This window comes from Denticeps clupeoides, unplaced genomic scaffold (assembly GCF_900700375.1).
Source record: "Denticeps clupeoides unplaced genomic scaffold, fDenClu1.1, whole genome shotgun sequence".
NCBI lineage: Eukaryota > Metazoa > Chordata > Actinopteri > Clupeiformes > Denticipitidae > Denticeps > Denticeps clupeoides.
In genome coordinates, this window is record NW_021629806.1 from 25,014 (window position 1) to 90,863 (window position 65,850).

The 65,850-nt window shown below is 42.4% G+C and overlaps 5 protein-coding genes across 8 annotated transcripts; 4 read left to right on the forward strand and 1 right to left on the reverse strand.

Moving 5' to 3' along the window:
* Nucleotides 1-12,193: 12,193 nt before the first annotated feature.
* On the forward strand, nucleotides 12,194-24,838 carry LOC114774552 (adhesion G-protein coupled receptor G2-like). Its single transcript, XM_028966336.1, has 21 exons — nucleotides 12,194-12,218; nucleotides 12,422-12,491; nucleotides 12,580-12,698; nucleotides 13,211-13,234; nucleotides 13,951-13,983; nucleotides 14,423-14,467; nucleotides 14,957-15,067; nucleotides 15,310-15,363; nucleotides 16,457-16,573; nucleotides 16,697-16,759; nucleotides 16,876-17,026; nucleotides 17,112-17,265; nucleotides 18,696-18,827; nucleotides 21,166-21,267; nucleotides 21,330-21,372; nucleotides 21,461-21,561; nucleotides 21,645-21,769; nucleotides 22,484-22,746; nucleotides 23,361-23,451; nucleotides 23,639-23,916; nucleotides 24,004-24,838. Exons 3-21 carry the CDS (start codon nucleotides 12,623-12,625, stop codon nucleotides 24,120-24,122), a joined length of 2,082 nt encoding a protein of 693 aa, XP_028822169.1. The 5' UTR covers nucleotides 12,194-12,218; nucleotides 12,422-12,491; nucleotides 12,580-12,622; the 3' UTR covers nucleotides 24,123-24,838.
* Nucleotides 24,839-27,814: 2,976 nt separating this feature from the next.
* Nucleotides 27,815-31,159, forward strand: LOC114774553 (kinetochore scaffold 1-like). The gene is made up of 11 exons (XM_028966337.1): nucleotides 27,815-27,878; nucleotides 28,108-28,180; nucleotides 28,469-28,508; nucleotides 28,597-28,656; nucleotides 28,760-28,845; nucleotides 28,923-28,978; nucleotides 29,172-29,193; nucleotides 29,284-29,324; nucleotides 29,437-29,489; nucleotides 29,626-30,873; nucleotides 31,091-31,159. Exons 2-11 carry the CDS (start codon nucleotides 28,152-28,154, stop codon nucleotides 31,157-31,159), a joined length of 1,704 nt encoding a protein of 567 aa, XP_028822170.1. The 5' UTR covers nucleotides 27,815-27,878; nucleotides 28,108-28,151.
* Nucleotides 31,160-31,770: 611 nt separating this feature from the next.
* On the forward strand, nucleotides 31,771-38,408 carry LOC114774557 (kinetochore scaffold 1-like). The gene is made up of 17 exons (XM_028966343.1): nucleotides 31,771-33,399; nucleotides 33,499-33,622; nucleotides 33,704-33,780; nucleotides 34,329-34,427; nucleotides 34,721-34,836; nucleotides 34,905-34,995; nucleotides 35,081-35,197; nucleotides 35,294-35,381; nucleotides 35,607-35,678; nucleotides 35,769-35,808; nucleotides 35,951-36,055; nucleotides 36,183-36,283; nucleotides 36,376-36,444; nucleotides 36,532-36,641; nucleotides 37,734-37,855; nucleotides 37,929-38,054; nucleotides 38,172-38,408. The coding sequence occupies exons 1-17, from the start codon at nucleotides 31,828-31,830 to the stop codon at nucleotides 38,266-38,268; spliced, it is 3,126 nt and encodes a 1,041-aa protein (XP_028822176.1). The 5' UTR covers nucleotides 31,771-31,827; the 3' UTR covers nucleotides 38,269-38,408.
* A 931-nt stretch (nucleotides 38,409-39,339) lies between these two features.
* Nucleotides 39,340-43,127, forward strand: LOC114774555 (DNA repair protein RAD51 homolog A). Of its 3 annotated transcripts, none has more exons than XM_028966340.1 (10): nucleotides 39,340-39,358; nucleotides 40,268-40,372; nucleotides 40,461-40,598; nucleotides 40,689-40,806; nucleotides 41,580-41,671; nucleotides 41,921-42,015; nucleotides 42,206-42,319; nucleotides 42,444-42,573; nucleotides 42,671-42,792; nucleotides 42,917-43,127. In XM_028966340.1, exons 2-10 carry the CDS (start codon nucleotides 40,289-40,291, stop codon nucleotides 43,038-43,040), a joined length of 1,017 nt encoding a protein of 338 aa, XP_028822173.1. In that variant the 5' UTR covers nucleotides 39,340-39,358; nucleotides 40,268-40,288; the 3' UTR covers nucleotides 43,041-43,127. The 3 variants fall into 3 exon arrangements, with proteins under 3 accessions (XP_028822173.1, XP_028822171.1, XP_028822172.1); XM_028966338.1 differs by lacking the exon at nucleotides 39,340-39,358 and adding an exon at nucleotides 39,366-39,489; XM_028966339.1 differs by lacking the exon at nucleotides 39,340-39,358 and adding an exon at nucleotides 39,525-39,551.
* Nucleotides 43,128-44,997: 1,870 nt separating this feature from the next.
* LOC114774556 (regulator of microtubule dynamics protein 3-like) lies at nucleotides 44,998-50,199 on the reverse strand. Of its 2 annotated transcripts, none has more exons than XM_028966342.1 (13): nucleotides 50,083-50,199; nucleotides 49,361-49,577; nucleotides 49,114-49,273; nucleotides 48,901-49,041; nucleotides 48,307-48,604; nucleotides 48,117-48,219; nucleotides 47,966-48,026; nucleotides 47,806-47,881; nucleotides 47,030-47,107; nucleotides 46,785-46,883; nucleotides 46,093-46,146; nucleotides 45,931-46,011; nucleotides 44,998-45,844 (listed from the first exon to the last, which is right to left on the reverse strand). In XM_028966342.1, the coding sequence occupies exons 2-13, from the start codon at nucleotides 49,563-49,565 to the stop codon at nucleotides 45,779-45,781; spliced, it is 1,422 nt and encodes a 473-aa protein (XP_028822175.1). In that variant the 5' UTR covers nucleotides 49,566-49,577; nucleotides 50,083-50,199; the 3' UTR covers nucleotides 44,998-45,778. The 2 variants fall into 2 exon arrangements, 1 of the variants encoding a protein (XP_028822175.1); XR_003744826.1 differs by having other exon boundaries at nucleotides 45,784-45,844; nucleotides 46,093-46,165.
* Between the last annotated feature and the right edge of the window lie 15,651 nt (nucleotides 50,200-65,850).

A 65,850-nucleotide genomic window follows, 5' to 3' on the forward strand; every position in this document is an offset into this window, starting at 1 on the left:
CGCGGAAAACGTTACAGGAGCCGCGCCGTGTGGCGTGTTTACGTTTCTTTTTCTTCCCGCGCTGTCCACGCTCCGTGGGCGCCTGTCTCTTTAAGACCCGCCTTGTAGGGCAACTGGTGAGAGAGCGGCAGCCAATGGGAGCGTTTGTTTTGATCCCGCCTTCCGTTTCGTGTATTTTGACACGTGGAGGCAAGAAAGAAAAAGGAAGGAAGGAAAAGAAAAAAAAAAAAGAACAGAGTTCGGAAATTAACACGTGACCCGCTCCTTTTCCGCGCGTGGAAAAAAACACGCCGTTCACGCTGCCATTATTCACCAGGGAGGCTGTTAGCGGCGGTGAATATTTGATAGGTTAGCACTCGCTACAGGGTATTTACATTCAGTTTGTCTGAATTGTGGGTTTTTCAAATTAATAATTAGACTGCATTTTCCGTGTTTGCATTTAATTAATGCATCTTGCAGATGGATGGTACGGTGATCGAAGACGAAGCAGAACAGAGCCCCTTGCACATTAATTAATATCCGATAGAATATGCTGTTTACATGCTCGGTGTAAACAGTAGGACTGGTATATTGGTAAAATGTAAGATATTATAAGATTGCATGTGGTTCTTTTAAATGCTGCATTAGCAGAGGTCGAATGTAATGGATATCTGACAAAAAGCAGCCTTGTGGTTTGGTGTGATGTGAGTAAAGTTGGATGATCCAGCGTTAACCTCATCATCCTTTTATTGTCTTACTATAACTGAAAGACAGTCATTTCCATAAGTGAAACGAAGCAGTCAGATTTACTTCACGTGTACAGAAAAAGCCATAAAACAGTAGCCCGGGTCCTTCATGCAAAATCGTGATTGGGCAAATGCAGTGGGAAAAAATATCCTCGGTAAACCCATAGTCCTTATGCTCTTTCTAGATTGGCTGCAGGTTTGGCCCATGTGACCATGGGTAATCTCTCTTTCACTAAACAGATGCACTAGCTTACTAATGCTGGGAATTGGACAACTGTAACATACCGAGCACACTTTTTCCACACACACACACACACAAAACAGCCGTTAAAAATACCGCACAAAATTATTTTCCATCTGACCGAGTACAGTATGAGTAACTGAGGCAGATTGAAACTGAAACATAAAAAAAAGCAGACGCATCCTGCATGCAGCACCTGACCAAGTCCAGCATGGCTAATCATATGAATCTATTTCTGCTGACAAATAACGTCTAGCTGGTCATCTTCTTGGTACACGTTTGAAGATGTTTACTTTATTGATCCAATAAAGTATCTGAGAAAAAAAAATGGCAAGATTGAAAAATGCTCCCTTCTGTTAGAGGTGGCGCTAACAGCAATTAAGCCTGAGGTTATTCGAGCATTATGCATATTCATCTATTGAGAGCTGTAAGCATCTTTTCATAAAATTAAGGCTTAGCCGCACCAATTTTGTTTTTTGACAATATTCGAAGGCTTGAAAACTGTTTTATTTAACTGAAGAAGATCAGACTCCACTCCACAAGTGATTGGAGGAGAAGGCTGCAGTTGAAGGTTGTGCACTGTGTGTTCTGCGAGAAATGGCAACTTCTTCACTCAAGGAAGGTCCTGGTGCAATGAGGACCATGAGGACCACCTTCATCGCCTTTACAACCGCCAGCAGGTGTCCAAGCATGAGGCAACACGACATCACGCTACACCTTCCGACGCAGGGCCGAGCTGGGGTGCAGGTGCTGCTGCCGCGGCCGGCATTCACCCCTGACCTTAATCCTGCAGCACAATTCCTGGATTCGCCGGATCGAGTTGTTTGGAGACGTGACCCCGTTGCCACCGATTTGACTCTCCATCCTGCTGGAGCGGGTGCCACGCGGCATCTAATGGTACAATAGTGGTGCAACAAAGCAGGTGCCGCTGAGTGGTCTGCAGCTAGCCGGAAATTGTATTCATTTACCGAATCCCAGCAGACGTACTCGATGTCACGCCTGTGCGCGCTCACACTTGTCACGCGTGACAGCGTTGAAATACAGACCTAGAGTTCAAGTGCGATTTGTAAAATGTGCCATTTTCCTAAAGACATTAATAATGGCGGCTCCGGGTGTGGATGATGTTGCACATTTCTGGGTCATTAGCGGAGAAAGAACCGTAAGAGGATTTGTGAGATGGCTGCTTTCGGGCGTGGACATAAATGAAGACAGATACATCTTAATCAGGGGCCGAGGAAAAGCCTTTCTGCTTCCATGCGCCCCGTGAGCCTTAACATCTTCATGCATCTTTGGCTTGTCACTGCGAACGTAGTCTTAGTGAGCGCAGCGGCGCAAGCGGAGAAGAAGAAGAAGAAAAAAAAAAAACAACTCTACGATAAATGACTGAAGGAAGAGGAATGGATGGAAATAGAGTACCAGTTGCACTGTTTCTACGGTAACTGTGGATGGGGAGGTACCTGGGATGGAGAGGAGAGGCAAAACAAACCTCCCTCCTCCGATGGCAACAGCGCTGCAATTGGCTCCCGTCTCCAGCAATGGTGGGGGGGGTGGGAGGGTGCAAATATCAAAACAAGGTCCCTCAGAAGCTCTGGAGACACCTCCCCTCACGTCTAGATGTTGCATCAGAAAGAGCGTAACGCTCACACACACACACACACACACACACACACACATAATCACATGCTCCACTTTACCCTGCAGCAGCCGCCCCTCCTCTGCCACGCTCTCCCGCCAAAACATCCCCTGCACGTGAATCCTGCCTAGAAACCTAGGGGGGCGCTTCCGCTCCGCCGCGATTGGTCGCCCTCCATAGCAACGGTGTACACCCCGCCAGCCAATCAGCCGCGCCGTGCGTGGCACACTGAACCAATGCCACAGGCTGTCGTCACGCCGAGGCAGGCACAGTGACCTAGTAACAGTCCGCGGCCGGAGCCAGGGGGGTGGCCAGCCGCGCTCCGATTGGGCCGCGACTCCTGCTCCGGCCTGATTGGCTGCGGCATTCCAAGCTCTTCGGTCATTCATGCTTTTCGCTGTTGCTGATTTTTATTTTTTATTTTTTCCCTCCCTCCTTTCTTCCCTCACCAGGAAAAGCGGCCGCCCCTCCCAGAAGGGACTCCGCCGGCCAAGGTCAAGGCCTTCCGACCGAGATTGGCAGCGGCAAAATGCGATCCTGGTAACAAGCCTCTGATTAAACTTGGAAAAGTTTTTTTTTTTTTTCCCCACCCACCCCCATCACTCATGGTGACCAATCAGAAGTGAAACGCTAATGGAGCTTAATGCCTGCAAAGCAGCGGGCAGAAGTGTTGCTTTGATACAGTGCAACTTTGAAAGCCCGGGAGCCTCGAGAGCATTTCGCACGTTGCGGTGAAGCGGCAGACACCACCAGCCATGAACGCCTTAAATACCAGCACATGTAGTGCAGACAGGCAGATGGGCCCGAGAGCATCGCGGCGGCCGCTCTTACGCAACCATCACATAGTCAATTTACTGCCGTCGACATAACTTCTGCACAGGCATGGTGCTCTTGTCTAGTGTGGCCAGATAAGAAAAAAAAGGTTTTGAAAAACGATTATAGAATAAAATAATCAAGAATTTGAAGCAGGGTCTTTTTCGAGGGTAAATGTAATGCATATTTTCTTAATTTTTTTTATCTGTTTCATCCGTAAGGCGGGGGAAAAAAAACGCCCGATCACATATTTTCCATGCATGGTGTATTTAAGATGCTCACAATACTCATGTGTCAATATTTTGCCAGCGAAGATTAACCCGGTGACCCACAGCCCAGGGTATTAGCCGATGTCACCCCACTGGAATGCAGTCACAAGTCGGGAAATCTGTGCTGCAAACGTCCCCTCCCTGGAGGCAGGTAGCATCGTCTTCAGGGGAAAGAAAACCGCTGCGCATCACTTTCTGGGTATTAGCCGCGCTGCCAAGCGGCCTGTGAAATGAAACGTCCTCGTACGCTAATCCCTCCCTCGCATTATGACTGGATTCATAACTACCGAGACCCGGAGCGCGGTGGGAATTGGAGTTCTTGTAACATTTTCTTGGACATTCACATCCGTGACAGTTTTCAGCTTCCTTTAATGCTTATTAATGCCATAAAACCATTGCCATAAATCGTGTATTACATCTAAAGAGCCATAGACAGATTAGACCAATTACCTTGCTCATAATTGACCCCCGACTCCCATTTAAGAGGGTGAAACAGAATCTGGCCCGTAGATGTGCTTCGGACCGTCACACTGGAAAATAAATGTTGTTTGCATTCACCAGACGTCTGTGGCTTGCGGCAAACGTGTGTTTCCCCGGAGGCCGTCTCATGTGGTCACCGACACCTGGACACTGTCGTGGACAAAAAAAACTAAAAAAGTAGGACCACCTACTTCACACAGACTCACACAGACTCTGTGCATTCCGTCGGCCAGACTACCGCGGGGCGAAGCGCCGTTCTGGGCCACAGAGAGCCGGGGTGGGCCTTTCCTCAACACTCCCATCACATCAAAGTCACGCAGCGGCCAGTCACATGAAAGCGAATGCCTCTCCGCCGATTTTATGGGAGACGGGTTAAAAAGAGAGCATGGAGTGGGGGAAAATCAGAAGATTAATGGATCATTGATCAAACGATTCGCGTTGAAAGCAGACAGCTGGAGCACAGTGTGCACCGCGGCGTGTGCCGACGGTTCAGAGCTTTAAATGAAATTAATGAGATATTCCAAATAGATCTCAGCGTATCTGATGAAGCTTTCAGTTATGATGACGTGAGCCACATTAAGATGGGAAATTAAGTTATTATTTTTTTGTGTTACAGCATTATTCGTATACTTCTATCAGCCATAACATTAGAACCATCATTTACATTTACATTTACAGCATTTATCAGACGCCCTTGTCCAGAGTGACTTACAATCAGTAGTTACAGGGACAGTCCCCCCCTGGAGACACTCAGGGTTAAGTGTCTTGATCAAGGACACAATGGTAGTAAGTGGGATTTGAACCTGGGTCTTCTGGTTCACAGGCGAGTGTGTTACCCACTAGGCTACTACCACCATCAGCCTAATGTTGCGTAGATCCCTACTGTGAAATCAAAAAGCTCTGACCTGAATAGACCTGAAATCCACCAGACCTTGGTCCTGAGGCGTCTGTTCCAGCAGAAGGCCTCGTAAGTCCTGAGCTTCCATGGATCGGCCTTGTTTTTCCAGAACTCAGGGCACCCGTGACCCCGTTGCCAGCACTTTCTCGAGCCATACTTGGAGATCATGACACTTTCTCTGCTTCCAACTCAATCCACTGACGGTTCACCTGTGGCCTAATCCCACTTCTTCAGAAAATCGGTGTTCTTCTCTGCACTTGTCTGATAAATGCTGTAAATGTAAATTTCCTGCGCTGTTGTATCAGTATTACTGAAATGTGCTTTCACTGAATGTCAGTGCTTGCTGGCGATTTTAATTTCAGTGAGGAGAATTGGTTGTGGTTTTGTCACAAATACTGAGCATGTGACTCAATGAATCTGAAGAATCTTAACTAAACAGCATGTTTCTCCATACCACAGCAGATGAATCAGGAAAATGGCGTTTGTTGGACTTGTGAATTTGATATGGCATCGCCTTTGGGCAACCTCTAATAGCCGCTGCATGACACTAGGAAACGAACAGTGGTGGGGGCAGTGGTGGCCTAGCGGTTAAGGAAGCGGCCCCATAATCAGAAGGTGGCCGGTTCGATTTCTGAGCCGCCAAGGTGCCACTGAGCAAAGCACCATCCCCACACACTGCTCCCCGGGCGCCTGCTGCCCACTGCTCACTCAGGGGTGATGGTTAAAAGCAGAGGACACATTTCGTTGTGTCACCGTGTGCTGTGCTGCAGTGCTTCACAATGACAATCACTTCACTTACACATAAAGCATAAAATGGGATTAAGATGGAAATGGTCATTTCCCGATATGGACCCGGAGTGGTCAGATGAATGTAAACGCTGCTGACGTGGGTCACTACAGCAGCTGCCAGCGCTGTGAAAATGCCGTACGGTTTTACAGTTTGCCATTTCCATGACGTTCGATTTCCACGACTCTGACATTGCACCAAATTCTTCAGCTTTCACATGCAAGGCGTTGCCACTTTATCTATGGCAATTTTTTTTTTATGGTTGTTTTTGTTATCAATGCCACTCTGTGAACAAATGGCCACTTTCCCATTCATTTCTTGTGAAGTGGTCAGTGCCTAGAAGATGAGGAGTGGGACGTATGGTAAAGCTGTTCTTTTGCACTGTACAATGGTGCTACTGGTTTTGGTTTTTTTTTGCAACCAAACTTAATCGTGGTCCAAAATAGCATGAAAAGTAACACTTCAAACTTCATTCATTTTCGATGCTACTCTTTTGTGCCAACAATAAATGAGACAATTGGTTATTATTTTGTGCTCATTGTGACGCTGTGTGTAGAATGCTTTGAAAAAACGTGAAGCAAAACACTTTTGATGCATGATACGGTTTAACAGCAGGAGGAACAGGCCGCAAAAAGACGATTTTACCCAAGGTCCCTGTCACATTTACTGTATTCTGAGTACTGTTACTCCGTGCAGTATCCAAGGTGACAGATTTATCCCGTTTTGTTACATGATATATTTTCCACCGCCTCCCCATGAGCCGTTAGATCCGTAAAAAAAAAAGATAATTTCCCACAGACTAAACTGCGTGTTCACACGGTGCACCACTCCAACCCGTCAGATCAATTCTTCTACAAAGGAGAGCTATTGTGAAATGGTCGAAAATAATAACTGAATGTTGAATTTTTTGGTCATTAAGAGTGAAAGTGAAGTGATTGTCATTGTGAAACACTGCAGCACAGCACACGGTGACACAGCGAAATGTGCCCTCTGTATTTAACCATCACCCTGGGTGAGCAGTAGGCAGCCATGAATTCGAACCGGAAACCTTCTGATTATGGGGGCACTTCATTAACCGCTAGGCCACCACTTCCAGAGCACAAATGCAGCACAAGTGACCAATTCAGCGCCACTTGGTTATTGAAGTTAAAGTGTTTTATTAAAGTGAAGTGATTGTCATATGTGATACACAGCAGCACAGCACACGGTGCACACAGTGAAATTTGCCCTCTGCATTTAACCATCACCCTGAGTGAGCAGTGGGCAGCCATGACAGGCGCCCGGTGAGCAGTGTGTGGGGACGGTGCTTTGCTCAGTGGCACCTTGGCAGATCGGGATTCGAACCGGCAACCTTCTGAACCCTCAGGGCCGCTTCCTTAACTGCTAGGCCACCACTGCCCCTATGTATGTATGTATTCAGTATGTATATTGGCATTTTGTAAGTTTTGCTACATAAATAATATTAAAATGCAATTGTAAAGCAAATGAAGATGCACACTTCTAGTCTGTAGGGGGAAAACATTCAAAAAGGGGCAGTGGGGGCCTAGCGGTTAAGGGAGCGGCCCCGTAATCAGAAGGTTGCGTGTTCGAATCCCGATCCACTGAGGTGCCAGTGAGCAAAGCACCGTCCCCACACACTGTGTGTCACCGTGTGCTGTGCTGCAGTGTATCACAATGACAATCACTTCAAAAAAAATGTTATGTTGTGCTACCTTAAAGTACAGACCATGCAGGACATGTAAACCCGAGAGGATCAAAGCGCCTCCACGAAGAAAAACAAAAAGAGAGAGAGAAAAAAAAAAAAAAGCCACAATGAGCTCATGTGTTTTTGCGGCCGCTGAATCAGGTGAAGATGACGGTGAGCACATTTCCTGCGCTGCGGGTTTCTGGGGACTTTCATTTCGCTTTCACGGCGTGCGTGTGGCACGCAGACGTTCACCAAACAGGTTCCACCAGCGCTGTTGATCAGACCCTGCGCCACCATCCTTCGCATCACGGCACATTTACCTCGAATGTGTGTGTACACTTTTTTTTTTCAAGGAAAACAGAATAAATCAGAATTGCTCTGTTCGCCCTCGCCGTCTCATGGTACAGCTCATCCGCGAGAATTATTTTTAATCGTTCGTGCGTGTTGTCGTAAAAAAAAAAAAAAAAAACACAGCTAGGAATAGAAATTCCCGATGGCGGGAATGCAGGGTGTCCCACCTACACCCGCAGACTCCATTTTTACATGGAAAGGGCCCTTTGAAAGGTCCCGGAGACGTAGGCCTTTTCAGGAATTGCATGTTTATCCAGCGTGCGGGCGGGGGTCAGCACGTCGGCTCCAGAAATAGACGCCCTTAAGGGTTCGGGCGGGAAAGTGGATCAGCCCTCGGACCCTCCGGAGGCCTGAGACAGCAGGGCATCCCCCCTCCCGGACAGGGGGGGACAGGGTGATGTCATCTGTGAGGCATTAGAGCCCAACCCCCCCCCCCCGGGACCCATCCTGAGCCGCTGTGTCCGGCCACCTGGAGCTCAAAAACAGCGGCGGGGTCAGGAGAACGGGGCGGAGCGGACGCGTCCGACTTATCCTTCTGAACAGATTCCTAGGGATTACAAGGGAGCGGCAGTGCAAAGGTGTGGGGCCTCGCCTGGCCAGCACGTTGCATCTGAACATTGTCTGTCCTCCACAGAGCCAGTGCGAGTGGACCCTCGGTGAATTATTCATCGTCGCCGCTGCTCCCGGGTTGAAAACTGCGGCTTTTTTCCCTTTTTTTTGTATTGATGCTGCTGCTGATCAGGTGCTGATCGCGCACGTGCCTTCGGAACAAACCTGTTTTGCCCAGATACAGGCTCGGCGGCCTTAAAGGCCGACGTGACGGCATGCGGCGTAAAAAAAAAAAAAAGTTCAATCGCTTCTAAAAATATCCCACGTCAGCAGCCGCCAAAGTGGAAGCCACTCGGCGCTTTGTTCCCGGCGCTCTCGTGAAGAAGGGTGTGTGTGTGTGTGTGTGTGGGGGGGGGGGGTGTTGTGTAACCATCACTTGCTGAGCGGCTCTCCTCGGTTGGGCCTTTTTTTCCCAGTCGCTCCAGTAGACGCACACGCCGCCGTCTTCTCACTTCGTCCGCGCGGAGTGGAGGGCCTCAGACGCCCGTGCTGCCACCTGCCCTCGTGACAGACGAAGGGAGGGCTGCATGACATCACCCTCTCCGAAAATGCCACCATTATCTCAGGCCCGCTTGCGCGCCTCGGCCGCAGAGGTGACATCACCCCTCTTCCTCCGCCCCGCCCCCTTTCATGCGAGCCCGGTCATGTGATTCGGTGTTTGTGTGTGTGTGTGTGTGTGTGTGTGTGTGAGTGGGTGGTTCTTTTGTATCGGAGAGTTGGAAGCATGAAGCACTTTCTCTTTGTGCAGAGTAATTTCACAGACGGCTTGATGATTTAACAGAAAACAGATCGTTCACTGCATCACCCGTGCAAATCACTCAGATATAATAAAGATTCTCTATGGTTTCACTGACATTCCAGACTCTGGTCTCTGGAAATTTCTTCTGCGTAAATGTATCAGCAAAAATTAGTCTTGAGTTTTTTTCTGCAAATGATCTCAAAACAGGACTTTCCGATTTGTCAGCGTGTAAAAAAAAAAAAAAAACACTCTTTATTCTTAGTCCTTCGTACTGCAGTGGAAAGTGCAGGATAAGCACACACACAGACGTGCCTCCTGTTATAATCTCTTTAATCATCACTCGTACAAGCTGCTGAAGTGAGTGAATGAAGAACGAGCTGCTGGGCGGGTGGGGTGCCAGTGGGCTGGAGTTGATGTCACCACCATAGACAAAGATGACCTCAGAGGGAAGGCCAGTGTGTAAAAGGGTCCTTCAGAATTAGATCACACATGAACGACCACGGATTCCTGAAACGTCGTGTCCTTGGAGGACATTTCAGCAGGTCAACATTCCCCAAGCCCTCAGCCGCTGAAGGATCCAACTCATTGATCGTCATTTCATTAAAAATGTCCTTCATTGGTTTCTAAAATCTTGTTTTTTTTTGGACACACTGGCATCATGCACTTAACACCTCGGGGGCTACCTCGGTTCAGCCCAGTTCAATCAAGAACCGCGAATGAACAAGGTGCAGCGGCGCCCCCGGCTGGTCACAGAGGAACACTACAGAGAACCTACCGGCATCTTCAAAGGATGGACAGATGTGAGGAGCAAAATAAAGGTGAATAGAGAAAGTGAAACCTGGCTTGAGGATCTTCAATCTGTTGGTTTCACACCTAACGGATCTGAACATTACTCCAAAGGGCAGTAATTTGAAATGGTGGTGGTTACTACTGTGTCCCTAAGCAAGACACTTAACACTGAGTGTCTCTAGGGGGGACTGTCTCTGTCACTACTGATTGTAAGTTGCTCTGGATAAGGGCATCTGGTAAATACTGTAAATGTAAAGGTGCTTCAGCCATCAGACAAGACAAGCTTTGTAAGAGGAGCAGTAAGCACCTTTTTCACCTCGTAAATACTGATTAATTGTAGTTTGGTAAAAATGTTTTAGTATGCAGGGGAAAAAATCATGTCTGACTGGTGCCTCTGTGCATATATGCTGTCATTGTGAAAAACCTGACCTTTTCACAAATCTCCCTTCAGATCATATTCAAAGTTTTTCCTCTTGCACTGCAGCAGCACCTAAAATATCTCCCAAGGCTGTCAGATGGTAGATCAGTCGCACTTCAGCACCCTACATGTTCAAACAGCAGCTTAAGACCTTTGTCTTTAGACAATACTTACACTAAACTTTCTTATCGTCTGACTTATGCAAGAAAAACTACAATAGAGTGAATAAAATTACTGTACTCATGGTTTGTAACTTAATTTTTGATTACTTCATTGATGGTAACATGAAAGCACGTTGTAAGTCACTCTGGATAAGGGCGTCTGCCAAATGCCACAAATGTAAATGTTGCACAATGTATTTTAAATGACCACAGTGGGTGCGTAAATCAAATTAATGATAAAGGCATCTGGTGTATTCATTCCCGCTTCTCAGGTGGTAGCGTCCCCCGATCCTGGACCGCTGGAGTTGAGCTGTTGTGCCTTCAGCGTCCATCGATCTTTTCGTGTGGATCCATTCCTAAGTCATTTTTATGTTTAAAAAAAAAAACACTCTTCACCCCATTAAAAGGCTTAACTCAGAATAAGTCTATTGTAACAAAATAATGCACAATCAATACAGATAAGCTTTTCACATCTTAAGGATGACTGGCGATATATATGGTGATATATATGCTCTTTTTCACTCCCTATAAGTGCCTGTTTATGATGTCCCTTATGTAGACTTCCCCTGTGTGCATATGAAGCAAGCTATACGTTTTTTCCTCCAGAAGCAATGATCTAAACACGAACCCTACATGGTTGTTCTGTTCCTCACTCATTACATGAGGTGTGTCTATCACCCCAATACAATTGCCCCCCATCCAAAAAATGTGTTAAGTGAGTAGTGTATATGATGTAATATCTCATTAATAATAACGAGACTAAATAAAAACTAGACTAAAAGGACTATTCATTTCTCTTGAAGAGATGGGACACAAGCACATCTCCACTGGCTCCTAGACAACAGCCATTCAGAAAACAGCAGTACTGTGTCTGGGTAAAATGCAACACAACCACCATCCTGGAATCCTTCATGCTTCATGTTATTCTGCTACTTGTAACGAAATCTTCTGAAAACTTTGTTGACCCCATCCAGGTAGTCAAACAGCTACACAGCGCCGGAGCCCCGGGGGTGGATGAGATCTCATGGCTATGGATGTTGTAGGGATTTCATGGTTGACACGTCTCTGCAACATTGCGTGGACATCAGGGGCAGTTCCAGTGGAGTGGCAGACTGGGGTGGTGGTCCCCGTTTTTTAAGAAGGGGGACCAGAGGGTTCCAACTATAGGGGGATCACACGCCTCATCCTCGCAGGAAAGGTCTACTCCAAGGTACTCCAAGAGAGGAGGGTTCGGTCGATAGTTGAGTCTCGGAATGACCGCTAGGCCACCTCTGCCTCTGCCACCACAGACTGTTAAAACAGTCCGTGTAGAACAATGATTGCGGTGCTGCACAGTCGTCTACAAAGCGGGAGCGATACGATAATAGATGGACTCTGGTGACAAATTAAACAAAGCCTTGAGGCAAAGAATTTTCCTTGAAAATTTTTTTGTAATCGAATCCTTCGAGTTACTCGAATAATAGTTTTAGCCCTAAAAATGTGTTTATATGTTATGCACAAGGCGTACAAAAATCGAATACAATGATATTCTGTTGTTTTGTCATTTTTCTATGAATGTATGTATTTGTAATGAATATAGGGGGTGAAGAAGATTTACATGAAGCGGTGACGCCGGCAGGTAAAGACGAGAACGTTGTGTCTCTAGAACAACAGTCCTGAAAGGGAGTCATTCATGTCCTCGCAAACACATCCTGCTTTAATATGCATCCTGCTGCTTTTCCTGATTGCATGGTATCTACACCCCACGGCAGAACAAAGTGTCCCCAGTGCTCATTCAAAGGCTGGACACACGACTTTGCATATTTCCACAGATTCTCCCAGGTCACTATCTATGTAAAGAGCTCAGACACCAGCCTGGACCCAAAGTGCCTCGAGGAATCACACAAGAGCTGTAATTTTTTGGGATTTAGTTTTATGCCGTATTACCAGTGCCTTTTGCGTAATAATATTGTAAATGACTGAATATGTTTGAAACGCAGGCCGCAGCTCATACAACTCTAAGGACAACGTGTTTTTACACACATGGACAACAAGCGGCGGGTGGGTTTGCTGATCCTAACCTTCTTCTACCTGTGTTCTCCAACTGTAGGTAAAAATGGTGAGTCCAACCTTGTTTACTTTGTCACCAAATAAGAATAAAATGGAGCATGTTCTGTAATAAACATCATATCCACGCAACAATTTTCATTGGTGTGTATTTATTCCCACAACCCAAAAGTTAAACTTTACTGGTCCTGTAAAAAGCAGTCATATTGACTCCACTTCATATTTCTGGATGATTTAATCCCATTCCTGTTCCATCCCATATGTCCGCTGTTTCCCTCCATTCCTAGTAACACTTGCCAATCTGAAGCGTGGATCTACAGCCATGCATCAAGACAAACTTGCAGATTATGCACGCTTATCTAACATCTTACCTGCCATAAATGTACCGACTGAGGTGTTAAAACCTCTGGATGTCAGTATTTCAGAAAATGATCCATACCAATGTGTCTCGTGGCTGTTCAGATGATGAGCAATTTACGGAAGCATTACTGGCTGAGCTGGCTGCTGAACACACTTCTGAATACACGTATACACTACTTAATGTGCTGACTCTTTGTTTTACAGATAAAGAAAATGGCAAATTCGCTGGTAAGACAAAAATACTCTTTTCTACTGCATAATACAAAGATTACATTTTTCTGTTGTTATTCATTCATATATGAGTTTGGTGTCATTGGGGCTGCCAGAATTAAAGGAATATTCATTTAACATGCTCATTTTGATTATTTTCAATTGGGAACACACGGCTAGTGAGGTGCTCAAAGACAGGAGCAATGCATTACCACATGAAAATATCAAAATGCACATAGTTCCATGTGACACGCAATTCACATCTGAATTCTGATCTGAATCAGCACTTAGTTTGAAATCTAAGAACGGGGGGTAATTTGCATTTCCATCAAAAAAATTGCCTGTCAATTCCTGTCTGAGGCATTACTGCATGAAATGGCTGCAGAATTTATCATCTTGCTGGGGAAGACAAACGGTCGTTCACACTGCATCCCGCAGTTAGGTTATACATTCCATGCAACACCCCATTTTTTTGAGATTCTGCATCTAACAGTTTTTTTTAACATCAGTTAAGCTCCTTAATTAAATTAGTTTGAAAGAATATCCAAATATTGTTTTAAGAAATGTAATTAATTAAATTAACAATTTTAATGAAATGTGTTCAATCAGAGAAAATGCAGCAGAGGCTAAACAACCAGACTTAGCTGGAGAGGCGTGGGAAAAGACAATCCCAGCATAGTTCAGTGCATAGGATCAGTGCTACATTTTCATTAATCAGGATGATTGTTTTACAGCAGAAATATGGTGCAAAGTAAAATACTTCATTGGTAAGTCATAAAAACCATACTAATCTTGACCAGTTTCTTAATGTCCTTTGTGCTGCTGTGTTTGCAAATTACTGTAATCTCAGCTAAGGAATGTAGAACATTTGCTTTCAGTCACTTTGAGCCACTTTCTGCTCATGCAGGTTTGTGAGCATTAGGATCGACATCCAGGGTTTAATGTAGAAAGCAAGCAGGAGTAAAAATTATTAAACGACACTAGCAACTTGCTGTCTGGAGATATCGCTTTAAATCTACTTTCCTTTTATTTCCTGTTTACCTGAAAGTGTCTGTATCTCTTCAGCTTTCTTTGTGAACTTTAGAAGGCTTTGGACATTTCCACATTGTCCTGTCAGTCGTAAACTAGAATGTCAATATTACACACCCCCTCCCCACTCCCTGAAAAACGTTCTGTACTGGTCAGACTTTGTTTCCGTCTTTTCAGGATATACGTCCCAGACTTGCCAAAGCGCTGGCGCGACATCTCCAAGTAAGATTTCACACAACGTGCAATTTCCTTGTATCACACAGGAGATTATTGTGGTACTTATCACTATGGTTGCGTTAATCAACAGGCCAATGATGGCCACTGTGCATGATCAGGTCAGATGTAGCACTAGCTCCAGAGTGGGGTTGTCTCAGGTCCTGTCCTTCAGACCTTCAGCAGATGGACCCTGCTGAAGCGATTCATTTACATTTACATCATTTATCAGATGCCCTTATCCAGAGTGACTTACAATCAGTAGTTACAGGGACAGTCCCCCCCGGAGCAACTTAGGGTTAAGTGTCTTGCTCAGGGACACAAAGGTAGTAAGTGGGATTTGAACCTGGGTCTTCTGGTTCATAGGCGAGTGTGTTACCCACTAGGCTACTATCACCATAACCATAATTCGGTGTAAACAGCCCCAGCCATTGTGCTGCCTGGCCTGTCCCAGACTGATGTACTCATGCTGTATGGTGTCTCTTTGTTGCGCTGCAGGTTCGAGTGGTGATTCGAATAATAGCAGCAATACCGTCTGCTCGAACACAACCACAGTTGATGAAGGCTACACAGACTTCATCATTCCTTTCTGCTCAAATACGTCCTCAGGTAAATCTGTGCAAAAGTGTCTTGGAATGTGGGAGTCTCATCATCACATTTTAATTATAATTGTGTTTGATTTCTTAATTAACAATCAACAACTGTCAACCAGTCACCAGTTCAGGGTCTAAACTACAAGAAATAATAACAATTATTCCAAATAATTACAATTGCCATAATTATACAGTTTCACACATAGTTATGACACATGTAACCAAATCTTTTAATAACATAACTTATTGCATTGACAGGGACGAACTGTGGTTGGTCATTTGATACCAACAATACTACAATGACTGCTGACGGTGAGTTGAATGTTGTCATAAATCGGATACGTTCTGTTTTGAACATATACAGAACTTTAAAATACTACTAAAATATTGTCATTATTGAGAAATGCACTTAGTGTTTGTATTGAATACTGTTAAAGGTGCAACATGTAAGATTCTGGCAAACTCCTCGCCCTGGTAAACGACGCAGTGGTGTGTCGTTTTCAGTGGTGCAGTGTAGTGGTGGTTAAGGAAGCGGCCCCGTGATCAGAAGGTTGCCCCACACACTGCTCATGGCTGCCCACTGCTCACTACGGTTAAAAGCAGAGGACACATTTCGTTGTGTCACCGTGTGCTGTGCTGTGTATCACAATGACAATCACTTCACAACCCACCAGCTGACAGGATACGATCTCGTGGCAGCGTTTTGTCTTCTCATCTCTGAGGGTGGACTTGGTATTACAGTAAGTCACTCACTAGCACCTCTTGAGGGCAGTGCAGTGGAGTGCAATGGCCTAGAACCGCCAAGGTGTCACTGAGGTGCCACTGAGCAAAGCAGAGGACACAATTCATTCTGTCACCGCGCGCTGTGCTGTGTTTCACTTTTTTTTTTTTTTCATTCTTTCTTGAGACGCACACTGAAACAGGGCTCTCAAGTCCTCTCATGAGATACACCTTCTTGGCATTGCTCACACTTAGAGATGTTTACCAGACAAAAATGTAGACCGGTAACCCAATTTGGACTGCGCATGGTTACCCCGACAGCCACATGGTACGGCCATAACCTAACCCTAGCCCTATCCTTACCCAAATCGGGTAGGCACAGGCCTCACAGTGGCTGCAGCCAGATGCTCTTGGCCGCCGCTGGAGCACATGCGCACTGCCCGTCCCCACCGTCGCCCCCACCAATCTCACGCGAACGTCATCATTTGTGAGTCCTGCTTATATTAAATAACGGCAACAACACACGCTGACATCTTCGGCATCATTTCTTCACATTCTCTTGATAATTACGGTTACTTCGATGAAAATTCAAAACAAAAAATCTTACACATTGCACCACCGTTAACTGATGTAAGTAAGACTGTTGACTGCAATTAAATAAAATGTGATGTCTGGTTCTTTACAGAAACGCCTTTATTTCAGGCACTGGGGTATTGGCTGTACAAAGAGGGGACTTCATATCATATAGAAATTTCTAGTAAAAGCAACTTGTCCATTCTTGTTAAACTGTATGGAGAAAATGGTAAGTGATGAGTAAATTGGTGGTCAGACAGATAAATTCGTTCAAGAAATGTTGATTTGAGTGATGCATAAATGTGAGCAAAATGTGTTGCCTTCTCAAATGCAATGTGGACTTGGTTTACAGCCACTCGATCTGTGAATACAGATACCTTGTGTAAAGGGGCGACGTTTGATGACAGATGCAACCGTATGTAGGAGAGCTTCGTTGAACCAGAGTGCTTAATTTTTTGAGAATTCTGTTAAATGATTACGCTCATTTTTTTTATTTGGCATTTACTATGTATCTGTTTTTTCACCATTCAGTATATTCACAGTCCTTCGGATACAGGATCGACCTGAACAATGACTTAAAATGTCGATTGTGTGGGAATCCTGCGAAACCCCTAAGTGTGCTAAAAGTGAATTTTACATTTGGAGATGAAAAGGGCAGCGCAATATCTCCCAAAGATGCTGCGTAAGCAAATGCTGCTATGCTTTTGTTCATTTTATGGAATCTAAGTATCATGCACAGACCCTCATTTTGGCAATTCTCTCAACAGTACGGCCATGAAAGACTTGCGCTCTGTGGCGGACATGATGGGCAACTTGACAGCCGCCGCCATTTCCATAGGGCCCGTCTCCGGGGTCATGGTGAAAGCAAACAACATAAGTACTGTTCAAACGCTGTCCATTGTGCAGAGTGACAATTTAAGTGTAAGTATTCCCCACAACAGTCCACAATGTGAATCCTCAATGATCGCTTTCATTTAGAAACGAACCACTGATGTATTTGTTAAAACCATGGTGGGTCATTGTCTGAAGAATGGAAAAGAAGTTACCATTCATACCTTATTAGCCTAGCAGCCTGTATGCCTGTAGTCAGGGTTCACATGAGATCCTTGAGATGAGAACTCTTTATTGCGGTTGCAATACACCATGTCACAAGTATCAGCAAAAAATAAAAAAACTGACCATCAACCCTGCTGTACACATACACAAACATCACATATGGGGGTAGACAGGTCAGGAAAAACAGAGAAAACTGAATCACATGGGGAGGCATGTGATTCAGGCTTTAGACTGGGCTGCAATAGGAGTACATTGTAGGAACTGAAAAAAAAAACACCTCAGCTACATGAACACAACATAAAAAGTCACCCGCCGCACTGGGGGCGCTGGTCATCAGACCTGCCCCTCCACACGGGGATATGAAGCTGACGGATGCGTTGGACAGGGGTGGGAATGTCCTTGGGATGGGGGTGTTTGGATCAACAGTGGCCAAGGTCGAGGCCACTGCTCATTAGGGGAGGCCAAAAACTGATCGGATGGGTTGTTTGGGTAATCCATGCAGAAAAGCTGTGAATTTCCAGCTCAGTGTCCACACTCATCTACAGCCAACATTGATTTTCTCATAGATGGCATCTAATTTCATCAATAGTCACAGTGATGTTGTCCAATCTGCAATCAACAGTCACAGTCTGAGCGTCAACAGCTCTGCCCATTCAATCAATTCCCTCAAACCCCAGAGGGGTTTTGAAAGTGAAAGTGAAAGTCATTGTGATACACAGCACACAACGAAATGTGTCCTCTGCATTTTAACCCTTGGTGAGCAGTGGGCAGCCATGACAGGTGCCAGGGGAGCAGTGTGTGGGGACGGCGCTTTGCTCTGTGGCACCTGAGTGGCACCTTGACCGTTCGGGATTAGAACCGGCAACCTTCTGATTACAGGGCCGCTTCCTTACCCGCTAGGCCACCACTGCCCCAATATATGGGACGCTGGACTTACCCAGGGTGGGGTACCAGCCCACCGCACACCTTGAGTCAGCTTAGAGTCACCACTCCACCTAGTGTACACGCATTTGGACAAAGGAAGGAAACCCAGAGGATTTCTGTGATATTATTGAACAAGACCTGTTCACCTGGAGAAGAATATACATTTCATTCTAACACTAGTGTTTGGCTCAGGTTACATATATCAGTTTCAGGTCTGCATAGTATGTAATGGCTACTTTTGTAAAACATGTAATAAGGATTTTTAAGCTGGGTTCTGCTTAACATTAATACTGTTAACATTTTCAAGATTTTTCCCTACCCTTCTTGAGGAACAATTTTTTGCTTAAATTCACTTTTTGGTCACTTTGCAGATTGTTGAGTCTGAAGATGTATTCTCAAAGTATCCCATTTCACTATCTGTTCCAAAGGAAGCATTTGAGATAGCTTTTCGTTCCCAGAATACTACATTTGCTGGTGTGTTTAAATTCCCAAACTTGGGACAGGTATGCATTATTACCTCATTAACATATTAAAAATAATAATATATAGCTATAATATATAGCATGCTATACAGTCCCTGACAAAAGTCTTGTTGCTTATCTATTTTGTAAAAACACCTGCTATTAACCTGACTTTTAATTGATCAATTGGTGTTAGAAATAGCTCATATGAAAAGCTAAAACCCTACCAAATGATGTTTTATGCATTTCAATGCATTATTTCACTGAAAAAAGATTTATAATTTAATCAAGACAAAAAGACAAAGGTTTTGTTGCCTATACAGAAATTGAACAAATTTACTGCAAATACAAAAATATGACAGCTAATTAAGTAGTGGTGCTGTGAGATCCAAATTTAATATCTTGTTTGACTTCCATGAGCTTGAAGGACTGCATCCATGTGGTTTGGCAAGGATTCATACAATTTACTGGTGAGGTCATCAGGAATAGCAAAGAAAGCAGTCTTGCATGCCTCCCAGAGTTCATCGATATTCTTTGGTTTCGTCTTCCATGCTTCCTCTTTCATCCTGCCCCACACATGCTCAATGATGTTCATGTCTGGTGACTGGGCTGGCCAATCCTGGAGCATCTTGATCTCCTTCGTCTTGAGGAACTTTGATGTGGAGATGGAAGTATGTGATGGAGCACCACCCTGCTGCAGAATTTGGTTCTGAATAGTTGGGAATATAAAAGGTAGCTAAGATTTCTTGGTATTTCAGACTATTTATGTTGCCTTCCACCCTGCAGATCTCTTGCACAGCCCCATACTGGATGTAACCCCAGACCATGAGTTTTGTGGGTGAATCTCAGATCCATGCGGGCTCCAGTAGGTCTCCTGCAATATTTGCAGCGACTGTGGTGTAAGTCAACAGAAGATTCATCTGAAATATCCATCTTCTGCCACTTTTCCAGCGTCCATCCTTTTAGCAGGCTGTGGGCCTTGGCAAATGCCACACGGTTTATCAATTGTCTTTTGTTTAGTGCCGGCTTCTGGGCACTGTTTCGACCATGGAGGCCATTTCGAGACAGAATCCGACAAACTGTTTTGGTTGACACAGGGACTTCAGGTGACCAGGTCTCGTGGAGCTCTGCTGCAGTGGAAAATGCGCTGGCCTTGGATTTTCAAGCCAACAAACGGTCCTCTCGAGCAGTTGTCTTGCGGGGTCTTTACTTTACTTTACTTTATTTAGCAGACGCTTTTGTCCAAAGCGACTTACAAGAGGAAGACACCAGCAATTCTCGTTCAATTTCTATAGAATATCGAGTCTACAAACTAAGAGCCCTGATAAGGCTTAGACTTGTCATTGAAGAGCATGCTCGGAGATTGTTGGGTGCTAGACTAAGAAAAATTATAATGTATTTATACATTTTGTATTTGTTTGTTCAATGTGTACGCATGTGCGTGTGTAAGTGTTAGATTTGTCTGTAATATTTTTGGAATAAGAGGGTTTTCACCTTCTTCTTAAAAGTGGTGATAGTCTCGGCTAGTCGTGTGGAGGAGGGCAGGTTGTTCCACCAGCCAGGGACAACAACGGAGAACAGACATGATTGGAATCGGAGACCCCGTGAAGAAGGAATTTTTAGTCTCCTAGCTTGACCTGGGCTTGACCTGGGCTTGTCAAAAACGTCTCCAGTCTCTTCAAATCTTTTTTTATCCTCTGTACTTGCCGCTGAGATATATTGAAGGTGTCTTGATAATCAGCCTCTTGATAATCACCACTTTAGTCTCAGGGTGCATCTTCGGCATGTTTGCAGAGGTCTAGTTGCAGTTGATGTGAAGGTCTAGTGTACTGGGGTTCTTTTTATACACACCTGAGACCTAATGACAAGGCATCAACACATTGAGTCAAAAATTGACTCAATGGGTTTTACCAAGCTTTGAATATCAGAATACTTTTTGACAGTTTCGTTTTGCACTGTTATTACAAAATTATTATGAAACATTATTACAAAAGCTATTGGGAATAAAATGAGCCATTTCTTGTAAAACAAATCTTGATGAAAAATAGATTGCAGCGGCACTTGAGGTCAATTTGCACACAAGCAACAAGACTTTTGTCAGGAACTATATATGGAACTGCAAGAATGTTGTAACTTATATACTGATCAGTATATTAAGAAAAAGAATATTAATGTTTCGATTAAAGTAGCTCATACACAGGTCACAGGTTGCAAATGCCAACTCCATATAATCCTCAACCAACAACTCTGTCACACAATTCTTCACAATTCTTGCTTCAGAATGATTGTATTGTTTATTTAAAATGATACTTTTCAATCTTTTAATTCTGTTAGAGTTCCATAAATTTCTACACAACGTTTTTCATTTGTTTGTCTTTAGGATACTCAGAATACTCTCTATAATTCCATTTATGCCATTGAGATGGGAGTGAATGTCTCTAATCTCTCCAATCCAATCAGACTAAACATCAAATTGGACAAGGTACATGAATATATTTTTAAATGCCTTGAAAGTAGTCCTCATCCAATACTCGTTTTTCACAGGAGGGGACAAGAAACTACACTTGCTCATCCTGGGATGGAGAAGGTATTGTGATTATTTCGTGGTTCTATTAAAGCATTTCGAATGATTGTTAGTTTAAAGACGGCTGAGGGGAATTATATTTACCCCCTAGGAAATGCAACCAACTGGACAACTGACGGCTGCTTCACAAGCCTGTTAAATGGCACTGTAACCTGTGAATGTTCCCACCTGACTTTCTTTGCTGTGCTGATGGTATGTGGTCGCCCCCGCTTTACTAAGATCATCACGGCATGCTGCACTGGTTCTCAGCTGGACGCTTTCATTCTGTACGTCAGACTCAGGATCCATCCAATTACATCTCCAAAGTGGACTTGGACACGCTGACGTACATCACCTACATTGGGTGCGGGATGTCAATGTTTTTCCTTGGCATTGCACTGCTGAAGCATGCTGTGGTCAGGTACGTGGAACTTATTGAAGCCGAAGCCAGAAGCCTGTGCCTTTGTCTACCATCTGATTGGCTTAAATTCAACAAAATACCGACATCTTTAAACTATTTCAAGTTCAAGTTCAAGTGAGCTTTATTGTAATTTCAGCTAATTACAGGTTGGAGAGTACATAGTGAAACGAAGCAACATTTTTCCAGAACCTGGTGCTACATGTGACATTTAAACAAAGTCACATACTGACATAGAGTGCACGTGTGTGACATTGACAAACCAGACTGCATGACGTCCAAACAGAAGAAGCAGTGCAATGATGCCGCTGCGCAAAATGGAACCGTGCACCTGCCAATGCGTTCAATAATCGAAAGGTTTCGGGTTCAAATCCCATACTGAGGTCCTCTTGATCAAGGGTCCTTTCATGGCTGCCCACTGATCACTAGGGTGGTGGGTTAAATATAGAGGACACATTTCACTACGTGCACCATGTGTGACGTGACAATTAATGACTTTAAAAAATGTTACGATGTACCTCATAGAGGAGGTAGTTTGTGTGTGTCAGAGTGTGAGGGGTGTGTTTCCGGATGCAGTGTGTGGGGTGAATGTCTGTCATGGAGGGAAGAGAGACTCCGATGATCTTCTCAACTGTCCTCGCTATGTCTTGTTGGTGTTTGACTAATGACTGGACTGTAAAACAACAGATTCTAATGACCTTGTCCTTCATGTCACAGAAACACCAGACACGGTTCCAAGATCCTCGCCAACCTTTTCGTGGCCTTGTTCCTACTGAACCTCCTGTTCCTGTCAAACACATGGATGACCAACCTGAATAACGTTATCTTATGCAAGGCCGTCGCCAGCCTCATGCATTACTTCATGTTGTCTTCTTTTAACTGGTTTGCGGTGGAGGCATTCCACCTCTGCCTGCAAATCTACAGGTATTCCTCATCAGACATCCACAACTACATGGTGAAGGTCTGCATCGCCGGGTGGGGTGAGTTTCCATCTCCTCCTCCAATCCATTATCATCTGCTTTAATAATCGATGTCTTTTTTTTATGTATGTGATACTTGTTCCAAATCAAGATTTTTCCAAATTGGCTTCTCAACAATGTCACAAAATGTAAAAAATAAAGCTATTGACCCACTGAAGATTAATAAAAAAAATATTTGATTTGAATGTTTTCTGTCACCCATAACACAATATAAATTTTGAAAGGCAGGAACCAGCTCACTAACTTCCCCATTCTGAATTATTTAATTCCACCAGTCTATTGTAATTCAATTTATTTTATCTGTTTATGTAAATACTGTGGTGAAAATCTACACAGGACATTTACAGCATTTACATTTACAGAATTTTTCAGACGTCCTTATCCAGAGCGACTTACAATCAGTAGTTACAGGGACAGTCCCCCTGGAGCAATTTAGGGTTAAGTGTCTTGCTCAGGGACACAATAGTAGTAAGCGGGATTTGAACCTGGGTCTTCTGGTTCATTAGCAAGTGTGTTACCCACTAGGCTACTAGCACCCATGGACAATATGATACACAGCATAGTTGTGCTTTTTTCAGAAGTTCAGGAACAAATGAACTTTCCCATCTCCTCAGCTCCTTCCATGTTTGTGGTGATGGGAATTTTCTCAGTCGGGAAGTACGGCAACCTGACGATCACCACATATTCTGGAAACAGTGTCAGTATGTGAGTGCACGTTATTTGCATCGCTTTTCATATCAACAATAACACCAGTACTTAGTACAAAAAAAAAGAGAATATTAGTAGGACTGTGTTTTGAAGACTTTAAAAGAAACATAACTCTAATATTGATTAATATCTGTGTTTATATATATATATATACACACACACACACACATGTCTTTTCCACCAGGTGCTGGATAACGGACTCCTTCCTTCACTATGTGGTGAACACCAGTTACTACAGCCTGATCTTCCTCTTCACCTTCATCACCTTCATCATCATGCTGCACTGGCTCCACCTCCTTCGCAGTAAAATTGGCAGCTCGCAGTTGTCCGGCAGAGCAGGCATCTTCACCATTGTCGGCCTCTTCTGCGGCCTGGGTCTCAGCTGGGGCTTTGCCTTCTTCAGTTACGGAGCCTTGCGGGTTCCATCCTACTACATCTTCACCATCCTCAACTCCTTTCAAGGTGGGCAGCAAAAAGTGTTTTTTTGGCATTAAAATGTTTCAAAATGTTTCTAAAATGTTTCATCTTAAAAATGTTAATTCCTCAAAGGGTTCATCTTGTTCCTGTACTACTACAAAACCAACATGGCACCTGTCCAAAGCAGCCAAACGAACACCTCAGTATCTACATTAAACATTTTCGACAATCCATATGTAGTCAAAAAATGATTTGATCCACATCGGACACGTTTGAAAAGCATTTTCTGTCATTATCTACTACTATCGCTATCATGTTGCTCTGCTGTTCTTCATTCTGCTACTGGTTCACTAGGACCCTGGCTATGAACATCACTATTGTAGAAAAAAAAAAAAGTAGGGTCTTAAAATAGATCTTTAGGTCTTTAGCTGCAGTATGAAGAGCCTCAGTGGCTCAACTGATAAACAGATAAATAGAAAAGAGGCGTGACTGTCACTTTTAGGCTCTTTCCAAATTCAAGATGTTTGTTGCCAACAGAGCAGTATACATAGTATACAGTGTCTTTTATTTATATATAAATATATATAAAATTATGCATAATATCAATATGGCTTGTATATTATTATGCTTGTATTTATAAATGTTTGCTTAAATGTCTTAATTTGTTTGAGTGGTGGTAGTAGCCTATAAGCCAAGACCACAAAGTCCCAGGTTCAAACCCCACTTACTGAGCAAGACATTTAACGCTGAGTGTGTCCAGGGGGACTGATTGTAAGTTGCTCTGGATAAGGCTTCTTTTTTTCCCCCACCTCAGAAACAGTATCAACCACATTATTTTAAATACCAGTGTCAGACCAGAATAGCAGGATCAGTGCTTTCTTGATGCATTTTCTTGTGTGTTAAATTATGTCCTAATACATGAATGATTTCATAGAATAAAGCATGGATATCCTTTGTTGTATTATCATCAAACTCAAGAATGAATAAATAAAGAAAAGACCAGTCAAAAAGAACATTTAATTACAATTATTATTCAGACAATAATAATAATAACAACAATAAAATCTTTCACTGTAACAGCGCTTCTGCTTCCTCCAGAGCTAGTTCCATTTCTTTAACCTCCGAGATGTAGGACGCAGAATTCACCTTCAGTTTCTCTCGGGCTTCATTAACCTCCTTCATGTGGTTTTTAATCTCCTGGGGGCATGAATAAGAGCTTAATTTAAAACGTTTCACCCCGATTCGCCTTACATTTCCAGCATTCACCATGCAAGCCTTGTTAGTGCAGTAGGTAGTGTGTAAGTCTCATAATCTGAAGGTCATGAGTTCGATCCTCACACAGCAATATTTGATTTCTAGGTGGTGGCCTAGTGGTTAAGGAAGCGGTCCCGTAATCAGAAGGTTGCCGGTTCGAATCCCGATCCGCCAAGGTGCCACTGAGCTAAGCACAGTCCCCACACAGCTCCCCGGGCGCCTGTCATGGCTGCCCACTGCTCACTCAGGGTGATGGGTTAAATGCAGAGGACAAATTTCACTGTGTGCACCGTGTGCTGTGCTGCTGTGTAAGAAAGTGACAATCACTTCACCTTCACTGCTATTATCACTTGAAGGACAACAGGATCTTCACCCTGCAGACACTCACCAGCATCTGTGTCTTCAGGTCGGTCATCGTGCAGTCAAACCTCTTCAGCTCAGCCAGCAAACTTGCCGAAAGGTTCTAATGGTTCATACAAATAACAACAATGATGATTAAAAAAAAAAAAAAAAGCAATGAATATTGCACAGACATTTAAAACAGTGTCGCCAATTTCAAATATCAGTAATATCACAATCTGAAGAGAAAGAAAGTTATTAGGCTTCTATCGTTTGTCAGAATGGTGGCATAGCGTTACCATTGTCGCCCTTCTCAGTTCTTCATCTTGGGCCGATGTCTGACATATTTTCTCTCCCACCACTGAAAGGTTAATACAGTCATTACTGAAATATTATGCACATACACACACCTATATATGAATGAGTGAGCAAGAGGTTAAAAAAAATATATATATATATAAATAAAAGAGGCTACTTTGCATCTTACCAGGGTCAATGTTTTCGGCCACAAGAAGAACGTGGCATTCCCTCAGACGCTTCAGAATGTCTTCGTTTTCCCCCCTGAGAACACTACGCTCCTGCTCCAGCGTAGAACATTTACTCTACACATACGAAGGAATGCAATCGGTGTAAAAAGGATGTCAAGTTGAGCCTCGGGGTGTGTAGCAGGCAAGAATCTGACAATAAAACACCTAAAACCAGTGTTGCTGTGCAAAAAAAAAAACAAAAAATGCAATATTCGCCATTGTTTTTAGCCAGTTTAACTTGTAAAAAGGTTAGTTTCAGGTAAACCTGCTTTACATGCCATTAAGCCAGTGGTGCTGAGAGTTGGTTGACAAACGCAAAATGAAACGACAGAGACTTTCCTTCTGCGAACACGCACCTGCATTTCGTGGAGCCGCTTTTGTAAAGCCTCGTTGGTCGACGCCAGCAGCTGGTTGTGTTCCCTCAGCTCGTTCTGCGCGGCATACCGGGTCGAGGGTCTGAGGAAAGACGGACAGGCGGCGTTCAGACAGGACGACGCCCGCTGGGGATCTTACGGCCAATTTGGGGAAATAAACGGCGCTCACGCTTTGAGGGACTTTCCGGGCGGAATTTTCCTGAGAAGAGACAGAATCGCCGGTTAGTTAGTTGAAGCCCTGGGCTGTGGAATTGTGTGCGTGTTGATGTTGTTGTTTTTTATTTTTACCTGGCAGGGTTGTCGCCGAGAGCTTTGGTGACTGTCGTCTTGGGTTCACCTTGTCCGGCCTTCTTCATTTCAGCGAGCAGTGGTCGACTGCAAGAAAAGTTCGACGCGATCACAATCATCTCAGTCAGCATATATATATTTAATAAACGATCACCGTGCTCCTTTACCCAATGGCCGCCGCGACAACGTTACATCCGAGGAAAGCGCTTCGGCGCGCGCCGCGCTTGGGAAATTTGAAAGGGTAAAAAAATAATCGTCACTTCCGGTTGCGGGACTTGTCGTTGGTGCCCCCTCCTGGTTGTCGGTGGAACGTGCGATGTTTCGTTCGCAGTGTTTTCGTGACGTTCTCCACCTACAAAACAGTTTATGGGTAATTTTGATCTGGTTCTGTGCGCGCCTAATATACTTTATCCTTAATTTATTACTTATATTTACAGCATTTATCAGACGCCCTTATCCAGAGCGATTTACAATTAGTAGTAACAGGGACACACTCGCCTATGATTCAGAAGACCCAGGTTCCTGAGCAAGACACTTAACCCTAAGTTGCTCCAGGGGGACTGACCCTGTAACTATTGATTGTAAGTCGCTCTGGATAAGGGCGTCTGATAAATGCTGTAAAGGTAAATGTAAGTGTCTTGCTCAGGGACACAATGGTAGTAAGTGGGATTTGTCTTCCAGTTCGTAGGCGAGTGTGGTACCATCTAGGCTTCTACCACCCCGTGTCCCGGCGCTACTTCTTAGTTTATTATTAGAAAAAATAAATATAAGGGCCAATCGTCCCTAAGGCGGCAAGTGACCGTCACGGGGAAATAATGATCTTCATTTAATTTTCTTGTCAAATTTTTTCATATGAATTTGCAATCAATGTTGAATCTTGAATAAAACCAGGCAACCAATGCCATGGCTTGCTTTTGTGAAGATGTAGGCAGAGCGCGACACAACCAGTGTTCGTATTTTTAAGGCCCCTTGGGTTAGCTTGTAGTGGGATCGACGACCATCCATTGCCAAAAAAAAAAGAAAAATTGATGTAAAAAAAAAAAAGTGCGCATCGTGGATATTACGCGGATTTGGCAACAAGGTCTGTGGCGGGGTCCCGTAGAACCCAAACGGCGCTACTGCGCATGACAGCACCGGGAGCGGTTAAATTCAAACTGCCGGAGCTGTCTAACAACAGCGACTCGTACACACCAGAAAAGGGCTGTCAAATGCAAGCGGCCTAGACGTAAGTAGACGGTTCAAACCCCAAAATGAATTATTGTTCTACAATAACGCACGCACACGCGAGTCACAACGTCCAGTCGCAGGCGTGAAAACGCGTTCAGGTTATTAATAGTTAGCAAGCTAATGCTAGCAGCCTGTATCTAATTTCTGTCCGTGGTCCGTTCTCCACTTTGTCCGTTTTTTTCATAACAATATATTTTTTTTACGTTGATAAACCTCTGCGCCGTCAGTGATCCTTCTGAAGACCTGAGTGGGCTTCCGTTATCAGCCTGTAATGGATCCCACCGAAACCCTGAGATTCGAGTGAGTACATGGATGCCTTGTTAGCTGCGTTATTACTCTAGGCCAGAAAGGACTGTATGTCCTTTCAAGAAATGCTTTGGGGAAACAGAAGACCATTGTGTCAGTGCTCTGTTCGTGTATATTATCTCTATAATTTTTGTTGACATTTATTCATGCTCAATATAGTCTTTGTTTTTACTTATTGACCCATCCCTATTCATCCTACATATCATGTGAAAGTGATACTCAGCGCAACACCCATCTAAATAAAAAAACTAAAAACTGACCTAATCGTTCTATCAATTTCAGTTTTGAACCTGCTGGGTCAAGCAGAAGGAGGATTTCATCGGTGCGTAGTTTATAGATTTATGACAATATCAGGCCTATTTTTGTTTGTTATTTACTTTTGTTGTTTCGTACATCTGCTGCTTTACCAGATTTTAAAAGCACCTCGCCCTTCCACCAGACTCTCTGACTCAGACCAGAAAGAGGTTCAGGTAGCAACAACTGAGCTTTATGAGTTTACGCTGCCTGTTGGATTATTGTCCATCAGATGCTTTAAATCTCTTCTGTTTGCTCATGTTTTTTTTTTTTGAACAGGCTGAGAATGTCAGGCCAACAGAAAAAAGGCGGAATTCACGTAGGGTCAGCTTTGCCTCCAAAAATGACATTCGTTTGTTTGCAAAGTAAGTATTCACAGCGTATGCTTTAGAAATGTGCACCAAGACCCTCAGAGTTTATTTATCACCTCTCCTCCCACCAGTAATGAAAGAGGTGCGCCTCCTGTACGGAGTCCTTTGCAAGATGTTTTCACCAGCGGTAAGTTTTTATTCGGTTTTTGTCTTAAAATGTGAGACAAGATTGTATATATTTTTTATTTGGTTTGATTTTTCTTATCCCTTTTTATTTTAAAGTCTATTAAAATGTAACACATTTGTCTTTGATGGGAATAAGGCTTTCAGTTGCGTTTTAGCGATAATTTACATTATTGGTTTTCTTTTCTGTTTGACAGGAACAGATCCTGAGAGCACAAAGTAAGGCTAAATCTGATTACTGCAGTTAATGAATGTTTGTGCCAATTGGTGGTAAAATTCAGATTGTGTGTTTATTAACTGTTTATACAGGGGCATCTATATTCATGAGGATGGGACTCAGCCCGTTTCTGGTACTGAATTATTTTCCTCTGTTCTGCCATATTGTTTTGTAGCACTGATTTCTAACTGTGGTGCCTTGTTATGTATCTGCTCATGCTTAATTTCCTCTTTTTTTTAATACAGGCATGGATGACCTGTTAATGGCACCTCTTCACGTCTCACAGCTAAACAACAAGGTTATCATCATTTTTAATGACATGAAGGCTTTTAAACCATTTTGTGTCATAATTGTATTCATACTATAATGAGACACAATTCTTCAAATATCTTAAGCACACCCTTAACAATTTGCCCAATTGTATTATTAAACAGGTCAGGTTCTTCACTGACCCCACTGTACAGGGAGATCAGACGAAGGTTTTTGATGCAGAAGAAGATGCCTACATGGACATGACCCACTGTCACACTATTGTTATTGACAAGGACTCAAACCTGAATCTTGACTGTGGAACAGAGATGACCAGCAGTGGACTTTCTAAAAACGAAACGACTCAGGACAAAAGCATATTCCACACTCAAGTAGAAAGGGATACTGACTTTTTAGCCTTCCTAGCAGGTTTTTCACAGAAGGATAATTCCAAAAAGTGTGATGTGGCACCTAAAAATGTTGATTATGTTACTGGAACCGACAAAGAAAATCTTCCTCCAGTTCTGTCATCGAGGAGATCAGACCGTCCAGGTACCTCTCAATCCCAGGGTCTTCATCTTAAGAGGAGAAGTACAGGACATCCAGAACAACAACTGATAGAGCGCACAAAAATCCACACTGAGGGTGGAGGGCCTCGTCACGGGCACTATGATGTTCCTGGACAAGGTTTACACTGGATAAGTGCCTCGCAGCAATCAACTTTGCCCAACAATGAGGACGATATGGAATTGACAAGAAACCAGACTGTTGCAATCAAATTCAAAACTACAGATGTGGATAATAGAGCTGAGACCTTGAGACTTGATCCCAATAACACAAAAATTTTCTCTGCGGATGAGTGTGGGATGGAGCTTACTGGAGTAGTGAGTGGGTCCTTTGGAATTCAAGGGCAAGTTGAGACTCAATTTTCCAAAACTGCCTGTGCATCCACTCATGAGCTTGGAAATCAACATTGGGGTGGTGGCTTTCCCAGCGTTGCTAATGCATTGTGTCTTCCTGATTCTGACAGCACACAAATTCCATGTATTTCGACAGTAAACATCAAATCTAAAGGCTTTGATCAAGTGGAGCCTTTTGGTGAAGTAAGGAGAAGCATGTTGTCTAACCAGACTGTGGTGGATTGTGAGGGCATGAACCTGACCAAAGCTCTCCATGGACATATAGAAGTGACCCATATGGGCAGAGATGAAACAAATAAAACCCTTATTTTTTCAAAGGACGATTGTGATGGTATGGAACTTACGCAAGGACAGAATGTTGTAATCAACTTCAAATGCTCTGAAAAGGAACAGTATGTCCACAAACCAAGAAAAAGCCTGTCCTTTCACCAAACTGTTGACTTCATGCAAGATGAAGCCATGGAGCTTACTGAAGCAGTCACTGCATGCATTGAAGCTAAAAGAAATGACACAGTGCTTCACTCAAATCAGAGTGTTTGTATGGATTTGCCCTTAAACCAGGCAGCTTTCAGCAACTCCAAAGATTATATAGCTTCTGGTTCTTCAGGTTCTGATGACATGGAACTTACTAGAAGTCAAACAGTGGTCACTGACTCAAAACACATGGTGGGTTATTCATTACAGCCTGCCAGGAGCATTTGCAATTTTGACAAAACCATTGTGTTTTCAGATAAAGATAATGGCATGGAGATGTCTCAGTGTCAGACGGTTGCAGTGCATACAGAAGAACAAAAACTGACAGTCAATGAACCAAGAAAAAGTTTGCATTTTCATAGAGGTGTTGAGTTCATGCAAGATGGCGAGGCCATGGAGTTGACAGAAGCCATCACTGGATGCATAGAAGCCAACAATTACTCAAGTGGCAACAAAGGTGGAAGCCTGCTTCCCTCCAACCAGAGCATTTATATGAATTCGATTTCAAGCCAGACTGTGGCCAGTGACTCCAGAGTTCATGGTAACTTGGATCCTGATGACATGGAACTGACTAGGAGCCAAACAGTGGTCACCGACTCCAAAAACATTGGCTTGGTGCCTCATTCACTAAAAATGTCAATCAATAAACCAAGAAAAAGTTTGTCCTTTCACAGAGGCGTGGACTTCTTGCAAGATGGACTGACCATGGAGCTGACTGAAGCAATCAGTGGATGCATAGAGGCAAACGGTCACTCAAACCAGACTGGGTTCACTGAGGTCAAACCTATTCCAGATGCCATGGAAATGACAAGGAACCAGATGGTAATTATTGCCTTGAAACACACAGAGTTGGTCAATGATTTCTCACTCAACGCTGCAAAGGATGTTGGTGGCAATCAAGAGTTGAATAAAACCCGTTTTTCAAATGATGACCCATCGGGAACAGGCTTGGCGTCTTACAATAGTGACAATTGCACAGATGACTGTCCGGGCATGGAGATGACTGGGGTCATTGGTGGAAATGTAGAAACAGACAGCATGTTCATTCCTTCCAATGCGAATACATGCATGGATTTGACTTTAAACCAGATTGTTTCCAATGTCTGGCCTGCTAGTGGCTCAGTCCCTGATGACGACATGGAAATTACTAGGAGCCAGGATACAAACAGAACACTTATATTTCCAATGAAGGACAATGAAATGCAAATGACTGGAATTCATGGAAAGAAAAAAGTGTTGTGTGGTTATGAGGAGCCGTTCTTCAGGTCAGTAAACGATAAAGAAAGAAGCACAGGTTTTAGTAGCCTTTCAGATTTTAATGACACAGAAATGACTAAAAGTCAGACTGTTCTGACTGAGTCTCACCAGGCAAGAAAAAGTTCACCTAACATTTCATCTTCAAACCAATTAAATGATGGTAGAAAAGAAGTAGAGAGAAGCAATGTTGATTGTCCTAAAATGATGGAAGGTCTGGAAATGAACAGAACAATCACTGGAAATGTTGGGATTGATTCAGTAGAATGTAAAATTCAAACCTGCACCAGGACAGAAGTTGAGACTGGTCTTATTGGCACTCCTGAGCCAGACGTCTGTTCATCCCCTGTGTCTTCAGTAACCCGAGACTTTGAAGATCAGCAGAGGGTAGCCATGTCTTCCATTTCTATTCAGGACCATAGAGTCCTGGAATCCTGGAAGTCTGCCAATGCAGTGACTTGTGATCTGGATGAAATGGAATTCACTAGAAGTAAAACTGTGGTTATAGACTCTGTTGGCGTAGAAAGAACAAATGAACCAGCTCCTGTGGATCCTCAAGATCACTACACAGAGTTTCTTTGTCAGGAAAGTGTGCTTCCTGAAGGAAACACTCATGTGGCAGACAGCGCTGATTCTGTAGTGATGTATGGTGATAACCGGTCTGAGGAACCGATCAAATCAAGACGCAAGAGTCTGGCAGATCTCCAGTCAAAACTTCAAAGCATATTACAATGTATGAACCACAGCAACGAGGAGGTGGTGGGGAGCGTCACAGCCCCGTTGCCTCAGCTGAGGGAGAGATTGACTGAAACGGAAGGTCTGAAGGAGTTGAGAACTACAGCGACTTCAGACGAGTTGCGGAACAATTCACTGTCTGAAGGTTCTGAGAGGAAAACCATGGGCAGTTGGCAAAACAAGGCACTCACAGCACGCATTTCTGTTGGAGGGTTCCTTCCCAAACTCCCCTCGAGACCCAAACCAACGGATCCTGACCCTGTTATGTCCAAAATTGCTGCTGCAGTTCAGAATGATTACACCACTTGCGAACCCAATGGCAGCTTCGAGACTGTAGACGATCTCAATGATATCGAGCTGCCAGAGATGAGCGCCAATGAGGATGTGTCTGAAACCTTGGACAGAAATTGTCTCAATAAGACAATGGATATAGAAACACCATCCGAAGTTCCGGTGCAGGATGATGAAGATTCAGCAACCTCTCAAGGCCTGAAAAGACCATTTCCCGAGGATCACCAAGAGACTGAAGATTCTCAAAGAAAGAGGCCACAGTCAGAATCACCCATTCAAGAAATGGTAATTTTTTTCCTTCAGTTGAAGACTATTTGGATAATTTTACAATCCATTTTGGCAGAAAATAGGTAAACTGTATGTATACAATTTCTCTCCCAACAGGTCCCTTCAAGCCCTAATGTACTGTGGGATAGTAAAGGTCCAGCAGGGTCAGTGAAGACCATGGATGGCACCAACTCCAGCAGTAACTCCACCAATATTAAATGTGAAGCAACGTTTGAGTCCAGTGAGTGATCGAAGTGGAACTTGAAATGTTCCTGTTCATTTTGGCGAAAAATGATCTAATTGCTGTATGTTCATGTTGCAGTGTATAAATCTGCAGAAATGCAAGGTGACTCCCAGATGGATTATGAGACAATGGATTCTGAATTTGATTTCCACAAGGTATTTAACCTAAAGTATGGTTTTATAAAATTGGTTTGTGTGTATATTCAGTAAAGGCCACCTTCTCATTCAATGTGTTTTCTTTATTTTCACGGCCATTTACATGTGGACAATGAACACATGTGGAGTTATGTACTCAACAAAAAAAGGTGAAATAACTGAAAACATTTTTTATATTCGACTTTCTTTGCTCTGATTACTGCTTTACACACTCTTGGCATTCTCTCCATGAGCTTCAAGAGGTCGTCACCTGAAATGGTTCTCCAACAGTCTTGAAGGAGTTCCCAGAGGTGTTTAGCACTTGTTGGTCCAGCTCACCCCAAACCATCTGGATTGGGTTCAGGTCCGGTGACTGGAGGCCAGGTCTCCACTTTTTGTTAAGTACATAACTCCACATGTGTTCATTCATAGTTTTGATGCCTTCAGTGAGAATCTACCAACGTAAATGGTCATGAAAATAAAGAAAACACATTGAATGAGAAGGTGAGCCCGAAGTTTTGGCCTGTACTGTATATATGTAATGCTTTCTTTTTTGTTCTTCATTTCAGAAAGTTGAAGATGGCAGCATTACAGTAAACGAGTTTCTGCGACACTTTGGTATTGACTTTGTCATACACAGATCTCGGCCAAGTGCACTTCCCGAAAAGGTGGGCACCAAATTTCACTTTAAATCAAAATCCACCTGACTCACAGGGAGGCCAAAACTGTAAAATAACACTGTGCCCAAACCATGAGGTCTGTGAGTTGGAGAACCCTCATCTAAGTTTTTAAAAAAGCTTTGCATATTGTTATTATGTTTGTATGTTTTGTTTTTATGTGTGAATTTACTATTGTTAAATTCTTAAAATTGGAAGCATATGTTGGCTCGTTTTATTCCAATAAAACGAGTTTTACCAAAACAAATGCTCTGCATCATATTAAACTATTTTCCTTATTTTAGTTTGTTCCTGATGACAAACAAAGTATTGAACACCATCTGCGGGAGCTGCACATTTACCGCCCCAAACAAAGGGTTTATGATGCTGAGTGTGAGAAGCTGACGGAGCTGGTGGAAGGGTGGGTGTCCCGTTTTTTTTTTTTTTATAATTTTGAGTATAAATACATAATTTTGTCTGTGCTTTCAGATTAAAGCCGCGGATGCTGGAGCAGGACAGTCTGCTCAGAAATGTAAACAAATCCCTTCTGCAGGAAATGCTTGTCTTGTCAAAAGAACAGGTGTGTAATTTTAAAATATATTAATAATCATGTTTTGTTGTTTGAAAAGCATGAATGTATTTCATTTGTTTTTTTCCCCCTCTAGCTCCAAATCTTTGGCTCCAAGCTGAAAGAGAGAAAGGGTTATTTTAGGAAGAGAAGTAAAGCCCGCTCTCATGAAATGAAGGTTGGGATGTATTCTGAACTGGTCCACACGGTGCAGGTGAGCTCTTCGGAACTCAATTCAATCACATATGTGTGATTTTTGGTGCGATTGCATCCTAAACTGTTTCTCCTCCTCCTCCTCAACCGAGTATAGGAGGCTGAGGAGAGCCTGAGGGAGAAGATAACGAAGGCTGACAAGTGGCTGGAAGAGTTGGATGCATGTGCACATGGTTTGGAGATGGGTATGCAGAAATATTGTACAGTAGCACTTTATGATGTCATTACGCACAACTTTAAAAAAAATATATATATTTTGTATTTTAGAATCAAAACGAGAGAAATATGGCAAACTGGAATTACATATATTAACAATACTTTTCAATTTGTTTTACCTTTATGCTTTAAAGAGATCCTATATGATTTTGTCTCCATATTTAATTACGTTTTTTGTATATTTTGTACTTTAGAAATATCTGCAATTGACTCTGCGGTGACAGATTCATTTGACCTGCCACCAATATTGGAAACACGGCAAAAAGGCAGGAAACATATCAACATACAAAAAGCATTATTGTGGTTTTTGAGGTAATGTAGTTGAAATTATTATTATTATTTTTTTTAAACCCTAGAACTGGATACTCTAGATGTCGCTCTGGAAAACAAACAGAGGTATGTTTTATAGTGAGCTGTTTGTGGCCTCATATGGTGATAAAAAAAAAATCATTCATTTCAATAAAAATATTTTACAGCAGGAATTTTTAGGAGTTATCATTATTGATTTTTTTTTTTTTTTTTTTTTTTGTGCGTGTAGGCACCTTACCCAGTTGGGATGTGAGAAGATGGCATTGGGGGAAAAGCTGGTGATCTTGCAAAAAAAGACTCGAGAGATGGAAAACCACATCAATCTCCTGGATAGGTTAGCTCTGCTCTCATACATCACCAAATAACACTTTTATTAGACAAATAGCTAATCGAGGTTTTGTAACAATTCTAGTCTGATTATCCAAATGAAATATTTGTGTTTTTTTTTTTTTATCTGAAAGTGTGAATGAATGGAAACTGAGCCAGAAATGCAACAGCGGAGCTCTGTTCAGCTTTTTGTACAACTCTATTCAGTTAGAAGTGACCTTCCAGCAGTCAAAAGGTAAGATTCATCCTGTTTGAGATACTGTTTATAACATTATTTTTTTAAAAAGAGGAGGATAAGGTGCCATGTATCGGCATTATGCTTTATAGGAGAACATGGCCTGAGCAACCAGTCTGAACAAGATCTCCTTGACATCTCATTCCATTTTCTGCTGGATGGTGAGAGTAAAACATTCACTACCATTTGGTCATTTTGGTGATTTTCATGTTGGCCTCAATCTGTCTTCTTTTTTTTTTTTGTTGCAGCTGATAAGTCAGAGTGTCATGCAAATATGCTGCATAAGCTGATTTACCAGTACACACAGTCTAAAAAGAATTGGACAGAGGAGTACCAGACAACTCGGGACATTCCCATGGTAGGTTTAAACCACTTTGAAACTACTAATCAAAAGTTTGGAAGCAACTTATTTGTTTATGGGTCTTGTATGTTTTATAATATAGAACAAAACTGAAGAGACAAGATTGAAATAACACACCAAAGGTTATATAATAAACCAAACAAGGCAGCAAGTAAGCTGTGGGCTTCCATCAAAGGTGCCCATGGAGCAGTGTGCACATTAACTTGCTCAAAGATACCTCAGTGACACTTTGGCAGTTCAGGATTTGAACCCTTTGGTTAAAGGTATGCTTACCGACCAGGCCACCACTGGTTTCTCAACCACCTTAAGTTGGACAACGGAGATGGCCCATAAGCCCCAAAGGCTCGTGTTAATGAGCATCTTCTGATGAAAAAAAAGATGTCGAAGCATGTAAAACTGAAGAAAAATTGATTCATTATTTGCATTTATCAGACGCCCCTTATCCGGAGTATTTGCAATCAGTATATACAGGGACGGTCCCCCTGGAGACACTCATGTTTAAGGATCTTGTTCAGGGATACAATGGTAGTAGTAACTCTGTGGTCTTCTGGTTCATCGGCGAGTGTCTTACCCACTAGGCTTCTGTCAAAACAATACTCAAGGCCTCTACTAAGCAAGCCAAACCAGCAGTCAAAAAAAAAAAAAAAAACTAACTCATTTGCACACCTTCACCCTACCAGTTACACATATTTTATGTTTAAGACGTAAAAGTGCAATATTTGCATATTGGTTCATTGTTTACTTGCAACATTTGCAATACTGTGGTCTGTAGCAGTCGCAAAAAACATTTCACTGCATATCATACCGTGTATGACTGTGTATGTGACAAATAAAATTTGAATTTGAAACATGACAGTGGAAAGGAAAAACTCCCATCATCCCCCAGTCAGCACTGAATTACCCTGGGTTGTTCATCTCAGATCACAGGTGTATTGCAATGTGAGCTGCTTTGCTGTTTAAAATGTCCTCCCATCTCCCGTCCATAACCGCCACAGAGTATGTGCGTCCAAGCTTTTGACTGGTAGTGCATGCATATAACTTGAGTTTTGTGATTCACAGTAAACTGACAGCCTGTGTTTCTCTTGACAGCTGCTGCATGATGTCAGCCTGGTGGTGAGCCGCTGTCGTCTCCTGGGCGAAGAGATCCACCGGCTGAAGAAGTGGGGTGCTCTCAGACTGGGGATTTTGGAGATTAGTTGTTCGGACACAATGTAGGTCTAAATTTGTTTCATTTTTTTAATAAAAGCTTTTATTTTAGTAATGTTTTTTGCGTTTTTGTTCCAGGGTCAGTGTCTTGTTTTCCAGCCTCAAAGCCTTTGTCAAGTTCCAGATCACCTTAGATATTCCCTCATCGTATCCATTTGGCTGTCTTAAGATCCAGCACTTGCATAACTATATTGGTGAAACAAGGTTAGAAACGAGCACTTTCTGACCATGTTAATATTGTACAGTTTTATAGTGAACATCGTATTATAGAAGGCGAAATGTTTAATTTTTTTCATTTTCCCCCTTCCAATCCCCTGACAGAATGGATCAGGTAGCGGCCAGCGTGTCTTCAGTAACCCCTGCCAAGAACTACTTAACCAAGGTCCTGAAGATAATTCATGACGATCTGCTGGCCTAAGCCTGACATAAACCGGTTTTGTTGTAAATACTGGAAATGTGTATGTATAAATGTTTACAGTTTATCATTTAGCTGTATGCGACATTATATTTTGTTGTATATATGTTGGTAAATAATAAAATGTTAGTGTTCCCACTTTAAGAGCCTAAGCGTTTAATGGTGCTTTTTTGCATATTCTTTGTGTTGTGAAAATAAATTTGTCGTGAAAATCTGCAAGTGTTTTTCCTTGCTTTAGGAGCTGTCTTCGATTATTATTATAATTGTTTTCCGTTAAGGGCAATGTCGCATTTAGTGTAACACTAATTCAATACAGGTTATTACTAAATGTATTAACCGTTCATTTAATGCTGCTATTCCATAACTGAGGATCGATTAATGAACTCTGGCTTCTGCTAGAAACATTTTCAATTTCCGAAGCAATTTCCTTCGGGATTGATAAAGTTTCCTGATTCTGATGCTAAGAGTCCACGTTTAGGACATATTTCAGACTTGTTACACAAACACATGTGAAACACATTCACAAATGAAACTGACACGCATGCATTTTTTTCCATTTGTTTTTAACTTCGCTAATTCCTTGGAGTTTGGGCCAATGAAGACATAATTCAGTTCTTCGCGGACACACTGAGATGTATTGAGATGATACAGAGAGAAAGAAGGGAGAGCGGCGACGCTGCCCGGTTTGGACTGCGCATGCGCAACATACCATTACTGATATGAAACGGGTCGCCACTCAAGAATCCACAGAACCGCCTTCCGGATATAGTGAAGATTTTTCCCCTCACACGAACATGTGAAAAGCTTCACTAATGCTATATGGGCGTTTAACACACCGTTGAAGTTAATTTTTTTTTTGTTACATAAGAGTCTATTTCACCTGTATCTGTGCGAGCGTTTCAGGTATAAATGCATGCTTGGCAGTTTCACATGTGTATGCGTACCAAAAGTCTGAAATATTTCCTAAACGTCCCCTCACTCTTTCTCGGCGTTTTGAGCCGCGCCTGCCCCTTTAAGACAGCACGCCGCGACGTGGACGTCATGACGTCACCGGCGCCGCCGGGCCGAGCGGGAAAGTTCGTCTCGCTGAGAGGTGAGTGAGATGGCGACGCGGTCGCCTTGTCGCGTTTCCCTGCGCGGGGCCTCCTGCTTCAGTAAACGCCGGCGCTGTTAAAAAACCTGCTTGTGCTGCTGCTCCTCCTCACATTTCCACTTTTAACTTACGTGGGTATTTGACTAAATTTACCGATAACCGACACGTTTTCGCCCGTCGGCGTCTAAGTGCGGTACGTGTCTGTTTTGTGTATTTTTTTTTGTGTGTTTTGCGTCGTTGCTGTTCGGTTGTCGCCTGCACTGCGTCTGCGTTGGTCTACGACGGTCAGGTCCAGGGTCGTGGACGGACCGGTCTGATCTGGTGTATATCGGGCCTTTTTTTTTTGTAAAGCTCAGGCACCAGCAAAATAACACGTGTTACAAACACGACTTTTACGTTTTCTAAGTCGTATTTTATTTGTTGTGCTGTGTGTTTACATATACGGGGCTGTCTGTAATCGAGCATGTCGATGTGGCTCACGGTATTTTGGCGAATCAAGTTCGACATTTTCGAAATAATAACTTTACAGCATTTATCAGTCGCCCTGATCCAGAGTCACTTACAATCAGTATTTACAGGGACAGTCCCCTCTGGAGACACTCAGGGTTAAGTGTCTTGCTCAGGCACACAATGGTAGTAAGTGGGGTTTGAACCTGGGTCTTCTGGTTCATAGGCGAGTGTGTTACCCGCTAGGCTACTACCACCCAGACCCAGTGGTTGGTTCTTGTCATCACTGTGATGCAGAGCACACAGCATGATGTGAGCAGTAGGCAGCCGTGAAAGGTGCCCTTGCCAGTTGGGGATTTGAACCTGTAACCCTCACCAGGACTGCCCGCTCCACCCTTACAGGAGTTTATTACTAGGCCACGGAGGAGGCTGCTCTGATGTCCTGTGGTTGCTTTTTAACAGGGCTGTCCGACAGAATCCAGGATGGCGATGAGGAACGAGGCCAGGGTGGAGGCGGCGACTGAGGAAGAGGAGAATTTTGGCCCTCAGCCTCTCAGCAGACTTGAGGTACCATCCTGGTGGAAAAATAAGATTTGCGTAGCCAGATAACCGTGAAATATTTAAGTTCCTAATTAATGGTGTTCTGTTTCCTCAGCAATGTGGCATCAGTGCGAGTGATCTAAAAAAGTTGGAGGACGCCGGCTTTCACACCATCGAAGCTGTAGCGTATGCCCCCAAGAAGGAACTTCTCAACATCAAGGGCATCAGTGAGGCCAAAGCAGATAAAATTCTGGTACGATAGTCTTCCTGCGAAGATCAGTTTAAAGTACATCTTAAAAAAATAATAATAATTTCCCCTCTTCTGTCCCCCACCTCCCCTCAGACTGAAGCGGCGAAGCTGGTACCGATGGGCTTCACAACTGCCACAGAGTTTCACCAGCGGCGCTCCGAAATCATCCAGATATCGACCGGTTCCAAGGAACTTGACAAGTTACTCCAGGGTAATTCCTGTCGCTTCTCCTGGACCGTTATTCCCAGAGCGTCAGTCCCATAACCCTCCCAGTTTCTAACCACACTGGATGAAGGGCTGGGTGATATGACCTAAAGATAATATCACAATATTTTTAAGCTATTTTGCGATTCTCCTTTCAGGGTTCAAGATTTGATTATATCAGGATATACAGTTCACTGAAAATTGTAAAAACAGAGCTGAAATACAAGATATTGTAATCAGTCTGTCATGTCCTTGTAGCTATACAATATCACCACGTAAAATATTGTGATATATTGCTGTATCGATAATGTATTTTGAGTGTTCATTTATATATTTAAAATGTAAAATATCTATTTTTTAATATCTATAAGATTTCCTCTAAATCCCTGTATAAATGCTAAATTCATCTCTTTATTGCATAAAATGACACAATATAATGAATAAGTTTAACATCACAAATGCTTTTATTTTAAACCAAAATATAATAAAGATATGGCCCTAACTAAAGAATGGGAACCTTAACTTTTAAGTCATCTCTGCATACATAAGTGTACTTATTTCCAAAAGGACAAATGAGACAATTGAAAGCCATTAATGTCACATTTATCATGGGAACACTTCACATTTATTCTGTGATGAAATATGTGATTTATGTACTAAAGTCACATGAACACGGGTTACTGAACAGATTCAGTTTTTTGAAAAAGCCATTATTGCTTAGCGTTTTTTTTTTTTTTTTTTTTTTTTTTTTTTTTTTTTTTTGCATTTTCATATGCTCAGGTGGCGTAGAAACTGGCTCCATCACTGAGATGTTTGGTGAGTTTCGGACGGGGAAGACGCAGCTGTGTCACACGCTTGCAGTCACTTGTCAGGTATTTTAGTTGTTTGCATCTTTTTTTTTTTTTTTTTTTTTTTTTTTTTTTTATAAATCTCTGCAATCTGTCATGAGCTAGTTGGCTCACAACACACACTTCTGATTCCGGGATTAAACAAAAGTTTAATTTAAAACGTTCACTACAGCGGTACAGTGTTTTAAAATTATGTATACTGTTCACATTTTGATGGTCACAAGGTGTACATGGTGATGGAATATGGATTTATTATTCCCCCGCCCTCACCAGTTGCCTGTTGACCAAGGTGGTGGCGAGGGTAAAGCCATGTACATCGACACAGAAGGCACCTTCCGACCGGAGAGGCTTCTGGCCGTGGCTGAGCGGTAAGATGTCCAACTCGACCCCGGTTGTGTTTATTATGAGGGAAAACTCAACATTGCCACCGGTTTACAGATTCTAGGGAAAATGTGCAAAATGCCAGGAACATTTTATTTTCATCTCAGAAAAATTGTTGAAACCAAGTTTGGATTTGGTAATCACCAGAGCTAATCAAACTGAAACTCTGCCCGACAGGTACGGCCTGGTTGGGGGTGACGTCCTCGATAATGTTGCCTATGCCCGAGCATTCAACACAGACCACCAGACCCAGCTCCTGTACCAAGCTTCCGCCATGATGGCTGAGTCCAGGTAGGAAGATGTCAGTTTAGAATCTTTAACGAACAAGAGGAAGCCTTTCCACTCAGTCCATTCTCGATTAATAGAAAAAGTAGCGGAGCTGTTTTGACGTTGTGAATGTCCTCGTTTCTGCTAGGTACGCCCTGCTGATCGTGGACAGTGCTACAGCCCTGTACAGAACCGATTACTCGGGCCGGGGGGAGCTCTCGGCCCGTCAGGGTCACCTGGGCCGCTTCCTGCGCATGCTGCTGCGATTGGCTGATGAGGTTAGTCATCAACATCCTGTCTGAATGATGTAGGTGTTTTTTTTTTATTATTTTTATTATTATTGTTATTGGTTTATAATTGATTTTTGTTTGATAGTTTGGCGTGGCAGTTGTCATCACAAACCAGGTGGTAGCCCAGGTGGACGGAGCTGCCATGTTCTCCGCTGATCCTAAGAAGCCCATTGGAGGCAACATTCTGGCCCACGCTTCCACTACAAGGTACATCATGGACTTCTTCCTACGGCATGCTTTTTAAATTATTATTATTATTATTATTTTTATTTATTTTTTTTATTTATTTTTTTTTACTTAATCAAAATTGTTTTCTGATTTCTTCTGACAGGCTGTACCTGAGGAAAGGCAGAGGCGAGACCAGGATATGCAAGATCTACGACTCGCCGTGCCTGCCCGAGGCTGAGGCCATGTTCGCCATCAATGCTGACGGGGTGGGAGACACCAAGGACTGAGGACTCGTGCATGAGCGTGACCTGACACTGGTCAACAGCTTCAGGATACGCTGGTGGGAGAAGATGAATCACGATATAAACTGTGGAGAGGTGGACCGAGATGAGAGAGGCAGCGGCATATTCATCATTTAATGACTTCCTTGCTGAAGAACATAACAAGCTTTTTTTTTTTTTTTTTTTTTTTCCCTGTTTTGAAACACTGTGTTATGTACATAGTCATGTCCTGTTATTTGTTAAATATCTACGCATTCTGTATATAATTTAGTACTAAAAGGCGACCTTTTGTCATGTTTTACTTGGATTATAATACAACTCATGACCCATGATCAGTAGGTTCATATTATATCTGAAAATATAGTTCAGTGAAAGAACCTTTTTTTTTTTGGTGATTATGGGGATTTCCAGCTTCTGAAATCTTTTCCATTATATTTAAAAAGCAAGTTGTTATTATATACACTGCTAAAGAAAAATAAAAGGAACACAAGATTAAGATATACTAGAAGGCAAAATTCCAGGGGAAATTTTGATTGGTCTGTCCGGGCATTGGTCACAGCTGCGGGCATGGAATTTGTAAAATGGGAATTCTTTAATGTGGTACTGCCTTCGGACTGACCACTCCGTTGTTTCTTTACGTTTGACTGTCTTCGCGTGGCGGTCTTTAACGTAAGACATGTTCTTTTTTGCCATTCTCAGCACAATAATAAATGGTCTGTCTTTCTGACAGACCCAATTAGATCTGAATGAATTAAATATACTTACTAAATATTTAGTACTTTACATCGTTCATTGTGCTCGTAGCAAAACCAGACAAACATTATCAATGGAAGTCAAATTTATGCTACCACTAGAGCAAAAACACCGCCAGCATTCAAAAGGTCTACGGCCACCATCCACAGAACCACTCCTTTATTGGGGATGTCTTGCTATTTACTATCAATTTCCACCTGTTGTATATTCCATTTATGGGGCGATGGTGGCCTAGCGGTTAAGGAAGCAGCCCCGTAATCAGAAGGTTTACGTTTACAGCATTTGGCAGACGCCCTTATCCAGAGCGACTTACAACGTGCTTAAGTTACCATCGATGAAGAGATCAATTCCGGTTCACTAGGACCCCAACTATGAATACATCTATTTTATTCACTCTGTTGTAGATTCTGTACACAAGTTTGACAAGAAAATTACAATTTAATCTAAATATTCTTTAAAGAGGAAGGTCTTGAGCTGCCGTTTGAAGGTGCTCAGTGACTGAGCTGTTCTGACATCAAGGGGAAGTTCATTCCACCACCGAGGGGCCAAGACAGAGAAGAGTCTAGATGAATGTCTTCCTCGTACCTTCAGCGATGGACCAGGCGAGCAGTACTGGAGGCTCGGAGTATACGAGGTGCAGTGCGAGGTGTAATAATGGCTGTGAGGTAGGGTGGTGCTACTCCATGTTTGGCTTTGTAGGCCAGCATCAGTATTTTGAACCTGATGCGTGCAGCTACTGGGAGCCAGTGGAGGGAGCGTAGCAGAGAGGTGGTGTGGGAGAATTTGGGAAGGTTGAAGATCAGTCGTGCTGCTGCATTTTGAATGAGTTGTAGAGGTCGGATGGTACATAGTGGTAAGACCAGCTAGAAGGGAGTTACAGTAATCCAGTCGTGAGATTACTAAGGACTGAACCAGTAGTTGGGTGGCCTGGGTTGACAGAGAAGGGCGGATTCGTCTGATAGAAGGTTGCCAGTTCAAATCCCAATCCGCCAAAGTGCCACTGAGCAAGGTACCTGTCATGGCTGCCCACTGCTCACTAAGGGTGATGGGTTAAGTGCAAATTTCACTGCGTGCACCGTGTATCACAAGTGACAATCACTTCACTTTCTTCTTTTCATTTGCACAACAGCATGAAAAATTGATGGGAAGCAACACTGACTGACAAGGTGGACAGTTTAATTTCACAGAAGCGTGTTGTTTAAGTGTTCCCTTTATTTTCACTTTTTGAGCAGTGATATAAATGCAAGAGTTTGTCCTGGAGCATAGTAGCACAAACTTTTCCTTCCAACGGGATTGTTTTTTTTCCCCAGCGCCATGTCTGGCTTAAAATCTGTTTATTTAAGTGGGAACAAAGCAGAACAGAGAAGTTTTAGGTATTAAATACATTATACATACTGACAAATGGACAGTTTTTTTGTCATGACTTTAAATAAAAGGCCAAACAACAAAAGACATTTAATAAATAAAGACAAACAAACATTTCACATTTCAGAATCAAGACATTTTATGTCAATCAAATAGGAAAAAAAAAAAAAAGGCAGCAACATATTTTTTCTGTATTTCAATTCAGTGCTTTAGGTTTAATAGCAGACCTGTTCAATCTCTAAAGTGTTACTATTGTTGTATTGGAATTTAAGGTCAAATGTACTTAGTTGTACCATGGGGGAGGGGAAAAAAAAAAAAAAACAATACACAAATACATAAATATAAATGTATGCGGAATGCTATCAAACAAAAAAAAGGAATGGCAACTTCAGGGAAGAATCAGGACAGGAAAGTCCCGTCTGAGTTCAATCGTGTAAACATGAGATGTTAAGGGTGAAGTGTGAGCATGACTGCTACAACGTGCGACCGCACACTTCTTACTGGTCATCATCCACCATGATCAACCACTTCTCGCATCCAGACACATAGATGCATGGATTAAAACCAGCCAGTGAGAACCCGTGGCTCTCTCAGCTTGGTTGGACGAAGCTCGTGAAAACTGGGGGTCAGTGTGGGTCTGTTGACGTGTCGATTAAAGCTCTCAGTTCCTCTTCCAGCTCAGAGCTGTCAGGCTAGTTAAGGGAATAAAATATTTATCATTAATTGACATTAATTTGGCTTGTGGCAAATTTTGAGATGCTGCAGGACGTTGACGGACCTCGCTAGTGCCACTGGGTGTTTTCAGGGCCAACCTGGCCCAGTTGCAGGCCTCTGAAGTGTATCCAAGCTCCTTGTGACACTACAAACACAAGACAGACTCATTAACATTCTAATAACGTTTCAAAAGTGTCCCATTTCAATAGTTTTGACATCACGTTACCTTAGCAATGTACAGCCGCACGGTCTTGGACGAGCCGGGGCTGAGCTCTTCTGCCTGCAGGGGGCGCAAAAGACTACATTTATTCAGACAATTGGATTGCAGGACCAGTCAGATTCCCAAAAGCCATTACAGTTTGGAACAATATACACTGACCCACGGGCTACATCCCGCAAGATTATAGCCCGGCAATATGAAGTGCTGAGAACACACAAACTACAGATCCCATTATGCAGCACTTCAGTTGCCTGGCCAAAAAGCGGAGACGCTCAAAATGTAGTTTTGTTTTTTTTTTTGTGCTTCAAAGTCACCAAAGCGCCGTATGAACTCAGTGCGTAGAGTGCTCAGCACTTCATATCGTGGATGTGGCACACAAGGCCACATGTGACTGACTAAGCCCCGAAATATTTAATAATTATGTCTGTATACTGTGGAACAATATTATTCCTGTTGTCAAATATCTACTAATGAATGACTTTATGACATTCATTACTTTGCAATATTTAAATAACTTATACAGAAGACCATATTAATTTATTTACTCTCTTGTATACTCCACTTGTATAAAACACAGCAGAAATTATTTTACTATTACATTTTTCTTGTGTTGTCATATATACATATAAAATGTCTGCACTTAAGCAGTTGATTTTAATCTCATTTCTGTCAGAAATCTAATCAAAGTGTACCTTTACCTTCAGAAAATGTTCCAGAGCCTCGTGCAACGTTGGCGAATGTGGAGATGGATACATTGCTGCTACTGCCTTCTTCTCCAGCCAGCCCAGCATAGACATCTGCACATTCAATAATCACATTTGAATACTGCCGCTGCTCAATTAGCTCAAGCGCTAGTACAGGTAATCCCATGAAAGCCACATGCAGCATTAAACACATCAACACAGAGTAACACTTTAATGCAAATCCAATTTCTACAGCTCACCTCGTAGCACCAGCGGCCCAGCATGTAGAAACAGAGCGGATCGTCATCACGCAGCGCGATGGCTCGGTCTAAATGCTCCTGAACAGCATACACCACAGTTATTTACATAGTATATATAATGTATAACAATCCAACGTGATTAGTCTCCTAGACCAAAGCCTACTCGAATCCTCAGGCGGTAACGTTACACGCGCATGTAGCGCTGAAGGGATCAACGTAGCCGCTCCCCCCCCCCCCCCCCATTCACCGTGACGTCGTGTGCCGCCAAATTGAAACCAATGTGTGGGTCTGTTACTTTGCATTGCTTAGAACAGAACAGAAAGCGGGTTCTTGTGGCGAGCGAGAAACAACGACTGGTTGCCGCTCCTGCGCTCCCTGCACAGGCGTTGACAGCAGAACAATGCGTTCATTTCAATGCATTAAACATTATAAAATGAGTTGCATTATAAAAAAAAGTTACCAGCCCTAACAAAATTTCAAATGAGGAAAAAGAATTAAGCTCAGTTGAAATTAAATCCATTTTTACCGTTTACTATAATCTGTTTATTGTAGTACCTCAATTTGCCATTTAAAACAGACAATGCTCTTTTCATCACATTCCTTTGTGATCATTACATATTTTCAAGTATCTCCAAAATTTTTTTAATTAATAATGAAAATATTCTAGTGTGCAGTAGTACAGATTTGGAATTTGACAAATGATGTCCTTGGGGAGTCAGGAAATGCCTGCTGTGACGAAGTATTCCCCAAAATGAAGAGTTTGCAGACAGGTTTACCTTGAGGATGTGACTGCTCTTGAGTTTGCTGTGCATGCTGTCATACTGAGAGTTGACACCGGTGAGGACAGCGAACCTAAGGAAAATAGAGAGAATTATTATAATTTTTTTTAAATGGTCGGGAGACACTGACACTTCTGGAGAACACTTCAGCACTTACCACTTATGGCATTCAGCATTCAGTCCATTCCTCTGCAACGCAGCCTCAGCCTCGTCACACCCTGCAGGCCCGGAGTTAAAAGATTGCAGTGAAAAATTTGCACTGACGATGTCATTAATTAAAAGTGCCGAAAGAGCATTCCTAACTTCACCTTGCTCAGCATAGCTCTTCCTGTCCTCAGGATCCTGGGTAATTTCATGCATATCTTTATAGGCCCGGGCCAAACGCCACAGGAACTCCACGCTTTCACCATACTGACAGAGAGAAGGCAAAAAGAGCTCAGGCCATGTTTTAAACTGGACAAGTATTCAGACAGACACGCGGATGGACACGTTGGTCACCAGTAGCTTGTTGGAGTGGAGCAGATGGAAGCCCTGCGTCTTCGCTGTGTGGTCCCCCTCATGCAACAGGTCACACTGGGAGAGCAGCGACGTCAGTTCGGGGCTGGGGACCTCCAACCCCTCATCATCGTCGTCGTCGTCATCTTCCTCAGCCTGCGAGTCCCCCTGGCGGAGGGTGAGGACCGTGGCACAGCTGCGGTCTTCGTCCTCTTCGTCTTCTTCTTTATCCTCCTCCCTGTCCGTCTCGCGGTCCGTCTCTCGGTCAGTGTAGTCCGATTCTGCGTTGGCTGTGGAATAGCTATATAAAACCAGAATATAATGGTTATTAAAACATACACTCATCCATGTGTAGGTCAGTACAGGAGTCTACAGTATTTTCACGTTATCGGATTTTCGGAAATCAGAGAAACCTTGCCTTCTCATTTGTATTGGACCCCCCCCCCAAAATGAATTATAATGCACTTCCTTATCCCAACTTGTAATTTAATCTCTTCACAGCACATCTTTGGTTGTGGAAATTGAAAGTGATGGCACTGTATAAAATGTGTTTTAAAGAAGACGAACTCAAACACAGTGAAAGAGCGTCTACCATACCCGGCTTCGCTGTCACCGTACAGGCTGGCAGGGCCGGCACTGGCGCTGAAGTAGATGGAGCTGGAGCTCATGGAGTCAGAGCGCTCACGAGGGAGGATGTGGCGGCGTCGGCGTGCCCGGTGGCTCTCCTCTACTGCCTTCCTGTGGAGAAGGGGGCATTTCATTAACTAGATCAAAAACGAAGGAATTCCCGCCAGAGTGTGTGAGGCTCACTTCACGTCTTCGATCATCCTCTCAGCAATGTCACTGAGGCCACTGCGTAGCTCAGATACCTCCTTCTTCAGGCCTGAAACGCACGTCAGCACCTCGTCCAGACGGTTCCGCAGCTCGACCTGCTGCTCCGGGGAGAGACCATGAAATGCAGCGCCCAGTTCTACAAACACACCAGAAGGAGCGGTGTCGCACACTTATTACGACAGGAGGGGCCTTAAAAGCCTGCATCTTCGGACAACAGCCTTACCTTGAACCTCAACCACCTGGATGCACTCCCCTTCAGTGCGGTCAAGCAGCAAAGGTCGCGGCGGGGTCGGGGGGGCTTCGTTTTGTCTCCGGCTCACCTCCTTGTATATCAAGTAGCCGGCCAGTCCGACACCGGCCGTGGCTCCCACACCTATGCCAATCAGCCCGTTTTTTCCCAGCGTGTTCATGACTCCACAAGCGAGCATCTTCAGTAGATCCTGGAAAAAAATATGTAATACAACACGGCTGTGCTTAATGTATTACATTATACTAAACTTATTAGATGCTGTATATTATAGGTATGAGCACAGCAATATTTACATTTTATAAAACAAAAAAGATTTTACATTTCGGATGTCTTAATAATGTTTTTTTTAGACGTGATTAATAATTACTTGGTGTGTAAGGCGATACAGACTCGCTAACTGCTAACGCTGCCTGTGGAACAAGCTAACGCGGCTAACATGCTCCCTGTCCGCGCACACCGCTGACAGGCTGGACCATCATCGGCGTGCGAAGCTGGGTCAGAAATGACGACTCGACGGGTTCTAATCGTTCCTCGGTTCTCAACGTTTCTGCCCAGCTGCAGCCCGGACCCTGTCAGGTGCAGGCGCGGGTTAGCCGGTGTGCTAACCTGGTTCAGTAGGGGGGAAAAGACGAGTGCTTGCTTAAAGACTAATACGACTAAAAGTAACTAAACACGTTAACGACACACCGTCCTACCTTCTATTGACAAAACCAGACATGCCGGACAGATGTGGCGTTCAGGATGGAGCTACGCATCCCTCCTACCTCACACTTTCGCTATCTTGACAGCGTCCCGGTTGTTGCCAGATCTCGTTGTTCTGCTGCGTCAAAGTCTACGAGAACGAGCCGTTTATATTTCGACGGTTTATATTGCACGGACATGGCAACACTAATGATTGCCAGATTCTTACTGAACAAAAAGGGAAAAAAATCACGAAGGAAACGTTGTTCAGTCGTGGCCAAAAGTTTTGAGAGTGGCACAAACACTGTTTTTTTATTATGGCAAATTCGAGGGCCCTAAAAAGGAATTACACTATGATAAACAACAGGGTATCAGTGAATACTTAAAACGTCTTAAATTGGATTCTCTTACATTAAAGCCATAAATATTATTTTTAAAATCCTTAAATTCAGAGTTTAAAGGTCTTAGAAATGCTGCCGTTCTGTGATCATCAACTGTCGGCCCGCAGGCCACATCCGGGCCTGATGGAAAATTAATAGACGTCCATTGGAGCTAGACGTCTACATTATGCACTTGCAGGTGGATGTGTTCTGAGAGTTGGAGTTCTCCTTATATAAATCATGTCTCTGATATTACTGGATCGGTGGCCTAGGTGCAGTGTACGCATGAAATAACTCCAAAATATAAAAACTAAAATGATCGCTCCCTAGTGGTATGCTTTAGTATGAGTCTGTTAATATTGACAAAAGCTAACAAAAAATTACAGATATTTGGAAAGATAATAATTCAGAAGAGCATCTATAGTCCTTACAGTGTCTGTAGAGAAAAACTCTGCCCAAGTGTATTAGACAAACCAAATGAAGAGTCTTAAATGTAATGAAAATTTCCTTAAAATGACTTTAAAAGTCTTTAATTTGGCTCCCTTAAACCTGCAGATACCCTGAAACAAAATGGCAAAGACCAGTGTACTGCTCAGGCGTTTGTTAATGTTTTAAGTTGGCCATGTTTTGAATATGCTTTTATGCAAAGAAAAAAAAGATAATGAAATCGTTGTAATGAAAAGTGTAGGAACACCGACCTGCAGTGACACTCCGCACCAGTAAGTGGCGCCGCCGCCTTTCTTGGTGGTAAAAGATAGAGATAAGAGAGCAAGTAGACCCAGCGAGAGCTGCAGCTTCCCGGTAAATAGTCCTGTTTTCGCTGAGTGATTCTCCTTTCTACAAATTATCACAGATACAGTTACGCTAAATAGCAGCTAAATACGCATTCAGACTGATGTCTGGGATCATTCTCACTTTTAATGCCGAAACCTTCCAGCCCACTACCTGCTTTATCCGTTTTACTATATTTTCCATTTGTCTTTGTCAAAGAATATCTTTCTGTTTAGATCTATGTTTTGTGGGTGGATAATTACAACATGTTCTGCTTCATTCCAAGGTCCCAAGATGGATCCTAGTCCGTCTCTGTTTCCTACTGATCTGTGGAGTGTAGACCAGAACAACACAGATGTTAAACCAGAAATATCATCAGATACCATCACATCTCTGAACTGTGGTGAAACACTGGAACCAACAGGTATTCATGTGAAGGAAGAGTCGGATGATGAAGACTATTCAGGTGAGTGGAGTTAAAAAGATTGTAGGGCATTAAAGTGCTTTGAACATTAGTATGAATTTTAGCAGCTTTCTCAGTTTAAAAATACCAAAACCTTACAAGTAGTCTTGAGAGAAGTGGATTTTTTTAAAAGAAAGACCACCCCACATTGTTTAAATAAATTACATTTAAAAAAATTATTTTTAATGAATTATTAATCGCTTTTAAAGGTGACACCCCATAATGCCAACGTGAAAATAAAAGTTTTAGCTAATTTATATAAAAAAAATAAGAAATGATAAATCACATATACATAAATATTCACAGCCTTTTGTTTTTTATTGATAAGAATGAACTCATATGTAAATTATAGCAGAAGAATTTTCATCATCTTTATTTACAGCTGTGGACTCATTGCACCACCAGCCAGGGCACAAGAGCCCTAAACACATCTGAATGAGAACTTTTATCCCTGTTATCCCATTATTACATTAGTACAAACCACATAAGGCATTTGCTTCTTGCTTCACCAATATGGTTAATACCTGTGCTTTACATTACTGCATGTAAATACCTACAACTTCTACCAGTGGAGGCTAAAATATGTGTGACATTTATTACGGCATCCCAATATGTCCAGAGTTCAGTGGCACAGAAAGTGTCTTAAAAAATGTATGCAAGTCCGTGAGTTTGTGTACTCGTGTACCTCTGTGTATGCATGATAGTAAAAATTTTAAAACATTTCTTACTATGAAGCTCAAAATGTGAGAATAGAGAGAAGTTTGAGTTTGTTGTGCTCAGTGTAAAATTAGCCGAACCTGAGGAATCTCCAGGGAAATATTTGTGAAAGTGACTGTGTGTCTTTATGTATTCTTACAAACCTGCTTTGTCTGTTTTATTGTATTTTCCATGTGTCTTTGTCAAAGAATAATTACAACATGTTCTGCTTCATTCCAAGGTCCCAAGATGGATCCCAGTCCGTCTCTGTTTCCTACTGATCTGTGGAGTGTAGACCAGAACAGCACAGATGTTAAACCAGAAATATCATCAGATACCATCACATCTCTGAACTGTGGTGAAACACTGGAACCAACAGGAATTCATGTGAAGAAAGAGATGGATGATGAAGACTATTTAGGTGAGTGATTCAGGTTAAAGTGATTTGGATATTAGAAGGAATTTGCCAAAAGTCACATAGCTGTGTGAAGATTAAGAACACATATAAAAATACCAAAACTAATGCAAATATCTTGCGAGAAGTGGAATAATTTTTTAAGAAAGAATTAAAAGCCACCCCATATTTGTTTCAGACAAGTGTTATACATTGCGTAAAAAACTACCAATCACATGAAGTTACACAGTGTAAATAGTATAAATTTCAATTTAAATTGTTCCTATATTTGCAGAAATTGGAAACAAATTCACGGATCAAACATGTGAAAAGGTAACTGAAGAAAAAATGCACCAGTTCAAGACATGTGTCTACAGTTCAAAACAAGAGAAGAACTTTGTAACGGAACAAAGAATCCATTCTGAAAAGAAGACCCACAGGTGTTCGGAGTGTGGAAACAGTTTTACAGGCGCATCAAACCTTAAAAAGCACCAGAGGATACATACTGGAGAGAAGCCTTACCAGTGTGTGGATTGTGGGAAGAGTTTTACACAAGCATCAAACCTTAAAATACACCAGAGGATGCATACTGGAGAGAAGCCCTACCAGTGTGTGGAGTGTGGGAAGAGTTTTACAGGAGCATCGCACGTTAAAATACACCAGAGGATCCATACTGGAGAGAAGCTCTACCAGTGTGTTGAGTGTGGGAAGAGTTTTACAGACACATCAAACCTAAAAAAGCACCAGAGGATCCATACTGGAGAGAAGCCCTACCAGTGTGTGTACTGTGGGAAGAGTTTTACACAAGCATCACACCTTCAAATACACCAGAGGATACATACTGGAGAGAAGCCCTACCAGTGTGTGGAGTGTGGGAAGAGTTTTGCAGAAGCATCATACCTTAAAATACACCAGAGGATACATACTGGAGAGAAGCCCTACAAGTGTGTGGAGTGTGGGAAGAGTTTTACACAAGCATCGTGCCTTATAAAACACCAGAGGATACATAGTGGAGAGAAGCCCTACCAGTGTGTAGAGTGTGGGAAGAGTTTTACTCGAGCAGCACACCTTAAAATACACCAGAGGATACATACCGGAGAGAAGCCCTACCAGTGTGTGGAGTGTGGGAAGAATTTTTCAGAAGCATCATACCTTAAAATACACCAGAGGATACATACTGGAGAGAAGCCCTACCAGTTTGTGGATTGTGGGAAGAATTTTGAAGAAGCATCAAACCTTAAAAAAACACCAGAGGATACATACTGGAGAGAAGCCCTACCAGAGTTTTTCAACTAAGTCAAACCTTAAAACGAAACACACATTACACATTCGAGAGTAGTTTTACCAGTGTAATACTTTACCAATATTAATATGAAAGGCCCTACAAGTGTACAGACATAGTTGAACTGATATCATATATGATCACACCTGTTAAATTATATTTAAACTCATTGCATGTAGTAAAAGCATCTTTGAATGTTTGAACAAACAGGACTTGCTAAATGAAATCAATTTTCAGTGTTTGTCAATGGTGTATTTACAGAAATTCTGGATTACCCAAAACCTATTTTTTTTGTCCCAGAGGTTGGTTGCAATAGTGTGATCTATTTCCATATATTTATATCTCCAAAATGCTATTTATTAATTGAAGTATTATGAGATTCTATATATGTGCTTTTACATGTACTATAATGAAAGGTCATGGCCTTGATCTTGAGATGCTCATTCACTATGGCTGACACTTCTGCTATGACCAGCTCCTTCCTCCTTCAAAGGTTGCCTTTGACCAGAACTTTGGGGCCTTTGGATGTGACTAAGACTAATAATAACTAAAAGGACCGCTTGACGCAAAGACTAAAGCTAAAATTAAGATTGCGTCTATAGTTGTTTTTTTGCAGCCTATGACAATGTGAAATAATTAAGGGGCGAGGTTTGGGTAGACGTCTGTCTTAAAAATCTCTCACACAACGAAGTGTGTCCTCTGCTTTTAACCCATCACCCTTGGTGAGCAGTGGGCTGCCATGAAAGGTGCCCAGGGAGCAGTGTGTGGAGGCGGTGCTTTTCTCAGTGGCACCTTGGCAGCTCAGGATTTGAACCAGCAACCTTCTGATTATGGATCTGTTTCCTTACCCACTAAGCCACTACTAAGGAAGTTGTTCACATGTGGCAGGAGAGGTTGGTTGCTTTCTCTGTTTGGCTCGGTTGCACAGAATTCGGGACATCATATCTCCATGAGGGAGAGTAATTATTGCTTTGGTTGGCTTCTTGACAACGGGTTTCAATCGCCTTGACAATAGACTCCTGTTTAATGATTTTGGCTCTTGGTATACAGTCGTGGTGACTTGTCTGAAGTCTGGTTGCACTGTGCTTCCTGGTCCTCTATTGAGCAGGTTGCATGATGTGTAAATTGGAGTGGCCTTCCAGTTTGCGATTTGCTGTTTTGTTCTTGTATTTTGATATTATATTTTACTCTATATCTGTCTGTCTCTCTTAAACCTAATTGTTTTTCATTTGATTGCTTTTTTTGTATGTTTCCTTTTGTTTTTATTTAGTTGTTTCTTTATTTTGAATTGCTGGTTTCCCAGCAATTTGGTGTTTGTCCTACTTTGATTTAGTGCTGGCCTTGATTAGATTTTTTGCTCCAACTTATTTAAATTTTTCCCAAACCTGATTGAAATATAGTGTATTTCTTTTATTTTTCCCGGGTCTGGAGTTACCTTGTGTTTTTATGTTCGTTTATGTTTTAGTGTGTGTATATGGGTATGCATACACCTAGTTAGTATCTGTCTTAAAAAGGTAAATAGGACAAAGTGGGTAGTTTTACAGTATTTTTACAGTATTTTGATTTAAGCATGTTTTGTGCTGTTTTTATTTGAGAATTTTGATTCATTTGCACATGCATGTTAACTCTAATATTCGCTCACGATTTAGTCGTATTTTTTGTAATAAAGATTGCGGTGTTGTGGAATGAAGTCTCTGTCTTGGTTTAATGACTATGACTTATTAACAAGACTTAACATCAAGTTAAATATTGATAAGGCTTCAATTAATTCACTGCAAGTGGACCAGCTTTAGCCTTAATTATAGCGCACATTCACTGTGCTCCCCTCCTTGTATATCAAGCCAGTTCGTCTCTGGCCGTGGCTCGCACAGCTATGCCAATCAACTCATCTTTTCCCAGCATGTACATAACTCCACATGCGTGTAGGGTTGTCAAAAAAATTGATTCGATACTAAAAAAAGGACTGGTATCGATACTTAAATTCCAGTTGCGCATCTGCCGGTTCAGTGAGAGAAATGGACCAGCATGTTATTGTTATATAATCAATTTTATATGTTCAAAACGACAAACTTGCCATTGCACAATGCTGACTTTGAATTCATATGTGATATTATGTCACCAGCATATCTCACCAAAATGATCACTAATCATTACAGCATCACATGACCAGCAGCTGCCTGATTCCCGTTGCTTTGGAGCAGCTGCATCATGGAAGGTAAACCTTACATGTAAATCAGGATTAAACAGTGGTATAACTGTAGTATAAGGCATGCTGTAACGTGGTAAACTGGGGTATAGCGCTCTCTTGTGTCCTATTTCCACACTTCACGACGTTTCAGAACGTGGCTCCAATTTCAAGGTCTGAGTACAAAACCTTTAATCACTCAGTTGTGCGCTTTGGAGCAGCTGGCATTGGGTAACTGGGATTCATTCACTGAATCCCTGATGGGGTCCTTAATGTTATTAGCCGTTGCACCTTATTGCTGAGGTCATAAATCAGGATATGGCGGTTCACGCCGTGACCTTTCCAGCTAAATGGCTGCTCAGCGAGGAACAACTCTATTACAGGCCAGCGCAGGCAAACCTTTCAGGCCCGATTACAGCTCTAATTGCTAAACGCACATCAATTTTTAATTTACATTTAGAGAATTGATCAGACGGCCTTATCCAGAGAGACTTACAATCAGTAGTTACAGGGACAGTCCCCCCCTGGAGACACTCAGGGTTAAGTGTCTTGCTCAGGGACACAATGGTAGTAAGTGGGATTTGAACCTGCCTCTTTCAGGCTACTACCACCACTAGTAATACCATTTTTCATTTCTGCAACAGCATTTGGCTTGTAAACATAAAAAAATCGATTTATTCATTATAATGTAGTATATGGTGTTCTGACTTGTATATATTTACTAAGATATATTTAAAATTTCCTGTGTTTTACACCAATCACCCACCCCCACCAACTCTTAAATGTAATACCACACGGCTGTACTTATTATATTATATTGAACTAAAGTTAGTAGACACTGCAAGTCTATATCTGTATTTCATTTTATAAAACAAAAAAAAACCAGAAGGTTACTAGGAAACATACTGACCTTTTACATTTCGGATGTCTCAATAATGTTTTTTTTTTTAGACGTGATTAATAAATACTTTGTGTGTACTGCTAACGCTGCCTGAGGAGCAAGCTAACGCGGCTAACCATCATCGACGTGCGAAACTGGGTCAGAAATGACGACTCGACGGGTTCTAATCGTTCCTCGGTTCGCAACGTTTCTGCTCCGCTGCAGCCCGGACCCTGTCAGGTGCAGGCGCGGGTTAGCCGGTGTGCTAACCTGGTTCAGTAGGGGGGAAAAAGACTAATTGGACTAAAATGATCGAAATACGTTAGCGACACATCGTCCTACCTTCTATTGACAAAACCAGCTACGCATCCCTCCTACCTCACACTCTCGCACTCTCTACCCCACTCTTGACAGCGTCCTTATTCATCATAAACCTATCTGCGTGTGTAGAGTTCCAGGTGAGTTCTACAGTGTCGAAGCTAAGCAGGTAAAACCTCTTTTTTTTAATATAATTTCTGCACATCCCATTTTACCCGAAACTAGGGAGTTCTCAGTGGCCCAAAACTTTGTGCATCCCATTTACATTACCCGGAATATGAATATCCATATTCATCATAAACCTGTGCATACGAGCAAAGTTCCGCGGTGAGTTATGCAGTAAGAACGGTGTTGGGCCAGGCATGTAACGAGTGGTACTGTTGGAAAAATGCATATATGTTATCATGTAATTACTTATTTTATTCATATCCTTTAAGCACGAATATGTATTAATCCTTGGAATATTACTGACAACTCTTAATCATTAGCAAATCTCAGAGCAAAGGTTTTAAGTTTGCAGGACAGCATGACCGCGACCTGAGGACCAACAACAAGCAGACTATGATGAACCAGAGTCCAATCACCTGAAGAATCTACAGACGAAGATGAACATGTCACCATGTCACCATGACTCGACCAAAGATCAATTCATAAGACTACGTGTAATACACAATTATTAACTAATATGGTGTGATTTTATGTGAACCCTAATGAACTTACCAAATAAAAGAAGGAGATGCAATGAAGGACGCCAGAGCTTTTAGAGGCCTGTTGTAAGGCGTGACTTCCATTCGCTCTCCTTGCAAGTAAAACGGACTCAAATGCTTTGTGTCTTTCTTCTCTTTGTTTAGTAAATGTTAGACTGACAGATAAACCTAACAGGTACTATTTCTAATAGTTCACAATTTTGAGTAGGGTCATAGATCACTGCAGATTTATGTTAATTACTGAAACAGATTTCCTGCTTCAACCTCAGGGTCGTCCACAAGTTTGAGCGCGCATTCAGTCAGGAATGGCAAAACTGATTTGACTGGTCGGAGTGGTGAGAGGAGTTGAGGAGGCCGGGTTAAAGGGAGTGCAGCTGGGTCAGCATTCTCCGATTTGGAGGTTGGTCGTGGGGGCGTTCTCATGACACGTGGAACTCGTTAGCTGAGCGCAGTGGATAGTAACGTTTTCTTATTTTTTTTATGAATGGACCAACCTGGCAGGTCACGTGACAAACATGATGCGCATGATTACAGACGTTGCGTGAATTTATTGGTTATAACACTTTAATCGTTGTCTGCTTACCTTTATGCATTTACACAGTTTGGGTGTTCTTCATAATCATATGGTTGTAACTTCTGAACAGACTGAACACCATATAGTTCGGTTTCATAGTTAGCAGACAATTACAGTACGATGTATATAATAGATATCCTTATGTCGCAGGCGTTCAGCTTACCTATGTTAGGTTGTTGATTCTCTGTTGTCTGTGTATCAGCACCATTACAAATTCTGCATGTATATAACTATTCTACTTATGCAATTACTGATTACTTATATTAAATGCATTACTTAGGAACCTGCTGTTTCTTCACATATTAGTCCTAAATTACACTTGGCTTTGTGAAGTTACAACGTGTAAAAAGCCAATTAAACAGTTATCATCTAACCAGAAGTACAGAAGAATAGTCATTTACAGGTAAAGTGTATGTATGAGGAGTGTAAATACAAAAGCTACAGAAGGGCTGCATTACAGGGCTTACAGTAAGTACAGCATATAGTTGAAGTGGGCAGTTTAGGAGGGTAGATATTGCAAGGGCTGATTCTACTAAGAGGAAAGCTATGTGTATACATATTTTAAATCAGGATAATATAATATATGGTACTTAATAATGGCAAAAGTAAAGGTCATATTGTTAAGGAAAATAATTTTATTACGTTTTTGAACATCACCACAAACCAAAATATTGTAATTGAGAAAAAACAAAGAAGAACAGTGGGACCAGGAACCAGGAAGATAAATTTCATAGCAAATCCTTCAGAAAACTTAAAAGGCTGTGCTTTCTTTCTTGCTAATTTTCCAAATAATGTTATAATCAAACTGCTTTTATGCAGTGCTGGTACACATAGGAATTCAGCTCATGCCTCTTCTTCTCCAAAACCACGCACACGTATAAGTGCACATGTTATAGCCTAAATCAAAAGGACATATAAATATGTTCAAATGTACAGTTAGGGTTATTCTTTATTAAAGAGTAAGCACGTCTTTAGAATATATAAAATGTAGCTCACTTTATCGCCTACCTTTTCTTCACTATTCTTTGTTCAGCCCAATTCCCCACATCCCCCAATCAAATTTAAATAAGAAAATTTTTAGGTTTTGATATCTGTGAACATTTATTTCAATGTTACAATCAATTAAGTAATCTGGTTCACTAGGACCCCAACCATAAATACCATCATTTTATTTGCTCAGTTGTTGTTTTTCTTACATAAGTCAGACTGTAAGAAACTTACAAGTTAGTCTAAATATGCTGCTGTTTGAAAATACTCAGCAACTTCGATGTTCTAACTTTGAGGAGAAATTCATTCCACCACCGTGGGGCCAGGGCAGAGAAGAGTCTAGATGACTGTCTTCCTTGTACCCTCAGAGGTGGGACCATGCAAGCAGTGCTGGAGGTTCGGAGAATCTAAGTTGCAGTGCAGCGTATAATAAAGAATCTGAGGTAGGATCTTGCTACCCCCACAATAAGAACCCTGGAGAAATAGTAAAATAGCCAAGCTCCTTGGCTACTCCTGTGCAGCGATAGACAAGCTGGTCCAGCAGTTGTGTGCCATCCCTCTCAGTAAATGGAATGAAATCAAAAACACACTGGGCTTCTGGATTTATAAGTTCACAGATGCAGCTGATGTTAACCCGTCCCTGTAACTACTGATTGTAAGTCGTTCTGGATAAGGGCGTCTGATAAATGCAGTAAAGGTAAATCTGGCTGAACACTCCCTCCACTTCAGCATTCAGCAGCCATGGCAAGGTCATGGAACAGTTTGTGACATCAGCTGCATCTGTGAACTTATAAATCAAGAAGCCCAGTGTGTTTTTGGTTTCATTCCAGTTACTGAGAGGGATGGCAATATCTACTGAGGAGTTGGCAACATTAATGTCACTCCACACCAGTAGTGGCACCATCGCCTTCCTTGGGGTAAAATATACCCAGATAAGAGAGCAAGTAAGCTCCCAGCACAGTTGTTCTGAACAAGAAGAAATATTCCTGTGTTTTCTGTGAGTGAATTCTCCTTTCTACATATTATCACAGATACCAGTTACGCTAATAGCAGCTAAATGCGCATTCAGACTGATGTCTGGGATTCATCTCACTTTTAATGCCGAAACCTTTTCTTCACTATTCTTTGTCCAGCCCACTTCCCCACATCCTCCCAATCAAATTTAAATAAGAAAACCCTCTGCTGTGATTGGCTGTAAAAGACTGCAGCAGCTCACGTGTTCTACAAGCCTTTATATGCGAACAGAGAGAAGTTGGAGTTTGTTGTGCTCAGTGTAAAATTAGCTGGAACTGAGGAATCTCCGGGGAACATTTCAAAAGGTGACCGTGTGTCTTTATGTGAATTTTTAGTTCCAGAAACCTGGCTTTGTCGGTTGTTGTATTATGTTTTCCATGTGGTCTTTTTGTCAAAGAATATTTTTCTAGAATTATGTTGTTGATGGGGAGATTATTGTAAAATGAAATACAAGTTCTTCTGCTTCATTTCATGGTAAGATTAAACCAGAAATGACATCAGATATCATCACATTTCTGAACTGTGGTAAAACACTGGAACCAACAGGAATTGATGTGAAGGAACGAGTTGGATGATGAAGTCTATTCAGGTGAGTGGAGAGTCGAATAAAGGGTGTTATAGTTGTTTGGGCTTTAGTAGGAATTCTTGCAAGCTTTCTCCAATTTTAAGAAGAATTAAATTAAGAAGACTTCTGTCTGTGAGTCTTGTAAGAGGAATATCTGTATTATGTACCTGTTCCACACAAGATTCTGTTATTTGAAATATTGGGTGACACACAAAACCACACCTACACACAAAGAGGCCTGATCAATTTAATTATTAGAGATGATCTATGCAAAGCACGTGTTTCAACCTGGTTTACAGGAGAATGTAGTTACAATTCTGTACTGAAAGTAACTTTTTTTTCCAAAAGCATCAATTTTTTGTTAAAAAATCTAAAAGGTCAGTAGATCTATCTACAAAGTCACTAAATTGGCAACAACAACTCTTTGCAATTTTTTTGACTGGAATAACCAGATGTGATTTTTATTGTTGCTGGAGAATTTAACCACTTTCATGCCATATTATAATTTTATTTTGTTTCAAACAAGTGTTACATTATAGAAAAAACTACCGATCACAACTACTTACTACTTTCACTTCATATTGTACCTATATTTGCAGAAATTGGAAACAATATCACGGATCAAACATGTCAAAGGGGAACTGAAGAAAAAACACACCAGTTAAAGACATGTGTCTACAGTTCAAAACCAGAGACAAATCTTAAAACAGAAGCGAAGACCCACCAGTGTGTGGAGTGTGGGAAGAGTTTTACACGAGCATCACATCTTCAAGTACACCACAGGATACATACTGGAGAGAAGCCCTACCAGTGTGTGGAGTGTGGGAAGAGTTTTACACATGCATCAAACCTTCAAATACACCAGAGGATCCATACTGGAGAGAAAGCCCTACCAGTGTGTGGAGTGTGGGAAGAGTTTTACAGACGCATCAAACCTTCAAACACACCAGAGGATACACACTGGAGAGAAGCCCTACCAGTGTGTGGAGTGTGGAAAGAGTTTTACACGAGCATCACAATCTTCAAGTACACCACAGGATACATACTGGAGAGAAGCCCTACCAGTGTTGTGGAGTGTGGGAAGAGTTTTACACAAGCATCAAACCTTCAAATACACCAGAGGATCCATACTGGAGAGAAGCCCTACCAGTGTGTGGAGTGTGGGAAGAGTTTTACAGACGCATCAAACCTTCAAACACACCAGAGGATACACACTGGAGAGAAGCCCTACCAGTGTGTGGAGTGTGGGAAGAGTTTTACACAAGCATCAAACCTTCAAATACACCAGAGGATCCATACTGGAGAGAAGCCCTACCAGTGTGTGGAGTGTGGGAAGAGATTTACACGAGTGACAAGCCTTAAAATACACCAGAGGAAACATACTGGAGAGAATCACTACCAGTGTGTGGAGTGTGGGAGGAGTTTTTCACAAGCATCGGACTTTAAAATACACCAGAGGATACATACTGGAGAGAAGCCCTACCAGTGTGTGGAGTGTGGGAAGAGTTTTACACGAGTGACAAGCCTTAAAATACATCAGAACACACATACTGGAGAGAAGCCCTACCAGTGTGTGGAGTGTGGGAAGAGTTTTACACGAGCATCAAACCTTCAAATACACCAGAGGATACATACTGGAGAGAAGCCCTACCAGTGTGTGGAGTGTGGGAAGAGTTTTACAGACGCATCAAACCTTAAAATACACCAGAGGATACACACTGGAGAGAAGCCCTACCAGTGTGTGGAGTGTGGGAAGAGTTTTACACGAGCATCACACCTTAAAATACACCAGAGAATACATAATGGAGAGAAGACCTACCAATGTGTGGAGTGTGGGAAGAGTTTTACACGAGCATCACACCTTAAAATACACCAGAGGATACATACTGGAGAGAAGCCCTACCAGTGTGTGGAGTGTGGAAAGAGTTTTACAACGAACTTAAACCTCAAGAGGCACCAAACGTTACATCTTGAAGAGAAGCAGTACCAGTGCAGGCTTTACTGTACAAACTTTACAATTCCTACCCAAAACCACATTTTCCACAAAGGTTGGCAGCAATAGAGCAATGTATAATTTCATATTCCCAAACTGCTATTTAGTTTGTGCTTTTATACTATATGTACTATAAGGCAATGTAAAGGTTGGCATTGATGTACTTGGCCATTATTAAATGCCATAATATCATGAAAGGTAAGTAAAGTGAAGTGATTTGTCATTGTGAAACACTGCAGCACAATACACAGTGTACACATCCGAAACTTGACCAGTGGGCAGCCATGAAAGGAACCTTGCAAACCTGCTGATTACAGGCCCAATTGGCCGCCACTGCCCCAGTAAAGGTGTACTGGATTGGCCGGGAAGGACCAGGATGATTCTGATATGTCTTGCCATTTGCTATTAAATCACTTTTCTTCCTTAAACGTGTAAGGTCCCCGGCAGGACCAGGCCTGTCCCAGCAGGGGACATCCTGACACCTCAGAAAAACCATGAGAACCAGGAAACATAACACTGGGTTATAATATATTTCTGCTGATTTAACATATTTCTGGCCCACAGAACACAAATATGGCATCAGTTTTTGTAGATCAGGTCAGGTTTTTCAGCTAAGTTGATTTTATTATAGTGCGATTTTCTGTCTCGAAAAACCACAACATTAACTTTATATCTGGAAATTGTATGTTCAATCATCACTGTTCAAAACTTGGGGCCGACTAACCCCCGACCTTGGTACCTGTTCTCCATCTCCTGATGGAAACGCTCACCCTGTTCATCACTCATAGATCCAAGATTTTCCGGAAACCGATCCATATGTGAGTATAAGCGATGCATTTTGATGCTCATGTTGCATCCAAGGTTCCTGAAAGCAGTCAACATATTCGTGACAAGTTCCGCGTAGTTAGGGGCCTTATTGTTGCCCAGAAAGTTTTTCACAACCATAACAAAAGCCTTCCAAGCTTCCAGCTCCACTTCGTTCATTGACTTTTCGAACTGAGGATCTGTGATGAGCTGACTGATTTGAGGACCGTCAAAGATGCCAGTCTTTAATTTCTCAATGGTCAATCCTGGAAAAGCCTGGCACAAGTAAATGAAGCAGCCACCAGCTTTGTCCAATGCTTTGGTGAACTGCTTAATCAAACCAAGTTTGATGTGCAGTGGTGGGAAGAGTATCTTATCTCTGTCCACCAGAGGGTTGTTTATGATGTTCTCTGCTCTGCAAGGCACCGATTCCTTCCGCTCAGGCCAGTCCTTCTGTATGTAATGATGAGTTCTGTCCCTACTGTCCCACATGCAAAGGAAGCAGGGGTACATGGTAAGCCCCGACTGCTGTCCCAACAAAAAGTTCACCATCTTTAAGTCAACACAGATATACCAGTGATGCTGATCATAGCAAATTTTCTCCAAAACGTACTTCACTGCTTCATACTTCTCCTTCAGTGTAGTCGAGTGTGCGAGGGGTACAGAGGCATAGAGGTTGCCATTGTGCAGCAAAATGCTGTCAATGAACAGTCTCCAATCTGTGGGTTCGTATTGTGGTACTCCAAGCTTGTGTAGAAGTTGTGCAATATCTGAACAGTACACCAAATCCTTCTCTTGAGAGAAATAAGCGCACCGCTTTCATCAACCACATATTCTTCTTCATTTTCTTCAACACTGGAAGAGTCTTGGTCGCTAGTAACAGGAAGTTCTCCAAAGACAGGTATTGGGATTTCATCGCAATGAGCTACAGGACGACGTGCTGATTCAAGATCAGGATATGTTAGGTTGTTCCGTTTTTTTTCTGTTTATCCCAGTCACATCAATAGCGCAAAAGTAGCAATCAGTGTCATGGTTTCTCGGCTCCCTCCAGACCATGGGTATTCCAAACTTCAGACAACTCTTATGACCCTTGGTCCACTGACGCAGATACTCAGTGCAGTTTTTGCATACCATGTGTGGTGCCGAAGCTTTGTCTTGGTCACCTAGTGCCATACTGAAATAAGCAAGGTATGCATGCTTTACGAAACTTGTGATTGGTTTCCTGTTATGAACAAGAGTGTATTCGCCGCAAATGTAACAGAAGACATCAGGCTTATTTCTGCAAGATCTTCTTAATGATGCCATCTCATTAACTTTGAAACTCTAAATAACAATATTTGTAATATGCAGCAACAAAATTTTAAGTATAGGCCTATAAATGAGAAACACGCACACACGCACACAATGTAGTTTACATAATGCTTTGCATGGCATCAGTTTATCTAATTTCAACAATAGATCAAAAAGTTGACCTGGTAGCGCAAAACCAATGTGATTTTTGGATTTAGCACATTTAAATTATCCTAGATCAGCTATGAAAAGTTAGACCTTTACTGTTGACCAGTGTAATCGATCCCACAGACTATTATTTACCAAATGGTCACAAGATCAAAGATTGACCCCCACGGACTATTATTACCAAATGGTCATGAGAGCAGGTGGATGAGATCTCTCCCACAGACTCTTCATCCTGAGGACATAATGTGACATCCTGTCACATAAATTAAACAGATATAAGATATAACAAATATGTTAGTACTAAAACCAAA

Excerpts from the sequence above, each read along its gene's own strand:
- LOC114774552 (XM_028966336.1), top strand. The coding sequence starts at position 12,623 with ATGGACAACAAGCGGCGGGTGGGTTTGCTGATCCTAACCTTCTTCTAC. Across the intron at positions 21,373-21,460 it reads CTCATCCTGGGATGGAGAAG|GAAATGCAACCAACTGGACA; the intron begins GTATTGTGATTA and ends TTTACCCCCTAG. Across the intron at positions 21,770-22,483 it reads CTGAAGCATGCTGTGGTCAG|AAACACCAGACACGGTTCCA; the intron begins GTACGTGGAACT and ends TTCATGTCACAG.
- LOC114774553 (XM_028966337.1), top strand. The coding sequence starts at position 28,152 with ATGGATCCCACCGAAACCCTGAGATTCGA. Across the intron at positions 28,509-28,596 it reads GCAGAAGGAGGATTTCATCG|ATTTTAAAAGCACCTCGCCC; the intron begins GTGCGTAGTTTA and ends CTGCTTTACCAG. Across the intron at positions 29,194-29,283 it reads ACAGATCCTGAGAGCACAAA|GGGCATCTATATTCATGAGG; the intron begins GTAAGGCTAAAT and ends CTGTTTATACAG.
- LOC114774557 (XM_028966343.1), top strand. The coding sequence starts at position 31,828 with ATGGAGATGACTGGGGTCATTGGTGGAAATGTAGAAACAGACAGCATG. Across the intron at positions 33,781-34,328 it reads CTGAATTTGATTTCCACAAG|AAAGTTGAAGATGGCAGCAT; the intron begins GTATTTAACCTA and ends TCTTCATTTCAG. Across the intron at positions 34,837-34,904 it reads CTGACGGAGCTGGTGGAAGG|ATTAAAGCCGCGGATGCTGG; the intron begins GTGGGTGTCCCG and ends CTGTGCTTTCAG.
- LOC114774555 (XM_028966340.1), top strand. The coding sequence starts at position 40,289 with ATGGCGATGAGGAACGAGGCCAGGGTGGAGGCGGCGACTGAGGAAGAG. Across the intron at positions 40,373-40,460 it reads AGCCTCTCAGCAGACTTGAG|CAATGTGGCATCAGTGCGAG; the intron begins GTACCATCCTGG and ends CTGTTTCCTCAG. Across the intron at positions 40,807-41,579 it reads ACTTGACAAGTTACTCCAGG|GTGGCGTAGAAACTGGCTCC; the intron begins GTAATTCCTGTC and ends TCATATGCTCAG.
- LOC114774556 (XM_028966342.1), bottom strand. The coding sequence starts at position 49,565 with ATGCTCGCTTGTGGAGTCATGAACACGCTGGGAAAAAACGGGCTGATT. Across the intron at positions 49,274-49,360 it reads CCAGGTGGTTGAGGTTCAAG|AACTGGGCGCTGCATTTCAT; the intron begins GTAAGGCTGTTG and ends GTGTGTTTGTAG. Across the intron at positions 46,147-46,784 it reads CTCTGGAACATTTTCTGAAG|GCAGAAGAGCTCAGCCCCGG; the intron begins GTAAAGGTACAC and ends CGCCCCCTGCAG.